This window comes from Thamnophis sirtalis, unplaced genomic scaffold (genome assembly GCF_051295495.1).
Source record: "Thamnophis sirtalis isolate CommonGarterSnake01/CBP01778 unplaced genomic scaffold, rThaSir2_p1.2 scaffold_1, whole genome shotgun sequence".
Taxonomy (NCBI): domain Eukaryota; kingdom Metazoa; phylum Chordata; class Lepidosauria; order Squamata; family Natricidae; genus Thamnophis; species Thamnophis sirtalis.
In genome coordinates, this window is record NW_028261381.1 from 113,804,795 (window position 1) to 113,868,642 (window position 63,848).

A 63,848-nucleotide genomic window follows, 5' to 3' on the forward strand; every position below is an offset into this window, starting at 1 on the left:
CAAGGATCAGCTGGCCTTCGTGTGTGCAGCAGTGCCAGAAACTGGAAGAATTGGTCTTCCGTTTTCCAGTGTGAACATGTGTGCTAACCAGCTGATCATCGCACGTGAATGCGCGGCAGTAACCTAAAGTCTAGCTGGCCGGTGCGCCTGCCGGAAACAGGAAGTGCATTTTCCAACGTGCACATGCCCCCTGGGCAGCTCCTCTTCCGGGTTGCGTCCCAGACAAGCACATGCGCTAAGAATGCACACACTCCCTTTTCGGCACTTGGTGCTGAAAAGGTTCGCCATCACTGGTATAGATGTAAGGGCACTATCCTGCTCATTTTTAGAGCATGCTGATTTCAATATGGGATGAGAAATACAGCCTTTACATTCAGCAGCCACTGACACAAATACACTTCACCTTTTTATATTATACTACTCCATTACCAGACTCTGGATGTTTTTTTTAATGGCTATGTTTGTTCTGAGTATGACAATAGAGGTCTGCCACCTAAGTGTTGCCCCAATACAAAATTAAAATAATGTCCCAAAATTAAACATAATCAGATTATCTTTAAATGTTATATTGTTACTAGCATGAAATCACAATTGTTTTCTTAGAAACATTGGGCCTCTGAATAATTAGTGTTCTAAATTAAATCTACAAACTGAACAGGACTGAATAGTTCATGGAAATAATGGAGTCATCTCATAGCTGTCTTAGTCTTTCTAAGTCTAAGTTTCTTAGTCTTCGTTTTTCCCCCAAGAGTTCTCTGAGAAAGTTCATTAAAAACAAGTCCTAAAGGCACACCCTAAAGTTTACTTCTGCCAACTTATCTATTGGGTTCCACCCCTGCTCCAACGTATCTTATGGGAAGGGAGCAGAAATATCCTGAATGGCTCAGTAACAACCTTCAAGCAAATGAAGCTTGCTAAAGCATGTTCAGATGTTTCCACTAATGGTGGGAATAGAACTGTTAAATTCTGTACCTCCAGTTTTTAAGATGTAATAAACTGAAAATGATAGCTCCTATACTCCTCCCTGCAAATGTTTTTATAAAATAAAAATAACATTTTTTAGCCTCGCATTGCAAGCGAAGGCTTAGGTGACAGCTAATCAAATCCAGAATGAATCACATATGACTCTTTCTCTGGGGAAAGGAAATTCAGCACTATAAAATCCCAAATTATGTGACTAAAAACTATCTTCGATTGTTTTGTTTTTTTAATTCAGCCCTGATTTCAGTTTTCCCCTCTTCAATACAGCACAGAAAGAATGTGTTTCCCTTCAAACCTGGCTAGGTTTCGGTGAGATTGAGAAGTGATTCATTCTTTAAACAAGTATCACTCCATTTCAGGGAAATTAAATTGTTCACTGTTTAAAGCTCTTAATAGTTGTTTCCTCAATTAGACAATGAAGTCATGGCATTTCCGTATTTAATTGTCATTATAAAATAATCAGGAATAATACTTTGCATTTATACAGATCTCTTGATCAAGCAAGCTTTGAGGACAAACATTAACTAATTTGGAGCAGCTTCCCCAAAATAATTTCAAATGGGAAATTGTTAAGAACGGTTTCAGATGTTATAAATAAATAAGGTGGTTTTTTTTGTTCAGAGTGTATAGCATGGAGTCTCATACATGCTGAGCAAGTGGGTCACTGAGATCAAGAAACTGTGCAAGTTTGGCATTAACAGAACTTAGTCCTGTTCCCCTCCTCCTGTTTTCCCATCCCACTCTCAGCATCTTAAGTCTTGTATACCAAACAAACAAGAGATAAGCAAGACCGCACTGCAGTCAGGAAGAAGAAATACATACCACAGATATTGTAATTACCAGGCCTGGCTCAAGACATCTATCTAAGACAGCATGTCCCTGCATTTTCTATTAACATAGTGATCACCAGTTATCCTGTATTTCCTGTCTTAGGTTTGTTAGATGCACAGGTACAGGAAATGCACAGGGGAATTATAATTGAACTACTCTTTTGGCATAGATGGATGAGGCTTGATCTTTATTCTCCTTGGCTTTGTGTCCTGAAATAATACCTCCTGTTGATCAATATTTGTGGCGTTTTGCTGTTGTTGTTACTTGCCATAATACAAAGTGTATTATGTACACACTGTACAGAATTGCACACAAAGTCACACAAAGTACCGCTTTTGAAGAGGAAAGGCTGGATGGGAAATGGGAAGAGACAGTATTCTTCTCCTAAAGGCAACTTTCATAGCCACTCTTACAAAATATTTTTCTCAATGAAAATTAAAGGAAAGCATTTTATTCAATGACACTATATCTCCCAAAGAAAGACACGAGGAGAAACGAACAGAAGAACCACCAAGAGCTGAAACCCTATCCCCTCATCCCAATTCAACAGATCTCCCAATTCAATTGTTATATTTTTACATACATACATACATACATACATACATACATACATACATACATACATGCATATCTCTCACATTGATATACAGGTAATCTTCAACTTAGAACAGCTCGCTTAGTGACCATTCAAAGTTAAAACAGCACTGAAAAAAAGTGGCTTATGACCATTTTTCACATTTCTGACTGTTTCAGCATCCCTGTAATCACATGATTTACATTTGGGTGCTTGCCAACTGACTCACATTTACGACGGTTGAGTGTCCTTTGATTACCTTTTGCAACCTTCTGACAAGCAAAGTCAATGGGGAAACCATTTTTACTTAACAACCATGTTACTAATTCAACAACTGCAGTGATTCACTTAACAAATGTGGCAAGAAAAGTCATAAAATGGGGCAGAACTCATTTAATAAATTTCTCGGCAACATAAAAGTTGGGCTCAATTCTGGTCATTAAGTTGAAGACTACCTGTATCATATTGTGGCATTATTTATTCCATTGAGGTTTGCATAAACACAAGACATAAGCTATTGTTTTTTTAAAAAAACCACACTGGTTAGATTCCCAAAACATGCCAAAGAAAATCATACTACAATGTGGGAATGTATTCATGTTGAAATGACAAACAAAATGTAGAATTGCAAAAATGAGAAAAATAGTCATTCCTCAATGTGGTTACTCGAACATATAACAGAGGCTCCATATAAGTAAATATGCAAATATTGGGCAGAAATAGCACATCTCAGAAACTAAGTATAATATGCTTTCGCAAACATAAACATGCCATAATGCAAATGAACGAAGTTTATTTTTTTAATAGATCAATCTACTCAACATGATTAACCCTCCACACACCCCATGTGTTCCAACTAAAATTCCTAGAATTTCCAACAACTAATAGCTAATTCTGGGAGTTTTAGTCATTGGAAGATGAAAGGTTTGGGAAGACACCCTATGCCTTATAAACAGGCTTCACCACATTATGTTAACCAAAAGACACAATACTGTGCAAAATTATACTGGTTCCTCCTCCCAGTTTAATTCTGTCTGGCTGCTGCCTCCAAGATGAATCTTTGTTCTTTGAAGTATTTCCATCAAAAGGATTTCTTTCACACTTACTTTGAACATCACATGATAAACTTAATAAGACTGGCAAATAAAACATAAACTGGGTTCATTCAAGTTAGTTGAAATTACAGGAGTAAAATCCAACACATTTTGAGGTTACAAAACTGAGGAATGTCGATAGTTAAACTTTGGCAGCATGTCCAACAATCTGGTTTGTTTTTGATTACACTAAAAACAAATCACAAGCAGAAGGTCACAAATGACTTGTTGAGTATATCATGTTTCATATATATGAACACCACCACCCCCATTCACACTTCTTATTTTTAAACTGATTACTTTTAAATGAAGCAACCTTGGACTTTATCATTTATTCTTGCCTTTTTTAAAAAATGAAAAATTGAGCATTCTTTGAAGCAAAACACTGACGCAGTGTTTATGCGCAGTGTTAACATATTCCAATGTTTATGGGATTGAAAGCGAGCACTGCATTCATTTTAAATGGAAAGAATGTAAAATAATAATAAAATGGCAGATGACACATTAATTATTCTGGTTTCTAATCCTTTTTGTTTTGTATGGAATAGGTTTTTGTGAGAAAAAGCAATATGAAAGAACCACAGATACCGAAATAGAATCTATGTTAACATAATTCCAATGGAGAAAATATAGAGTAAAATAGTTCTCAGGTAGCAAGTCAAAACTAGAAAGAACCATCTAGATCAAAAGGATACTGAGCCTAGTACAACCTTCCTCTCCCCAAATATATTCTGAAATCACAAAATGAGAAATGTGCATTACACAAGAGAGAATAATAAGAGTTCAGAGATATTTCTGTCAATCCAACGTGAAAAGTCAGATCCTTACTCACCACTTAAAAATCCATTAGAAACCTTTCTCTGAAATTCCAATTTAAAATATACAGATTGTGCATGTTTAGTTTATGTAATCTGCTTCTGTTTCTGAACTGAAATGACTGGTACTTTTAGTTCACAGTTTTGAAGTGTGGGTGCTATAATTTCAGGCAGTATAAGAAAGATGGAAACAGATAAAATGGAAAAAAAATCTGAGAAGTACTGCAAAATTCCTTTTTCATCAGGGCAACCAAAGCACAATACAAATCAGCTTAAGGATTTCTCTAGTTAACAGTAGCCAGGTTTGGCATACATAATTTTAGTTTAGGGAACATCAATCAGAGGTGGTATTCAGCCAGTTCTGACAGGTTCTGGAGAAATGGTAGCGGAAATTTTGAGTAGTTTGAAGAACCAGCAAATAGGTTGGCCCCACCTCGCTGTCTCCCAGCCTCCCAACTGATCTTCTTTTGCTGCCCTGCACAGGAGAATAGAGCTGAAAGCAGGTTAGTGGGGTGGGGAGGGAATGGGGATGTTGCAGTATCCTTCCCCTGCCATGCCCACAAAGCCACACCATGCCCACAAAGCCACGCCCACAGATCCAGTAGTAAAAAAAATTGAATCCCACCACTGATCAATACCAAAGAACATAATCACAATTTTGCAGTGGCTTTGCCTCCTGTGACCACTACTTCAGGACTGATCTCCCCAAGCTCAAAGAATCCCATCTAATAGTATGTAAGAATCTTTTTTAAGACTAATAAATATCAGCTTATGTGAAAGCTTCCCTCTTTTCCTATTCTTGAAAAAACGAAATGTATCTTATTGGTTGTGTGGTAGTTTTTTAAAGTTTTTTAAAAAAATTTAAAAACAGATAACTGTTTTCTGACATAGCGTGTCATCCATTTTTAATCCAGTCATAAGTGTGAAAAATGGGCATAAGTCACTTTTTTCAGTGCCCTTGTAACTTTGAACAGTCACTAAAAAAACTGTTGTAAGTCGAGGACTCTGTATCTCAGTAAAGACCCATTTTACCCATTTAGTGATAAACACTGCAAGTAGATTGTTACCTGATGAATCTGCATAGCCAAACAGAAGAAAAAGAATGGGCAATGAGTTATTGAACTTATTGGGCAACTGATTGCCTCAATGAGAAAGAGAAAGAGAAAGAAAGAGAGAGAGAGAGAGAGAGAGAGAGAGAGAGAGAGAGAGAGCCTTTTTATTGTCTCCTTTGAATTGTTTATAAATATTGTTTATTTGTATGTGTCAATTAATGGCTGATTTGCTGAACACTAAGTTTCTAGGAATTCTCTGCTGTTTTTTGAATGTGGCTTGGTCTGAGATGCTTAGTTTCCCAACAGAGAACCTGTGAGCATTCTAGACCAATCCTACAGAAAGCAAACAATCAGAGAGCATCAAGGGCTCCACTATTCAAACTCATTCTCGCTTTGTATGGTCCCACCTGCCAATCACAGCAACTTTATTATTGGTTTTTATACTATTCAAAAGTAGTTTGATGAGGGACACAACTAATTCTAATTTAGAATTAGAAAACCAGCATTTACTTCCACTTTTCAATTGTCACAACTTACAATCATAGTGGGCAGGCCTCACTATTGCTGTAAGCAGGGGTGGGCTGCTGGGGGTTCGCAGGAGTTCGGGAGAACCTGTAGCTAAGATTCTGTGCAGTTTGGGGAACCCCCAAATCCCACTCCTGGCTGGCCCTGCCCACCAAGCCCCACCCAGGAGTCCCCATACAGCCTGTTTTAGATGCAGATAAGTGCAGGGCGCACACAGAGGCTTGGGAGGGCGAAAAACAGGCCTACCAGAAGTTCTGGAAGTCTGGAAACAGGCCCATTTCTGGCCTCCAGAGGGCCTCCAGAGCCTGGGGAGGCAGTTTTCACCCTCCTGGAGGTTTGAGGAAAGCCTCCGGAGCCCTGGGAGGGCAAAAACACAGACACATCTGCTGTGATGCAGGAGGCTGACTAGACCATGCCCACTATGGCCACACCCAACCAGCAACTGGGCAGAGAACCCCTTGCTAAATTTTTTGAAGCCCACCCCTGTTGTAAATCAAGGATGACCTATAAAAGGTGGCCCAGGCTTATTCTAATTCAACCCTGAGAGTATTTCAGTAGCTTGTGAGCTTCTATTAGCATATATCAGGTCATCTCTCCTTGGCAAAACAATGGCAAACTCCCTCTCCCTGTAGCAGGTAAGAGAATTCGCTAAAGTAAACAGATTTCAATCTATTATAATAAACACATTAAATGACTTCCATGAAAACTATGCCTAACAGCTTGCTCTTCTTTTAAAAATTGACTTTATATGTAAGACCACCTGCTTAACTGCAGAACAGATTTGTGAAGAACATATTATTGCCAAAATGGGTAAAACACATGGGCTAATCTTTCCAGCCCTTCCAAACAAGTCACACTCACGGTATGAAGCATTTTAAAAACTATTATCTTAAGACAAAAACTTTGGGCACTAGAATACCAGCCAAACAAGAAATTGTTTAAGTGCATTCTAATTTAATAGTAATACTATATCAGATTCCAAAGGCAAATCAAAAGGCTGTAAAAATTCAAATAATGACAGAGTTACAAAATGGCTGGCAGCTGTTGTTATAAAAGATTTATAAACTCCTAACTCTTTTTATATCTAGAAACATAACTCAGCTTCTAACCCTTGAATCGGTATTTTTTAAGAGTGGCAATTTTAAACTATATAGAGTTCAACTCTTAGAAAGGGACATGATGGCTGGGGAATTCTGGGAGTTGAAAACCATATAGTTTAAAGTTGTCAATCTTGGGATGCACCATCCTAGATATACGAAATAAATTTTCAAAGGAAGAAGTCCATTACATAACAACGAACGCTGAAACTCATACACTGGATTTGCACTCCTAAAACAACTACTAATTTCAGACTGGAAATTATCAATGTATGAACATTGTTGTATTAATGTATTGTTTATTATTAGAGGTTTTGCCAACCATTAATTCAATTAAGTTGAACACACTGCTTTTAGTCGTGCGTGAGAGTAGAATTCTAATTTGGATGTAAGGTTGGTTCTGTAGAGAAATATAAGGAATTACCTGAGGTAATAATGCTCTGTATTAACTTTATGAACCAGTGTTTTCATATATTAAATATAAGTCTGCCCAATTATTTTCCAAGCTTTGTTAAATCAATGCCTTTTCTCAACTTCTGAGGAGTCAGCACAATATCAACATTTGCATCTTTGTTCCCCTTCCATTCCTGTTGATTATTTATCTTAAACATTTCTATGGAGGAAAGGAGCTGTGTGAAATTTTGCTCCCATCTATAGATCTGAGTTGTGTAAGCATCATCTGAAGTGCTCCCTTCTGTAACTCCTCGTTCCTGATTCGCAGGAGACTTATTTATTTATTTTATTTATTTGTCAACATGCACAAGTTAACAGGTATTAGTATAGACATGGACATTTTCACATGAGAGTGGTACAAATAGATGGATATAAATAAGTATAACACATAAAATGAGTACGTATCAATGGGGACAGTAAGACAGGGACAGTAGGCACGTTGGTACGCTTATGCACGCCCCCTTAGGGACCTCTTAGGAATGGGGTAAGGTTCACGGGTAAAGATGTGGGGGTCTGAGGAACTAACAAAGGAATCATGTAGAGTGTTCCAGCCATTGACCACTCTGTTGCTCAAGTCATATTTTCTGCAGTTGAGTTTGGAGCGGTTTACTTTGACTTTGTATCTATTGTTTGTCCATGTATTATTGTGGTTGAACTATAAATAAATGTGTGTGTGTCTGTGTGTGTGTCTGTGTGTGTGTCTGTGTGTGTGTGTAGATAGATAGATAGATAGATAGATAGATAGATAGATAGATAGATAGATAGATAGATAGATAGATAGATAGGAAGGTAGGTAGGTAGGTAGGTAGGTAGGTAGGTAGGTAGGTTGGTTAGGTAGGTAGGTAGGTAGGTAGGTAGGTAGGTAGGTAGGTAGGTAGGTAGGTAGGTAGATAGATAGATAGATAGATAGATAGATAGATAGATAGATAGATAGATAGATAGATAGATAGGCAGGCAGGCAGGCAGGCAGGCAGGCAGGCAGGCAGGCAGGCAGGCAGGCAGGCAGGCAGGCAGGCAGGCAGGCAGGCAGGCAGGCAGGCAGGCAGGCAGGCAGATAGGCAGGCAGGCAGGCAGGCAGATAGGCAGATAGGCAGATAGGCAGATAGGTAGATAGAGAGTGAGTTTTACCATTTATTGTTATGTTCATGCCCTTCAAATCGAGTTAGGAAGCTTGATTTAAAGAATAACTTTTTAAATTAGCCAATTCAATCCATTCCTACTGCACCTTTAGTAAGAATACAAGCCTACCTTAAAGAAATGTTATAAGGATTTCGACACTCGGGATTTGAGTTTGGGCAAAACAGGAAACTGAAGTTAATTAGCTCAGGAAGGATTCAGGCATTGTGTGCCAAAAGGGGAATGGAAAGGGTCCGTATGAAAAGAACGACAATGTGGAGCTGGACAACCATAGCTAAGCCCTGGCAGCAGTCCTTGAGACTGTGACATTTGGGGAAAGCATGCACTGAAAGAGCTGCCAGACTCAGCTAGGATTATCCCATTCACATGCTATGTCTCTCAAACATGGCCCATGGGGATCAGAATTGGTTATATGGAAGGCATAACGTAAACTAAAATGCCCTCAGACATCACCAGCCTAGAGATTTAGATTCAGTTCTAAAAGAGAGCTTTGGAGTATATGTGGACACAACTGTAGCTTAAAGAAGTTGACTTTTTTCTCCCAAACCCATGCACTTGCCTGTTGCTTGATCCTGAGAAAAAAAGGACAGTTGTATTAAGAAGCTGCAAACAGAGGTTGCATTAATATAGACTTCAAAGCTGCTTTTTTGAAACTGAACCTGAACCCTCTGAACAGCCTTAATTCCTGCACAGTCTCAAATCTTACTAGGTTTTTCCTCCCTCCCAAAAAATGCTGCTGACAGACAAGTTTTCTTAAGAGCATTATAGCCTTCCTCTTGTTTTCATCTCCAAAGCTGAAAGAATACTTTAAAGAAATACTAAAAGCTGGCCTTCTCGGGTTCATAAAGTTTATGCCAAATGCTTCATATTTTTAGGAAACAATTATAGACGTTCTTGGCTCAGCTTTGCAAAAGATCCTGTAATCAGTTCTTAAAGTTGTTATGCAAACAATGACAATTCTTGAAGAGTCACTGTGTTTATCATCTGTTTCCATTATTAAAATAATTCTTTGTTTTTGATTATCTTACACAAGGGGAAGGACACATTTTTAAATACCTAGCTGATAAAAAGTCTGAACTGAATTGACATTAAACCAACTGTTCAGGCTTTGAGGTTTTGGAGCTGTTGCCCCTGTGATGCTCTTGGAGTAGCTCGTGAAAAGGCTGGCCACATCTCCTGCATATCTCCTGCAATCGGTTAATGATCAGGGTTGCATTATTGAACAGGCAAATAAATTCCTCCCTAAAGTCTGTGATTAAAAAGTGTTGTATAACTGGCCATTTTCCTTTCAGATTTTCCAGTTACAAGGAGCTCTTCTCAGAAACCATGATTTCCAAAATAGCATTTCCATGCTGAAGAAAGTATATTATTTTTCTTCATGTTAATTTTAAAGCAATATTTATGTGTAATGTACTATACTGTGTGTGTATAGAGGTGTATTAAGTGAGGCATCAAGACCTCTACATTTCCCAATGATCTAGAGCAAGGGGGGTGACGCAGACAGAATCCAAAGATCCTTTTAGTTGTTCATTGATGCAATATATCTACTTTTCCTAAAACACTAGTTACAAGTGATCAGTATGGTGTGGAAGACTCTCAAAAACTATTTACTTTTTGTTTTTATTTTAAAAATAGATTTTCATTCTATTGTTTATATTGTTCATTTGTGTTCATTTTGATGTTTGGGTTTTTAGGGGAGGTCTGTACATTAAGTCTGTACTAAAGAGAATAAGAAAAAAAGTTGTGAAACCTCTTAATAGGGATAAGGAGAAAAGAAGTTACTGGGCGGTTCATGGTTATCACTGTGATTTCTTATTTATACATTCAGTTTCTAAGACCACAACTTCTAGAAGATATTACTCTTAGGCGTATTTCACATCTTAAAATTCCTAACATTTACTAGACATCCAGCTTATTTTCTTGCTGCAACTGAAGAAAGAAACGAGAATGTACGACTGAAGACAGAAATTAGAATGACTCATTAGTCCAATCAAGTTGTGATTTAGGAGAGCAAATGTACACACACACACACACACACACACACACAGAGGGTTTCAAACTCAGAAATTTTGGAGGTTGGTACCAGACTGTTTCAGATCAGCCATAGTTTGAAGAACAAACAGCTGGACCACTTTTCTTTCTCTGCATTTTGGACTAAGCAAAATCTGAATCAGCAAGTAGAAAAAGGTTTCTTCCTCTCCCCCCATTCCCCAGAGAATTGCCAGGGCTGCATAATCAGCACCCATCTTCCCAACACCTTCCCTCCCTCAATCCACTGTCACCAACATCCCAGCGTGATAGAATGATACATCACGTCAGCCTGTCTGCCACCCTTCCCCCAGTAGCTTCTCTGTCTCTGAAGAGAATGTTAATGGTTCTTGGCTTTTTCTTGCTCCCCCTTTAAACCTTCTCTCTGAAACAAACACATTTTGTTCTAGGTACAGAACAAAAAGCATCCAAAACATCAAGTTTTGGCTTGCATATACACTCCCTGAACCTAAGTATTTCAGATATGGGACCCTTCAAAACCAAAATCCCTAGTTTTTTTGTTTTTTTTAGCACTCACACTTCTGAGAAATACCTGCTATTTATATTAGCAGGGTAAACCTCTGTACTCCATTAAGAGCTTCAGGCAGAAAACAGTTGCTCAATGTTGAGTTATACACACAAAAGAAGAAGAAAGCAGCAGGGATTGTCCATGCAAACTGTTTCTAAGAGGAAAAGGCTTACCACAATAGACAGTATTGTCAATCAAATTGTCCATCCACTCCACAAATGCTGTGTCCACCAGAGTCCCCTTTGAAACCATCTGCTTTGCATACTTTGACGTTTAGGGAAACTGGTTTCCCTAACCAGTTGACATATAAAGAGTGAAACATCTGACAACTACAGGTGTGGTATTTCCCCTTGAGTCAACACACTGTTCCACACAGAGAGGAAACCTTGCATTCGAATGTATCACACTTCTAGGTAATCTTTCTCCTACTTAGAATCTACGTGCCATTTCTTTCAAAACACCTATTCGTTGATTTCAACTGCGATCATAGGCGCAGCTTCTCCGAAGGGAGATCCCCCCCCCCCTTCCCTTCAAACTGCCCGGGGAAAGGCCTTTCTTTGGCATTAAGGCAATCGCGCGCTCCCAGTTTGCAAAAGCCCAGGAAGGAAAAACGCCCAGCCAGCCCTCGATTAACCAGGTTAGTATTTCAGTAATCCCGAATCCACTCGACTAACTCTTCCAAGGGCTTCCAAAAAGCCGTTGCCGGCAAGCCGGGCAAAGCCTCAGTCTTAAGGCAAAAGAAGCCCCGCTCCCAGCAGCGGTCTCTCTCCCGGCTCTTCCCTGGCCGTCGGGTACCTGGTGCGTCTCCTCGCCGTGCTCCAAGTGAACGATCCCTTGGCTCCTGCCTTCCGTGTCACTCAGCAGGTCATCCTCGGAGTCCTCGAAGAGCGACGACGAGCCCGTGGAGGAGAGCGACGACGTCGAGAGCCGCCTGGAGGACTGCAGCAGGTGCAGCGAGCTGTCCGTGGTCAGCCAGGCGCCGTTGGGCTCCGTCGAGGGCAGCATGGCAGGGCTGCGCTGCGCCTCTCCGCCGTCCTCCTCCGAAGTTACCGTCAGCTGCGGGATCACCGCTTGCAGCACCCCGTTGCGGGGCCGGCAGCTCTTCCGGGCAGGCTCCGGCAGCTGCCGGCTGGCCATCGCGCAGCGAGCCTCGAAGAGCGAGCACAGCTCTCCCACGCTCAGCTGCCTCCTCCGGCCCAGCTCCGGGCTGCTCCCGCCGCTCCCGTCCTGGGCTTCTCGGGGTTCCATAAAGGAAGGCGAAGGCGCTAGCGATGCCGGCACCGCGGAGGGTGCAGGGGGCCGGGCCGTCCAGGCGGAGAGTCCGGGGCAGCGGAGAGCTTCGGCGACTGCTCCTCCTGGCACCTCGGCGCCGGGAAGCACGCGACTGAAGAGGGCTCGGGCTGCCGCTGCATGGCCGGCCTGCGCCCCGTCAGGCCGATCCCGCCGTGCTCTGACTCATCCCTGGGAAAGTGCCCGAGTTGCTTCACCGCCCCTCAGCCCTGACCCATATGGGTAGATGGCGCGGCTGCCCCACGCTGCTCTCGGGCGGATCAACGCAACCGGGAGAAAGGAGGAGTCTGGAATGTGCGTAAAGGAGGGCCCGCCCGCCCCGCTTTCCCTCCCACACGGAGCCTTTGCTCTGTTTGTTTTGAGGTAGCGTCGCCTCTGCTGCCTTCGCCTCTCCTTTTTTTTTTTTTTGGTTTCTCTTTCAAAGAAACCTGGAAATTTCTCGCCAAATTCAGCCGGTTACAAAAAGAAAAAAAAAGGAGAAGCGCCACCGTGGCAAGCCACAGACCTGCCAGGGAAGCAAGTTTCTCTCGGCTAATGCAACTGCTTGGCCCCTCCTTCCCTCTGGGCTCCTGGACGGTGCAAAATACGGCTGGTTTCCCTCGCGTGTTGCACGCCCTCGGCCCCGTCTCGCCAACAGCGTCCCACAAGCGTCTGTGGAGATTCTCGGTCACCCAGGCCGAGCCTGTCCCAAAGGTGCTTTTTTTTTTCCAGAGACAACAGGACTTTCTTCTTGTTGTTTTTTCTTTGAAGACTTCTCATCCAAGAAACTTCTTCGGCTTTGATTAGATGGTGGGGAACGGAAGGATTCTTCGACAAAGGACTTTTTCTTGCAAATCTTCAGAATTAACTAACCCAGAAAATCAACTCTTGATTACACATATTGCCTTATGGGTGAAATATACGATGGAACAGATAGACCAAATCAAATGCTGACTTATCTATCGAAAAGTGGTGCAGCCTAGTTAGAGCTGTAACTAACTCAAACATCTAAGATGTGTGGCTTCTCATCCAAGCAGGTTCTTCAGCTCCAACTGGATGGTGGGTGTGGAGCCTTTGAAGGCACTACTACATTTGCACTACTCAGGTGACCCTGAGGACACAGACAAACTTCCAAGGGGCATCAATGACTATCTAATAAGAATACAAATGACCAGCTCTCTGCAAGGAATATAAATCCTTCCATTGCACACCATCCAGTCAGAGCTGAAGAAGCTGCTTGGATGAGAAGTGAAATGTCTTCAAAGGAAAAAAATAAAAGTCCAGTTGCCTCTGGGAAAAGCACCTTTTGTCCTCCCACAAGGTAGTTTTGCAAATGCAAGATGGAAAGGAACCTCAAGATGCAGTTATAAGAAGCGAATGAGTCATAGTCGCTGTCCCTTAACCCAGTGTTTCTCAACCTTGGCAACTTGAAGATGTCCGGACTTCAATTCCCAGAATTCCCCAGCCAGCGAATGCTGGCTGGGGAATTCTGGGAGTTGAAGTCCGGGCATCTTCAAGTTGCCAAGGTTGAGAAACACTGCCTTAACCAATTCAAGTAGTCCATCCCACCGTGGCACTTGAGTTATTTAAAACTTAAGAGTTCTATTTCGTTCTGGTGCTTTGCAGACAGTGCTGATTTAACTCCCCAATTACCTTAGAAAAGCTGCCTTCGCTGTGGATGTAGATAAAATGATGCCTTGTTTTTTTCAGTGCAGGTTGTTAGTGTTGATCTTATTTTAATTAAAAATACTAAAAGAATAATTTCATTTTCATTTGTTCTTCCTTTCCTCCTCCCCAGTAGTGATGCTTTATTTTTAATTTGGCCAAAACTTTAAGAAGCCCCTTGATAGGAAGAGGTTTATTGATGAAAGAGGAAAGCAGAAATTCTATATAAAAAGGTTTGCAATCAATAGCAAAAGGTTAAATACAATTATCATAATCAGCAACTGGAGTCTGTTTTTCCACCTTTCTCTCAACAACTCAGATTATCTAAAGCCAATGTAATATGTACAGGACTTAATTTAATAATATTGATTTAATAAAATGAGGCCAATCAATTTGAAATTAACCTTCAGAAATGCTAACCCTGAGCTGTCAAGCATGGGACTGCCTCTATAGATAGAGTAGCTTTTGCCTTATCCCCCTCACTCACTCCAAATTATTACAAAATTTGCAGGTCAGGAATTGACAACTGTAATCTACAAGATCAATTTTTTCTCCTTTTGAAGGGTTTCCTGTGGTTTCCAGCACAACTTTGTTTCCAACAACTATCATCACTACCTCCTAGTAATATATTTCACACCTCCAAAGCAGAGCAAAAAACCCATTATTTGAAATGTTCCTCACACATAACAGCTACACCTGTTCTTTTCCCTTCCTCAGACATAAGCAGGAAGAATCATAGGTGGATTAATAAGTCCAAATACTCTAGCCCAGCCCAAGCAACCAATTCAGTTAACAAGCACAAAGGGTATTACAGTACAGTCCTAAATATCCCTACTTTTCTTTGGAATTGCAGTAACTATTCTGCAATCAGTTATATAATCAAAACAGGTTACTGGGGAGTCACTGCATATTGGTGAGACCAGCTCCTAGAAAGAGTCTTTGAAAATAGTACCTCTCTAGGCATCCTTTGTCCATTGTCCTTGGTGCCTGTGAGGTTTCTTTGCTTTCCAAGGACTGGACACATCGCAGCATAGCAAATTTGTACACAATGATTTGTTGTAACACACACCTTCCCCAACAACATGTCTATGGAGTTTCTCAGTCATCCAGGTCATGGTTGTACCAAATGTGCTTTTTCAAGAGGCAACTGTACTTTCTGGTTTTTCTTTCAAGACATTTCACTTCTCATCCAAGAAACTTCTTCGGCTTTGAAGAAGCTTCTGCTTCTTCAATGCTGAAGAAGAGCTGAAGCAGCTTCTTAGATAAGAAGTAAAATGTCTTCAAAGAAAAACCAGAAAGTCCAGTTGCCTCTTGAAAAAGCAGCTTTGGGTTCCCCAACAACAGGCTATTGCTCTGGGTCAAATCCACCTTTTTACGCTTTGCAAGGTGATTTTGCCATATAATTGAGTAATAGTACTCAGTTGTATCTGTCCGCCCCGTGCCAACTCAACGAAGCGATGGATGTGATGAGCCAGGGTCTGGAAGCTGTTAAAGACTGGATGGGGGTCAACAAGCTTGTGCTCAACCCAGAAAAGACTGAGTAGCTGTTGTGTTTCCCTCCCGCGAATTGGCCAAGTGCTCCATCTCTCAGGCTGGGGGGTCAAATTATACGCCCCTCAGACAGGGTTCGCAACTTGGGAGTCCTCCTGGACCCACAGCTGACCTTCAAACATCATTTGTCAGCTGTGACCAGGGGGGCATTTGCCCAGGTTCGCCTGGTATGCCAGTTGCGTCCCTACCTGAACCGGGAGGCCCTCACAACAGTCACTTGTGCCCTTGTGACCTCTAGGCTGGAATACTGCAATGTGCTCTACATGGGGCTGCCCTTGAAGAGCATTCGGCGACTTCAGCTAGTCCAGAATGCGGCCGCGAGAGCGATTGTGGGTGCACCTCGCTTCACCCACGTAACACCTATCCTCCGCGAGCGGCACTGGCTACCTGTTGATCTCCGGGTGCGCTTCAAGGTGCTACTTATCACCTATAAAGCCCTTCATGGTAGTGGGCCTGGGTACTTGAGAGACCGCCTACTGCCAATTACCTCCACCAGACCGATACGATCGCATCGATTAGGCCTCCTCCGAATTCCATCTTCCAGCCAGTGCAGACTGGCAACTACCCGGAGGAGAGCCTTCTCGGTGGCTGCTCCGACCCTTTGGAACGAACTCCCCGTGGAGATTCGGACCCTCACCACCCTCCAGTCCTTCTGCGCCGCTTTAAAGATCTGGCTGTCCCGGCTGGCCTGGGGTTAAGATTGTAGCCCCACCCGAACTGTGTGACTGTTGTGCTCTTTTTTTAACATGTTGTATTGTCTACTGTTTGTCTTCCCCCCCCCCCTTTGAATTGTGAGCCGCCCTGAGTCCCCCCAGGGAAAAGGGCGGCATACAAATAAAGGAAAATCAAATCAAATCAATTGTGTCTTTTAATACTCGGTCCTTTATGCTTAGCCTTTTAATGCTCAGTTCAACCTTTGTCTTTTTCCAGAAGTTACTGCACTAGTTAAGATGATGTGCTGCTTCAGCGTGATTGTTCCTTTTCTATTTGCTGTTGAGCTCCAATCCAAGCTCCAGCAGGACTCCCAACAGGATATGTTGCTCACCTTAGCTTGTGGTCCTGGCCGCTGAATGATAGTCCTCTTGCTTGTTAGCAATAGCTGCCATTCTCCACACACTCTCTCCTTTTATCACTGTTTCCTCTACACCTGTTTCCACTGCCTTATAGTTGCTGCTGTAAGCTAAAGGCTGGGTGGATGAGGCTGCCTCTGGATGCCTGCACATCCTTGAAAACACCAGAGTGGGGTTCAATTATCACAGGCAGCTGGAATGCCAGTTCGGATGTTTGTGAGTAAAGTCATGAGTAAATATATGTATGAAAGAGGGAAGTGGGAGTGGGAACTGTTTCTGCCTGACTGCAGCTGCTATTCCAAATTGTAGACAGTAACCTCAACTTTACTCCCTCACAGTGCCGAGATGCAACTCAGCTTTACAATTACACGGTATCTGAAGTGCCCAATGGAAGATTACAAGTGTACTTTTGAAATAACACTTTAGCAACTCTATGATTCAAAGAGACTAATGGCAAAGGAAGGCAATTCCTTATTTGACAGAAGTAGACAAAAAAAGACCACATTATACATATATCACATCCAAGCTTATCTCTTTAAACATCACCTCTGTCATTTTGAGATCTCATCAACCCATCCAACCATAACCTCAAGAAATTTAAGAACTTCCTCCTCCTTTCCATCTGATTCAGACATTCTTCATTATCATCTGTCAGTCTGTCTATCATCTACCTACCATCTGTCTATCTATGTCTATAGAGATTCTCAAGTCATCCAGATCATGGTTGTCCCAAAGGTGCTTTTTCAAGAGTCAATTGGACTTTCTGGTTATTCTTTGAAGAAGTTTCGCTTCTTCAGCTCTAACTGGATGGTGGGGAATGGAAGGATTTATAATCCTTGCAGACAGTTGGTCATTTGCATTCTTTTAGCAAGTCATTAAGGTCACCTGGAGGTTTATCTGTGTCATCAGGGTCACCTGAGTAGTGCAAACCATTCCTTAAGCATTTACACTGCCTACCTTCCTAGGCAGTGCTCAGACTACCAAATCTGTTGTATCACTAGTGATTTAACTAAACTCGATGCCTCACAAGCCTGCCTCTCTCTGTGCAGTTAAGGAAACGCAAAAATTGTTGATTTTATTCATCAACAACCTTTGAGATGATCCAATTATAATTCCTCAGCCAAATTCAGGAATAGGTCATATTATTTCTGGATCTCGTCTATAAAATTTTAGAGACCAATACACTGGTCTACAAATTTTGGGAAATTATCAATCTCCGAGATAAAATGTGTTAATTTTACATATTTCAATTAGATGAATTAGAAAACAGATGATAAAGGTGATAAAGTTTTCAAGATATTTCACAATAAATATTTATACACAGGTGAGTATATTTGCCTACAAGGGAGGGAGGGGTTTAATGATCATGATGTCTCGTAACCTCTCGACTAAGTACGGTAGAACAATGAAAATGGCACCACATGGAAGTATATAAATGTATCTTCACTTTGAGAACAGCAAGGCAGATGACTATGAAAAACACATGGGAATTTTGCTTAAGTCCTATAAGGCACTTGGTGCAAACATGTCACTGAAAATTCACTTCTTACACTCACTCTTGCAGACTATTTCCCTTTGAACTGTGGGGCAGTGAGTGATAAGCACGGAAAGAGATTCCACCAGGATATTGCAGGCATGGAGAAAAGATACCAAGGGAAATGCTTGTCAATGACTTCTGAAATCTCCCCAGAGATTATCCTACTGCAGTTCAGGAGAAAAAAGCCAAAACATGCAGTTTAGATACCGAATAAAGATGGAACTTTGTTGTTTAATCTGATGTTAGAGCTTGTCAGTTTTTCATGCAAAAAGAATGCAAATGTTACCAAAAAAATCAGTTAATGAATGGCAAGTTAAGTTATTGGTACCAATAAAAAAATACATTTATAATGATTGGTGTGGCACCATTCTCAATTGCTATATCACATTTTGCAGAAAAGTTATGGAGCATAATCACACACACCCCTTGTAATTTTGAAACTATTTTGATACAATTAAAGCATACTGTATCTTGGAAACTGGAGCCAGTTAATACTCAGGACTTAATTTAATGAAACAAAAGATCATTTGTTCAAATTTGAAGAAAAAATATATTCATCCTCTATTTTCACTCTTTGAGATCCTAACTTTTGCTACTTTAGGATGGTTGCTGTATCTTGACTCACTGAATATTTCTTCCACTCTACCCAGAAAACACGTACAAAAGCTCCTTATATTATCTCATGACTACATGCTAATTAATTAGCCACACTGCTAAGTATGACAGTATGTGCAAAGGAAATGGGCTCCAAAGAAGGAAATGTGCATACATTTGTATTATACGTTGCAAATGTTTTGTACATTACATTAGACAAAATTGAAAACAAAAATGCATGTTTGGGGAAACATGTTCCAAAATACACACAGACCTTGGCACAAAATGATTAAATCTCAAATCCAACAAACCAATGTTGACGTGTTCTCAAAAATGAAAAAATGAAAAAAAACCAAGGAGAAGCCACATTTGATATATTTGCAAAACCAAGAAACTCACATTGATACATTCAACCCTCCCTCGTCTTTTAAAAGTGGAAATTTGGCTAGCAAAGAATATTTGAAGGGCAACACATTTCCTGATGATTTAATTAATGTTTGATTGTGATTAAAATTCTGTAGATTTCCAGAGTAATAATCTTCCTTTCTTCTTTATCCTTCCTTTTCTTTTATGAAGAAGAAAAAAGCTTGAATTATAACTGCAAAGAATAAATTAACTCAGTGCTGTCCCAGAGGCAGAATGATATACTCCAGGGATCTTCTGCATCATCAGCTAACCACAGCAGGAAGATGCCTTGTAAACAGTTTCAGGAGGATATAAATGGATTATGTTGTCTTCAAGTTTCCCCCGAACATTCTGAAGGTAACTCTTCTGAATTAGTCTTTAGTGGTCTAGCTTTAAAATGCCATTTTCGGAGAATTCGTGAACAACGTAGACAATACCAATTTTTAACAAATCAGTTAAATAAAAACAGAATAATGTACAGGTGGTTGATACCAGAAGGGGTTACTGGTATCTTGGCAAGGAAAAAGATAAAAGATAGAGAATATAGAAGAAACACAGAAATTCTATGAAGAATACTGCAAAGTGGAAGAAGAACAAGGAAGTAAAGAGGACCTAGAAAGTAGAAGTCAAGAGGAAGACAAGGAAAGAAACAGGAGAGAAGAACAGAGGCAAGAAAGAGAGAGAGCGGAAAAGGAAGGTGTGAGAGGGAAAAGTCAGATACAAACCAGAAGCAACAAAAAACACCCCATCTAAAGATGGACCAGGAAATAGCAATTATTTCAATAAACTTGAATGGACTAAATGCACCAAAAAAAGAGCGCAGATGTTTAATAAACTTAAGAAACTGAAGGTTGATAGAACCTGTATACAGGAACTGCATATTAAAAGGGAACATAGGAACTTACTGGAAAACAAAAAACTAGGGAAATTATATACAGCACTGGCAGATAAAAGGAAAAAAGAGGGATAGCAACCTATATAAAGGAAAAAAAATAAACTCCAAAGAAGACTACTCAGATGAAGAAGGCAGGATGCTAATGATTGAATTAGAGACAACAGAAAAACCGATATTATTAATAGTCACATATGCACCAAATCAGAAACAAGAGGAATTCTATAGGAAAATATACAACAAAATAAACAAATTATAATATGAAAATATTTGCTTAATTGCGGATTATAATGCAATAGTGGATAAAAAAATGGACTATGAAAGCAGAAAGAAAAAAAAATACATTACCCAAATCCTTTTTTGAGATGGCAATGGAATATAAGCTACATGATATTTGGAGAGAAAGGCACAAAACAAGAAAGCAATATACCTTTTATTTGAACCCCCATCAGTCCCTATCAAGAATTGACATGGCTTGGATCTCATTTTATTCTTTGGGTCTTTCTGTAGTTCATCTTCGGCTTCCCTAAGTTCTTTTTGCATACATTCTTGTTGCTCTTTTTGTTTTCTAGTTTTTCTCGCCATGTAGGCAATCGTAAGGCCTCTTGTGTATGCTTTCATAGTATCCCAGAGATTTTGAATTGAGGTTTCTTCTTTTTTATTTATTCCAAAGAATAGTTTTAATTCTTTCTCCAGAATTTGAGTGTATTCTATTTCATTTACAATATTTGAATTCATCATCCATCTTTTTCTTCTTCTTTGACCTTTCCATCTTAATTTCATTGGATTATGATCTGTCCATTCATTTGCTTCTATTTCAATTTCGTCTAATTGATTACATAGAATTTAAATAAAATTTAAAAAGAAAAAAGAGAGATGATAAAACATAAGATCAACTTAGTAACTCAAAAGGAATTAGCACAGAAAATTAAAGCAGCCAGATAAAATTACTTTGAACAAGCCAACAAACCTGGACAATGGCTGGCATACAGATTGAAGAATGAAAGAGAAAAAAGGATGATATATCAATTAAAAGATGATGAGGGAAGAATTCAATACAAAGCGGAAGAAAAGAAGCATATTATTCATAAAAACTTCACAAAACTATACACGCAAGATAGTATGGAGGAAATCAAAATAAAACATTATTTAAACACAGAAAAGATAACACCAAAAGAACAAAGGGAGGCGACAAACAGGCCAATAATGTTAGCCGAAGTGGAATTAGTCCTGAAAATCCAGAAAAATAATAAAACTCCAGGACCAGAAGGAATACTGGTGGAGTTATACAAATATAACAAAATAATATTGGAAGAGCTAGGAGTGGAAATGTTTAACGAAGTTTTAGGAAAAGCCAAGATACCTGAATCATGGACAGAAGTAATAATATCTCTAATCCCAAAAGAAGAAACCAACCTACAAGAAATTCAAAATTACAGGCCAATTTCATTACTAAACTCCAATTATAAAATATTTGCAGCAATTATGGCAGGAAGAATTAAACAGGTTTTAAATGAATGAATACACCCAGACCAAAACGGATTTTTACCTCACAGACACATTAAAAATAATACGAGAGTCATCCTAGACATAATAGAGTATTATGAGGCGCATCCAGAAAAACAAATGGTACTGGTTTTCCTTGATGCACAAAAAGCATTTGACAAGGTAATCTGGAAATTTATAATAACACTATTGGACAAGATGAAATTCGGAAAATGTTTTATAAAAATGATAGAAGGATTTTATAACAGTCAGACAGCCAAAGTTCTGATGAATGGAGATCTAACAGAGAAGATTGAAATAAAAAAGGAGTCAGACAGGGATGCCCCCTCTCTCCTTTTCTGTTTATATTAACTTTGGCAATTTTATTAAATGAAATTCGGAAGGACCAGGGAATAAAAGTTTTAAGACTCAAAATTGTTGTAAATTTTTTATTTTATTTTCCATTTTCATTTCATACAGTCACATATATACTGTGCATAACTGGGGCCATATAACATTAAACAATAAACACAGCCATTCCTCTTGTCAACAATACCCCCCAAAATAGAAACCCAATGTACCTCTTCGACCCTCCATACACCCTTTCTTTTGCCCCCCTCCAACTTTCCATCTTCCCTCCAACATTCCCCTCTACCCTACTTCCCCTCCCCCTCTACCACTCCTCTCTCCCAGTACACTCCCTCACTTCCTTCTCACCCTCCCTCCCATCCTCTCTCCCACCCTCTCTACCCCTCTTTCTTCTATCCCTCTACTCCTCCCTTCAGTGTATTTCTACTATCTATTAATATATTCAGCTTGTCCTATTTTTACAGTGAAATTAAAGAGCAACAGTATACAAGTGCAGTCGTGTTACTTTAAAATCTAACACATACTATATATCCCCCCTCCCCCCCTCCCCCCTAACACCCCACCTCCCTTCCCCCCCCCCCGACTTCCCAGAGCCCGTACACAGTATAGGTTTTTAACAAATACAGTCTAAAATATATTAAGACAAAGGAAATAAAAGAAGAAGTTAATAACATCTCTGCATTAAACTCAGCTTCTTCCTGTTGCACTAACTTTAAGCAGTTTAGATTATTCCTAATCTTAAGCATAGGCTATCTGTAATTTCTTAGTCCCGTATTTGTTTTGTATATAGTCAATCCATTTTTTCCAGTCTCGTTTATATCTCTCATTTGAATGGTCTTTAAGATATGCCAATATTTTAGCCATCTCGGCTAGGTTTGTAACTTTCAATGTCCATTCTTGAGTTGTAGGCAAGTCTTCCTTCTTCCAGTATTGCTCCACCAACAGTCTTGCTGCCGTTATTAAGTGCAGAACCAAATTAGTCTCTACCGCTGTAAATTCAGTACATATACCTAGTAAAAATAACTGAGGAGTAAACTTTATCCTTCTTTTAAAAATATTTTGCATAATCCACCACATTTTTATCCAAAATGCCTTAACCTTTTGACAAGTCCACCATATATGAAAATATGTAGCATCGAGAGAACCACATCTCCAACATTTAGGCTGTACATTCGGGTACATAGAAGCCAGCTTTTTAGGATCTAAATGCCATCTATAAAACATCTTATAAAAATTTTCTCTCAGGTTTTGTGCTTGTGTGAATTTCACATTTCTTACCCATATTCTTTCCCATGTGTCCAACATTATTGGTTCTTCAATATTTTGAGCCCACTTTATCATACAATCTTTAACTAGTTCTGTTTCCGAATCCATCTGTATTAGTACATTATATATCCTCTTTATATGCATTAAACTTTGATCTCTTATTTGTTTAAACAAATTATCCTCAACTTGGATAAAACCAGTTTTTTGGTCTATTTTCCACCTGGTCTGTAATTGGCCATACTGGAACCATGTTTGAACTACCTTCTCCTCTTTCAATACATCTAAAGATTTTAGTTGTAGAACCCCCCTTTCCAAAGTGAGAAGTTGTCTGTAGGTGGTTCTATCCTGTTTTTGTGCTATATTCATATTTTCAATTGCATGTCTAGGAATTGCCCACATGGGTAACTTGTCATTTAGTTTATATTGATATTTTTTCCAAACCCGCAGTAAAGCATTTCTTAAGATATGACTTTTAAAATTCTTATCCAATTTTTTGTTGAATAACAAGTAAGCATGCCAACCATATACCAGATCGTGTCCCTCGATATTCAGTATTCTATCGTTGGTTAAATGGGTCCAATCACTAATTGCGGATAGCACCACTGCATCATAATATAATTTTAGGTTAGGTAATTTCAAGCCTCCTCTCTCGCGTACATCTTGCATTATTTTCATCTTTACCCTCGGCTTCTTTCCTGCCCATACAAATTTGTTGATACCCTTCTGCCATTCTAAAAGATTCGCATCTTTTTTAAGTATAGGTAACATTTGAAAAAGAAATAAAAATTTTGGTAAGATGTTCATTTTCACTGCCGCTATCCTACCCAGCAAGGATAAGTGCAATTTCTCCCATTTTTTCATCTCTGTCTGTATACTCCGCCAAAGTGGTTCATAATTGTGCTTATATAATTTCCCATTTGAGGCTAAAATATTAACCCCAAGATATTTGACGTTTTTGACTACCTCACATCCTAGCATCCCTCCTAGTTCTTCCTTTTGTTTAGTATTCATATTTATAGCTAATATTTTGGTTTTTCCTAAATTTATTTTAAAACCAGACACTTGACCATATTGATTAATCGTATTCATTAAAACCATACTAGATTCCTGCGGTTGTTCCAATACTATGACCAAATCATCCGCAAAAGCGCGGACTCTGTATTCTTGCTGCTAATCTTGATCCCTTCCAGACCATCCAAGCCCCGTATTTTATTCAACAATACTTCCAAAGTTATAATAAACAATAGTGGGGACAAAGGACAGCCCTGTCTTGTACCTTTTCCGATTGGAAAAAGGTCTGTTAAACCTCCGTTGATGATGACTTGAGCCGTTTGCTGTTGGTACATTGCTCCGATTGACTGTAAAAAGCTATCTCCTATCTGCATTTTTTGCAATATCTTCAACAGAAATTGCCAGTTAACTCGATCAAAGGCCTTCTCAGCATCCAGAAATATGAACGCAGCAGGAATTTGGTTGTTCTTTCCCAAATACTCCAATGCATCAACAATCAGTCCAACATTACTCTTCATCTGTCTCCCCTGTATAAAACCTGCTTGGTCGGTATGCATCAACTGCTGAACAACCACCATCAACTCATTTGCTAGTATTTTAGTAAAAACCCTACAATCTACATTAAGTAATGAGATAGGTCTATAATTTTTTGGTTGGGTAGTATCTTGATCTTCTTTGGGTATCAAAGATATAAATGCTGTCTTCCAAGATGGGGGCACTTTACCTTCCATTTGAATTTTATTAAATAGTTCTCTAAGAGGTTCTACCATTTCTAACTGTAGATTTTTATAGTAAACCACTGTCAAGCCATCTGTGCCTGGCGCTTTCCCTAACTTTAGTTGCTTAATTACCTGCAAGATTTCCCCTGAGGTTATTGGTTGGTTCAACTTTTGCCTGTACTCTTCTCTAACTAGGGGTATTTTCTCTTTATCTAAGTATTTGTCTATATCTAAACCCTTAATTTTATCCCCTTTATACAATTCTGTAAAAAATTCCCGAAATGCCTTTTGAATCTCCTCCTGTTGAAACACCTCCTTCCCTCTATAAATCAATTGGGTTACATTTTGAATTTTCCTTTTTTTCCTAATCTGATAAGCTAACCATCTGCCCGGTTTATTTGCGTTACAAAAAGTGTTGTGTTTTGCATATAATAAACTAGTGGCTACCTGGTCAGAGATCAACATATCAAATTGGGATTTTAATATGGTAATTGCTTCCTTAACCTTTGTATCGCCTGGATTCAATGTTAACTCCAACTCTTTCCCTTTAATTTCCTCTTCCAATTCTTTTTGTTTTAGCCCTTGTTTATGTCTATGTATTTTGTTTATATTCATCAGTACTCCTCTCATATACGCTTTGCTTGCATCCCATACAAATTCCATAGGTGTACCCTTATTCATATTCAAAACAAAGTATTCAGATAACAATTTTTTACAATCATTAATGTACTTTTCATATCTGAATAAATTTTCATTCAGCCTCCAAGACCTTCTTGCCTGCACTGTCCTTCCCAATTCCATCCAAACTGGGTTATGATCCAAAAGGACCCTCGCCGCAATCTTTGTCTTCTTCACCCTAGAAAGTAAATCATTAGTGATTAATATAAAGTCAATCCTCGAAAAGGATTGATGTCTATCGGAAAAGAAGGTGAAATCATATTCCTCTGCGTTTCTTTCTCGCCAAATATCTCTCAATTCAAAGTCGTCCATCATGTCAAAAAAAGGTTTGGGTAACTTAGCTCGCATTTTAGTATTTGGGCGAGAGGTCTTCTTATCTCTTTTAGTGTCAATCACGCTGTTCCAGTCACCCAATAGTATACAAGACTTATAGTCCCACTGTACTAATTTAGCATGAAGATTTCTATAGAATCCATCTTGCTGTTGATTAGGAGCATAAATTCCCAAAAGTAATGTCTTTTTCCCTTCTAAGATTAGGTCTAGCGCAATATAGCTTCCAAAGGGATCTGCTTTAATTAGTTCAGCCTTAATGTCTTTTCTTAAATATACAACTGTACCATTTTTCTTTTCCATAGCAGAGGTCACAAAATGTTGACCAAGTTTGGGGTTAAACAAATATTTTTGATCAATTGATTTGATATGAGTTTTTTGCAGACAAATTATATCATTCTTGAACTGTTTAAGATAGTGAAATATTTTCTTTCTCTTCTGTGGAGAATTCAGTCCATTGATATTCCATGTCAAAATCTTAGTTGTCATCTCTGGTTGCCTGAAGCTTTTTAAGAGCCTCCTGCATGGCCTATTTAACCTTTGGCCTAGCTCCTCCCATGGCTTCTGAGCTTGTTGCTGTGACTCCTTGATCAATGGCCGGTGATTGTTGAGGTTGTTGCACTGTGGCTTGTTTTTCCATTCGTCTGGTAATCATACGGCTAGGTCTTTGTTCCATGACACCTTGCCCTTCCAGGAAGGGGAGGTGGTGTGTCTTGTCTAGTAGTTGTGTAGTTTGCTGTCTATCTTGTCCTTCTTGTGGTCTTTCTCCAGATCCAGATGGTGCAGGGTGTCCCACCTTCAGAATATTGTGATAGAAATCTCGAGCTTTCCATACAGAGTTGAGACGATATCTTTGCTTGTCAAATGTAATTATAATACCAAATGGCACATCCCATCTATACTGTATCTGACGGTTTCTGAGTTCTTCCACTAGAAAAGCATAATCTCTCCTGGCTCTTAGCATTTGAGGTGGTATTTCTTTCAAGACAATCAAATCCTGTCCACCAATTTGAAGCCTGGTGTTATAGGACTCTTGTAGTATCATGTTTCTGAACTCTCTTGTGGCAAAGTATATAACTACATCTCGGGGGAGTTGCTTCTGTTTTGCCGCCCAAGAATTAACGCGATAAATTTTATCGATCTGCCAGTCAAAGTTGGACCCCGGTCTTCCCACCAGACGGTCAAAAGCCTCTGAAAAAATCTGTTTCAAGTTCTCCTGTTTGTCCTCACGCAGCCCCCTGACTCTTAATGCGAGCTCCATCTGCCTGTACTGTATCTTAATAATTTGTTTTTCAGCGTTTTCAACTTTTTGTTGCACCACCTCAGTTTTGGATGTTAAATTGGTGTTAGCTTCATTAAGAACCTCTAGATTATCTTCAATTCCAGAAACATGTTCTGTCAATACAGTTACAAGTCCCAGCATATCATCATTTATTTTGGCAATCCTAGTATCAAGTTTATCATATAAGTCCGCCTTAAACTCTTTTATCTCGTTCTTTATCTCCTCTATGAATTCTCTAAAAGTTTCTAAATTCTGCTCTCTAAATTCTCTAAGTTTCCCAAAAAAGTTCTTTCGTTAGCAAATCTCCAGTAGGGGGCATAGAGAGTGGAAGCTGCAACTTTGTGTCAGGTATGGGGGATGTGCTTCTAGGAGGAGGTTTCGGCCCAAGATTTAATTTTGATGCCATTATGTCTTATCTTCAAGCAATTAATCAAACTCTACTGGCCCGCTGTGCAACTTATAAGAAAAAAAGTATTAAGTCAGCCCTTTGTTAGTTCTTTAGGATTTTTCAAAAGGTTTCAGAAAAGGGCGTTGTAACAAAGCAACTCGGCATATTCAGCGCCATTTTGGACTTCTCTATATCAGAAATATATATTAGCAAAGTTGATAAGAGGAAAGTCTTGTAAACTCTTCAGAGAAGTGAAACTAATTAATAAGATACTGCTAGCCGGCTATTCCTCCCTTTTTGCAGAAAGTTTGCAGAAGGTTTTAAGAAATTAGCATTGTAATGAAACAGTTCAGCATATTCACCTCTGTTTGGAATGTCTCTATATTAGCAAAGAGTCTTTTAAAACTTTGAAAGTGAAACTAATTAGTAAAGATCTGTTGGCCGACTGTGAGACGAAATTCCCTCCCTTTCTTTGAAGTTTTGAGACTCCGTATAATTAGATAAACAATGTTAGTCAGCAATTCAACTGGCTCGTCGCCATTTTAGACACTTCTTTAAATAGGTAAAGTAACGGAAGAGGATTTTGTAGCAAAGAAGCTAGATTTAAATAGACAATTAATGATCTCGCATACGAATTCTGCTCGTTTTGGAATCAGGTAATTCAATCTTTGAACTGAGTGGGAGGGAAGCTTACTTGGGGCTGCAAGGCAGCCGGAGATTTCCAGTGCGGAGCAGTTCTGCCTTCAGCTGGCCCCCCTTCTCTTCACAGACACAAAAGCTGCAAAGATCAGAAAGGCATTGCTTGACAAAACTTCTCTCCTTTCCCTTCTTTTCCCGAAGAGGAAGGTGTCTGTCAGATGTCTGATGGATTATCATCTTAACAGGTAATGTCACTGGTAATATGGGAGCAGCTGTGTTTAGCTGTTACCATCAGTAAGTCCCGCCCAGGAAGCCCCCACTCAAAATTGAAGAATATAAGGCCCAAGCCTATGCCAATGACTTAGCATTTGTTCTAGAAGACCCATTAGAATCCAGCCTGAAATTAATTCAAAAATTAGAAGAATATAGCGAAGTGGCAGGACTAAAGATCAATAAAGACAAAACGAAAATGATAACCAAGAACATGACAAAAAAGCAAGAAGAGGAACTGGAAGTAGCAACCAGAATGCAAATAATTAAGAAAGTGAAATACTTGACGATCTGGGTGTCAGCAAAATGTTCCACAATTAAAGGCAATAATTATAATAAATTAGTGATACAAATAAAAAAAGATTTAGAAAATTGGAAAAATATTCAGTTATCACTCATGGGACGTATAGCAACAATTAAAATGAATATTTTACCAAGAATCCTATTCCTGTTGCAAGGCACACCTATTAATCCGGGTAAAAAATTATTTCAAGAATTAAACAAAATAACCGTTAGGTTCATTTGGCAGGGACGAAAAGCGAGGATTAAACTAAAGTCAATGCAAGACAGCAAGGAGCGGGGAAGCTTCGCATTACCAAATTGGGATTTATACGCATTAGCAGTAACAATAACATCGGTGAAAGATTGGATAGAGCTAAAGAATAAAAGAATTTTGACCTTAGAAGGCCATGATTTGCAAGCAGGCTGGCATACATTCCTAAGTAAAATAAAAATAAAACGCACAAATACTTTCAAAATCATTTAATCAGAAGAGCGTTATTGCAAAAATGGCTCAAAATCAAAAAATCCACTATGTGAAAATCCCAAATTGGCTATCACTGACAGAAAGGATGACACCCAAATTTTATAGATTTGAACAAAATGCTAAGATACAGAGACTTAATTGATAGACAGGGAAATTTAAAAACAATTGACAAATTGGCAGATCAGAACATGAAAGTTGACTGGCTAACTTACCTCCAAATCAATACTAAGTACAATAAAGATACTAAATTATATGACATCGAAACAGAACCACATGAATTGGATAAAATTATTCAAAGCTCAGATAGAAAGATGACAGGGAGAATATATAAATTCCTCCTGAAGTATAAAATGGAAGAGGAAATTGTGAAAGAACAAATGATAAAATGGGTGCAGAACTTTGGCTATAATATTGAATTAGACAAATGGGAAAAATTTTGGGGAACAAACTTAAAAATGACACTATCAGTTGCATATAAGGAAAACCAGTACAAAATGTTTTACAGATGGCACCTGACACCAACAAGGTTAGCTAAAATCTTAACAAATACCTCCCCAAAATGTTGGGAATGCGAATCAATACACGGAACATATTACCATTTATGGTGGACCTGTGAGGAGGCTAAATTTTTTTGGAAAAAGATCAAAAATTGGCTGGAGGCAATAACAGGGGTTAAAATAGAATGGAAACCTGAAGTTTTTTTTAATTAGGAATAATGTCTGCGAAATACAAAAAAGAAATCCAGTAATTAATACTACATATAATTACGGCGGTAAGGATTGCCTTTGCCTAGAAATGGAAAACAAATTAATTCCAAGCAAAGATGAAATAATAAGAAAGGTTATGGATTGTGCTGAAATGGACAAACTAACTAAAGAAATCCAGGGAGAAGAATCAGAATTATACCAGATATGGAATAAATGGTATGGGTGGATGGAGGAAAGAAACAAGAATCAATGAAGGAATATAACAAAACTCAAAAAATAATAATTATGAGTAAAATAAGAGGATTAAGAATGGTGAAATACAAATGAAATATAATAAAAGGGGAAACACTATAAGGTGAGTGATATCGATTGGCAATTGCTATTAGAAAGAACAGGAAGCTCCTGTTTGTATTGTATTGTGTAAATGTGGTGTACGTCTAGATTTTGTGTGTGTGCATTTTACGTTTGTTAATAAAACATAAAAAAATAAAAAATAAAATAAAATGCCATTTTCCATTTTCTGCCAACACAAACCTACCAGTTTGGACAGTCTGCAATGTCTCCTATCAATGTGTGTTTAGGACAGGGAATTTTCCCACCTGCTACTGGCCATCTCAGGCTGCTGTAGACATGCAAGCCCCATTCCACCCTGATTCCTGGCCATTGTTTTGCAAAAAAGGTTGTTGTTGTTTTTTTTAAACAAAGAAATAAGGGTCTCCCCACAAGCCCAAGAATCAACCCTATCATTTTTCTTGCCAACCTAGATAAGATCTGCTAGACCTTGGAGAATTGGCATTGTCTAGCCACAAATTTTCCTATCCCACAGAGATCTTAGAATAAAGAATAACAGAGTTGGAAGGAACCTTGGAGGTCCTCTAGTTCAACCCCTTGCCTAGGCAGGAAATCCAACACCACTTCAGACAAATGGTTATCCAACATCTTCTTTAAAACTTCCAGTGTTGGAGCATTCACAACTTCTGGAGGTACCATAAGTTGTTCCATTGATTAATTGTTTTAACTGTCAGGAAATTTCTCCTTAGTTCTAAGTTGCTTCTTCCCTTGATTAGTTTCTACCCATTGCTTCTTGTTCTGCCCTCAGGTGCTTTGGAGAATAGTTTGACTCCCTCTTCTTTGTCGCAACCTCTGAGATATTGGAACACTGCTATCATGTCTCCCCTAGTCCTTCTTCTCATTAAACTAGACATACCCAGTTCCTGCAATCATTCTTCATATGTTTTAGTCTCCAGTCTCCTAATCATCTTTGTTGCTCTTCTCTGCACTCTTTCAAGAGTCTCCACATCTTTTCTACATCGTGGCGACCAAAACTGAATGCAGTATTCCAAGTGTGGCCTTACCAAGGCATTATGAAGTGGTATTAACACTTCATGTGATCTTGATTCTATCCCTCTGTTTATGTAGCCTAGAAAACTGTTGGCTTTTTTGGCTGGCTCATATTTAAATGGTTATCCACTAGGACTCCAAGATCCCTCTCACAGTTACTACTATTAAGGTGCTCCATGGGATCAGAGGAAGGGCCTGTTGTACAGGACTGAATACTTTCAGACATGCCTTCCCAAAGACTTCTCAATATGTGCCCAAAGTATATTTCTAAGCATGGATTAGGTACATGTAGTCTTCAACTTATGACCACAATTGAGTCCAAAATGTCTGTTGCTAAGCAAGACATTTGTTAAGTGAACAAATTTGTTAAGCTCCACTTAACAAACTTTCTTGCCACAGTTGTTAAGTGAATCACTGCAGCTGTTAAATTAGTAACACAGCTGTTCAGTGAATCTGGCTTCCCCATTACCTTCGCTTGTCAGACGGTCACAAAAGGGGATCCCGGGACACCACGACAGTCATAAATATGAGTCAGTTGCCAAGCATCTGAATCTGAAGCGTATCCAGGATGATGGGGATGCTATAGTGGTCATAAGCATGAATAATGGTCATAAGTCACTTTTTTCAATGCCATTCTAAGTTTAAATGGTCACTAAGTGAACTGTTGTAAGTCAAGGACTACCTGTACTAATGGGGAGGGGAGGAGCTTTACACAAGAAGTGAGTCTCCTATCAGTTCTTTCTCCCTAGTGGGTTCAGAGACATGGTGCCCAAAGAGTCGTTCTATTCCCATCTATTGCACCCCACACACCATGTGTACACACACACACACACACACACACACATGCACACACTTCCATTCACATGATAAAGAAAGTGAAATAGAAGGAGGTCTTCAGCCGACATCCACCACCCCCCCCTAAAGCTGCCTCCCACCGTGGATTGGGCCTCTTCCAGGTGTGGGCTGCTACGGGTTTACCAAGTTCGAGAGGACCCATAGCTAACGTTATGGCTGGTTTGGAGAACCTCCATATCCCACCCCTGGCTGGCCCCACCCACCCCACCCTGCCCGTCCCAGGAGTATCCACGTGGTCCATTTTGGATGCGGGGTAAGTGCGGGGACTGCGTGGAGGCTCAGGGAGAGGAAAAATGGGCCTCATGGAAGGCCTCTGGAACCCAGGGGAGGCAGTTTTTGGGCGCCCCAGAGGCTCAAGGAGCCTGGGAAAGGCGAAAACTCCCCCCACACACACACTGTGGTGCAGGAGGCCGACTAGGCCACACCCACCCAGTAACCGGGCAGAGAACAAGTTTCTGAAATTTTTGATAGAGAGGTGACAGCTGAAATGAAGTTAGTACCTTGCCCCCCAGCCCCTCCTGTCTCCCTTTCCACTTCTGTTGCTGTGTCAGTGGTAAGGGAATCCTTCAGCCACCAATACCCACACCAAAAGAGGTATTCCTCACCCTGCCTCCCTCTTTCCTTGTGTTTCTATTGCAGATAGAGTCCTATTCTACCTTCACTGCTGAAATGCAGATGTGCAGATAGCAGGTTTTCAAGATGTTATATTTTGCTGCCAGCTGGCATGCCGGAGAGCAGTAATTATCATGCAGAACAGCCCAAGTGTTTGATGCCAAGAGAATCTCAAGGTCACTTGCCACCCCCTTCCATTTTGCAGGGGTGGGGAATAGTTCTGCAAAATTGGAGGAAGGGATATGAAGTTTTGCCTTAGCAAAGAGCACTGGGTACTCGGATGATTTAAGGTATTTAAGGATTTGTTTAAACAAATTCTTTCTATTATACATAGAATGGTCCGATTCTGCCCTCTAGTGGTCAATTACTAGAAAACTGAAAATACATTCTGTGTTTATACGGGTAATACGGGTAATCCTTGATTTACAACCTCAAGTGTACCCAAACTTTCCATTGCTAAGTGAGACGGTTATTAAGTGAGTTGTGTCTCACTTTATGAACTTTTTTGCCACAGTTGTTAAGCAAATCACTGCAGTTCTCCACAACCATCGTTTACCAGAGGCCACATGGTGCTGCCTCAGAAGTGGGCACCATTTTGGGAGTGACCATAATTCTCAGATCACCAATCCCCATCCTCCCCCAGAGTTTTGAGGGGTCCTCAGTGCTCTCTGAACTTGGTTGGTTTCTTGCAGACATTTCCCTATCCAGGATAGTGTTGGAAGAAATGTCCTTCTGGGTTCAGTTCCAAGTGGGGAAAAACACACTGGATTCATGGAAGTTGCTTGGAAAGAAGGTTTAATGGTGGACAAGACCACATGGGTTGAGGTCCTGGGCAAAAAGGCACATGGAGTGGAAAGAGAGAGAGAGATTTATATCCTCTGATGGGATTTGAATTTGAGCTTGTATTCTGATTGGTTGTCAAAGTCACATGGGGGCCATGCAGGGACAACTCTGTAGGCTGTTCTGAATTCATTCTGCATTCAGCTGGGTGATGATGTAATGAAAGGGCTTTGGGCAATACTCCTGCCTGAAGGAGGTAGATCTTTGTTATGTAGAATAGACTGACCTGGACCTTAATTGCCCATTGACAAAGGTGGGGGAGGCTGAGTTTCTGTCTCCCTTTTAGGGGGAAGTATTCTGCTCTTTTAATATTTCCTAAAATATCTCATTTTCCTAGGACAAGGGTGGGTGCTAACTTCCTACAGTAGATAACATCAGTGCTAGTAGGGAGTGAGGCTTGTTCTTAGTTCATATTCTAGTGGCTTGCCTTGTCAGAGGGTCTAGGTGGCTCTTTGGTTGGGCTGTTGATTATTGTTAGCTTGTTTGGCAGTTTTTGATTGGGGTGTTGTTTACTTCTTGATTGTTTATCTTGGTGTCAATCTCTGACTGTCTGGATATTGATTGCTGGTAGGGAGGCGTTTCGATCTTTTTGTTGCCTTTTTGTTTGTTGATTAGTTGTCTCTTTTGCACAGTATATAGAAGTTGTTTATAGAACACTGCTTGCAGAGTGAGATTGCACCTATTTACATTTGGGTTTCCTGTTGCATTTTTATCTTTGTCTAGAGCCTATTTTGACTGTGATTTTGAATTACAAAAAGAGGAATGTATGAAGGGAGGACTTGATTTCCTTCCCTGAATTTCTATCCTACTTCTTCAGAGTCCCCCTTCCAACTCCAAAGAATGCCACAGGGAAAACCGTTGCTGCAGAATTCTGTTGTTTGTAAGGATAGCATATCACATCAAAAAGGTAAAGGTTTCCATGTCAGTTGTATCTGACTCTAGGGCAGTGATGGCTAACCTTTTCATCGCTGTGTGCTGAAAGCGTGCACACATGCACCCATAATGCAATGCATTCACCTCAGAGGTGGGTTCCTACCAGTTCGCACCTATTCGGTAGAACCAGTTCATCAAATCTACCGAACCGGTTAGAAGAGGTTCCACCAGTGGACCCGGAAAGGAGGCCACACTTACAGAAGAGGTTCCAAAAATTTTTGAAACCCACTACTGATTCATGACCCCCGCACCCTGCCCCACCAATCATGCGCGTGCAACCCCCATGCATGTGTGTGATCCTTCCTGCACTCCCCCACCCCCTGCACATGTGCATGCACCTCCCGCATGCACCCCATCCCCCATGCATGTGCAGCAAAGACCTGAAAATGGCCTGATTTTTGCTCATGTTTGTCCTCCCCAGGCCCCAGGAGCACTCTGGAAGCTTCCTAAAGGCTATGCACGGCCATTTTTGCAAATGGGGGGGGGGTGGTTTCAACAGTTGTATTGACCTGAACCCATTTGCAATAGGTTCACATTGTTGCTATATAAATTGAGGAGTTCATTTGGTAGAGGTTACAAATTGCCATTCCTGATCTTTCTCTTTATACAGCAAAAAAGGTAAAGGCAAAGGTTTCCCTCTGCTATCCGGCCGTGTCTCACACAAGGGGGCAGAGTTCATCTCCGTTTCCCAGAAGAGGGAGCCATACAACAAAACGTGGCAATTTTCTCCAGAGAAAAGGAACACATGAGAATGAGGGCAGACTTTGGGTACAGCACCAACATCAGAAAACATATTATGTCATGCAAATTGTGCATTTTGCCTCACTTTTTGATGTTTTGGTCTTGTTGAAGGCAGGCATTGTCATATTGAGGAATTCTCACAGTAACTAGTGTTTGCCACATGTTCTCCTTGATCTTCCCTTTCCTCTTTTCTTACCTCCTCATTCAGTACCTTTTGTTATTATTCTAGAGATATGAAGCTCTTTCACCTCCCATTTCTTCATCTCTCCTCCTTCCTGACACATCCCAATGACGTTTGGTGTCATCTCTTGACCCGCCTCTTTTCCACATGGCATAATTTAATTTAATTTAACTACTTAATTTATTTTTTTATTATTTTACCACAATATTGTACATTGCAGTTCTCACCTCAGAACAGTTTAGAATCCCTAAAACCCTTCTCTGTTGAGTTGTAGAAGCTGTCAGATACAGTTTAAAAAAGAAACACATGGCTCTTGAGGGAGAGGGTAGGACTGGTCTCTCTGATTTCTATGGTTGAATGAGGGGCTGGTCTACTCTCAGCTTCAGAGTAGGGTAGTTGAAAAGTGAAACAGGATAGGCAAGGACTAAGGCATAATGGCCGATGTAGTTGACAGATATCAGAGAGATACAGTTTCTGCTCCATCTGCAGTCACAGCAACTCCCTGGTGATTTTTTAGCTTATCCTACCTCATAGGGTTGTTGTGAAGAACTATAGGCAGGGGTGGGCTTCAAAAACTTCAGCAATGGGGAGAAAGGAGCTGATATCACAATGGTATGACGTGCGATCTCGGAGCTCCGATATTGCAGTCGACACTTTGGGCGCTGGACGGTCCATTTGGACCTAAACCATCCCAAAGAGACGGTGATAGGGAAGAGTACGTCTTGCTGATCTCAGGGACACCGCAAAGTCCCTGATTGATCCAAGAGAATCTCTTCTTGCCGGTGACAATAAGCACAGCCTCAAGCTGCTGAAATTGGGACAGCTCCACAACGGGAGGAAAGGGAAAGAGAAAGTGTGTCCAACTGGTGAGGAAATCTTATTTTTATAAAAGACTGCCCAAAAAGGATTGAAGTTAAATTAAACTGGTAAAGAAAAGGAAATAAGCGGCAAAATTAAGCATTGTTGGATAGTGTGTTATCTTTTTTATTTTATTTTTTTCTATGGATGGAAGTTTTGTAAACATTTTTTATTTTTTTTAAATGAAAGTATCAGACTTTCTTCTTCTATTTCTTTTTTTACCTATGGATTAAATCTTTTCCTTTATTTTTACAATACTGGTTGGGATGGATTCTTTCTTTTTATTTTGTTTCATTTAAGAATTTTGTTTCTTCTAAGCCTGACACATAAAGAAGATATAAAAGGAATATAAAAAGGGTAGTAATCTTAGAGGGGAAAAAAGTTACACTGCCACTTGGAGGTTGGAGGTTGAGACCTGGAAACATTGCTTTTTTCCCCCTTTGATCATTTTGACCTTGCAGTTCAAAGGCTTCAGCTTGTTTATAGAGAAGAGCATGGGTTGTTTACGCAGGTGCTCTCTGAATGCTTGTTGGTAGCTGGAAAGAAGTGAAAATAAATATTTGTTTTTAAACTAGAGTGGAAGTGTTTACTAATTGGAAGGATGGCACAACATCAAAAAGAAACCATAACGTTACAACAGATTATGGTTGGAATTCAAAAATTATTAAAAACAACAGAGAGAATTGAGAAGAGATGGGAAAATATTGAAAATATAAATTGTAATATGGTAAAACCTGATGGAAAAATGGAAGATATCCAGCAAATGGAAGAAGTAGAGTCCTAAAAATCCAAGGAAAAAATGAACAAAGAGGCAAGATAACCGTGGATATTGACAGTGAACTGAGTGTGGTTGGAGATGGAAAGAGTGGAACAAGGAAAGGGAAGATAGATGGAAAGATGCTTTACTCCAGATTTCAAGGTATAGAAGAAGAAAAAAGAGACGAATTGATGGACTTAAGGAGAGAAACTTTGACCAAAACTACTGATAACCAAAGATAAGCTGATTAAAGAAGCTGATGGAGGGTTTCGAGATTTTACAAGATATGTAACAAGCAACAAGTTGCAAAGAGAAGTCCAAATAAATTTGATTAAGGAAATAACCAGAAGACTAATTCCACAAATGGCAAAAGAAATAGGACTACAGTATTACTGGAAAGACACAGGTTGAGATATGAAAATTAATAATAAAACACTAGTTAAATTTAGTTAAAATTAGAGCATTATGTTAAAATGTTGTGATAATGGATAAAGTTAGATAAATAATTGATAATGATAACAATGTATACATATGTATTGGTTTGATAAGAAGAAATTTGGTATAAATTTTAAATGGTGAAAAAGGGGGGAAAGTAAGTTAAACCTAGTCAAACTATTGTTAAATAAATGACTGATAATGATAATAATGCAATAATTTGTATTGACATGATAAAAGGGAAATTGGATATAAATTGTAAATGATGATTAAGAAAAGAGGTCTAAAAATTTTGTTACTAAACATAATTAATTTTTATTTTGAATGCGTTATAAAGGTATAATGTGGCTGGATGATATTGAAAATAGATAAGGGAATGCCACTATGTGGTTTTGTTTTACATTTTGGAATGTTTGTTATAAAGGGACATTAAAACAACTATAGTCAAATGAAGGATGAGGTATGATGATAGCAATATGTATAAATATATGTGATGTAAAATATATAACAATATGAATCATAGGTGATGACTGTGGAAGGGATGCACGAAAGTTTTTTGTAACCAATTGACACACTTTCTACAATTTGAAATGGAAGATGATTTAAGGTGTTTGTGATTATACAAAAAATGAAAATATTTTTTTTTAATTCAGCAATGGGTTCTCTGCCCAGTTGCTGGGTGGGCATGGCCATGGTGGATGTGCCCTAGTTGGCCTCTTGCACCACTGTGGGGGAGGGGACGTTTTCGCCTCACCCAGGCTCCAGAGGCTTTCCTTGAGCCACTGGGTGGGCAAAAACTGCCTCCCCATGGGATCCAGAGGTCCTCCAGAGGCAGGAAACAGGCCCGTTTCTGGCCTTCTGGCACTTCCAGGAGGCCCATTTTCCCCATTCCCCGAGCCTCTGCATGGGTCCTGCACTTACGTTGCATTCAAAATGGGCCGTGGGAGGGGTGGGGTGGGATGGGCAGGGCCAGCCAGAGGTGGGATTAGGAGGTTCTCCAAATTGGCCATAACATTAGCTACGGGTTCTCCCGAACCCGGGAGAAAATGTAGCAGCCCACCCCTGAATATAGGAGGATGGATGTGCCTTAAGTTCCTGAACAAAGATGGGATATACATACATGAGCATGTTTATATACCAAAGAAGGGGATCATAAAGTAATAAAAATACCCAGGCCTTTCTTCATGCACTTTAAAATTGTTGCTTCTTTAAAAACTACATGCTGAATCAATTCCTTGCTGCTGGGCAGGGTGGGGAACAAAGGACTGTGAAAGGGGCTGGGAAACTGTCATGAAACATTCAGAATGAGCATCGTGTGACTGCAGCAATAGCCCAGCAGAGCAACAGCAGCCAGTAGCATTGAAGCAGCCCAAACTTTCCCAAATTTAATATCCATAAGAGTCATGGATCCCTGGATTTTGGATACATTCTGTACGTGAGCCCATTTGAAGTACTTTTGTTCTGAAATTGTTACCCTATGATGCAATGTTTAACCTAATTAATGGTGATGACAACTAGAGATTTAGTATTATATCGACTACTACTAGAATAAATTCCCTTCTCCTTGCAGCTTCAGCTGTGTCCTCCAAAATTCTCCCTGAAAATTGGAGACTTTTATGGAAGTTAAGAGGGACAAGCGATGGATGAAAAGGGAGAAGCACAAAGAGAAATGTATGTAGTAGGACATTAATACCCTAATAATATCCTATTAATACCATCATACCCTAAATGCAAATTTCTACAATGCATCTTCCATGCAAAGCCCACTCAACATGCCAAGATGCATTTCAAGGTGAATTTATTTTTCAGGAGCACAAAATTCATATACCAATGATAGACAGGTGAAAACAAAATATCAAATGCACACAGAGACAGAATCTGGTGAATGCTTGTGAAAGCATATAAGCAACATGTTCTTGCATGCTAGTCATATTCAATACGCAAGACATAAACTGGAAAGAAATTTCAAGTGCTCGGTGTCAAGGTTCACGCAGCTGTTTAAACTGTGATTTGCTTGCTTGTTACCTAATGCAATGGATAGATCCAGACACTTTGTTGCAAAGCACAGCATGATGCATAAATAAATAGTGAAGTATGGTTTAGCTGTGCTAAAATAAGACAAGTTATCAAAATCAAATTTACAGAATAATGAAATAAAATGTTTGACATCTAAATGAAGTCAGTGAAGGAACCAAGTAAACATCTTTAAGGAGGCAACTTAGAAACAGATAGCCACTTGAAGAAATGTATTTTTTCTAATATATACAGTGTGTGTGTGTGTGTGTGTGTGTAGATAGATAGATAGATAGATAGATAGATAGATAGATAGATAGATAGATAGATAGATAGATAGATAGATAGATAGATATCTCTTAAGAAAAAAAATTCCTAGCAAATTCTTGCCTTACTCCCAAAGGTAGGTATCCAGAAAATAGAGGTATAACTTAGCCTGAAAATGACATTTCCATTTCAACAGTGAAAGTGTAATTAAATAAAGAGAAATCTATCTGATAAAGTTTCATGAGTTTCTCTATTTGGTTCCTGTCCAGTTTTCTTAAATATTGGGTACTGAGGTTCTTGTTTGTTCTTTGTGTATAAAATTTACTGTCTGGGTAACGGACAATCTCTGGAACTCCAATTCTGCTGAGAGTATGAGTGGCATCATCCTCCAGCATCTCATACTTTCCCAGAATGTCATACTGAATATTGCAGGGATCACACAAGTGGAACATAGGTTTCCAATGTATATCCAAATGCTCAGGATTCCTTGTCACAACATAGTTTACAAACTCTTGAAAAGTCACAACCCCTGTAAAATTTTTGTCCTTTCTAAACAAGGCTTTAACCTCATTTGCCACTTTGCTACTATAGTAAGTTTCATTATGCAAGAATTTGTCTCTGTAAGCGGAGACCAATCTTTCTAGAGGATGTCTGGTAAACATCACTTTTGTAAAGGAGTTCAAAAGTTCTTCTTGTTGTTCAGGTGGATAAGAACTCAACCGCTTTAGAAGGTTTGTTTTATGGACCTTCTCCGAGTTTACTTCAAAGACCTCCCTGCTCAGGTTGAGTGTGAGTAGCAAAACAATTTTTTTCCAATTAGAACAGCCCACTTTTGGCACCTCACAATAGATAAATTTGTAGTTCTCATCCACATAGAGTTGTCTAGCCACGCGTACATTCAGCTTTCTTTTTAAATTTCTTAAATTCTTGCTGTGGCAGATGGAATCCAATCTGGTTTTACGATCATTTTGTATTTTCAACCAATCTTCTTTGTGAACTAGAAGAAAAATTCAATCATTTTTGAGACATTTTTTTAAAAAGTAACAGCTTAAACCAGATATGCAATCCTGTGTGCCCTGTTGGGATGGGAATTAGGTGAATTTTAGTTCAGCAACATTTTAATTACATCTAGTGAACTGTGTTGTGGAAAGTAATTGTTATAGGATTAATTAATTACTTTTTCCTCTGAGACAGAAGTAAAATCATGGGGATGTTTCCAAGCATTCCAATTTCTAAGGGTTCTTTGCTTTTCCAGGACTGAACACACCTCAGTGTAACAGATCTACACACAATGCTGTATTGCAGCACACACAGTCTTCAACCACAGGATGTCACTGTAATTCTACCCTTCTAAGCTTTGCAAGTTGATGTTGTCATATAAATATATGTTTAATGCACAGCCCTTTATACTCAGTTCAAACAAAAGTCTCAAAGTTAATACAACCTTTGCCTCCTTCTAAAAATTCCTGTGCTAGTTGTGATGAAGTGCTGCCTTAATGTGGTTGCCTCTTTTGTGGTTGCTGCCATGCTCCAAACTCAGCTCTTAAGCATTGTTGCTTTTGAGCACTCCAACTGAGCTCCAAATCCAAATTCCAGGTAAGAATCCCATCAGGATATGCCATTTACTATAGCTTCTGGTCTGACAAATGATTGATAACCCACCTGCCTGCAATAGCTGTCAATCTCCAAACATTGTTTCTCTGCTTCTCTCAATTGTTTGTTTTCTCCTCTACTCCTACGCACCAATACACACTCTTAGTGCAGAGGTGATATTCAGCAGGTTCTGACCAGTTCTGGAGAACAGATAGCAGAAACTTTGAGTAGTTTGAAGAACCAGTAAATACCATCTCTGGCCCCACCCCCATCTATTCTCTGCCTCCCGAGTCCCGAGTCAGGAGGGAATGGAGATTTTACATTATCCTTCTGCTGCCATACCCACCAAGCCATGCCCACAGAACCAGTAGTAAAAAAGTTTGAATCCCACCACTGTCTTAGTGGTTATTTTTGTAAGCAAGGGCCTGGGTGGGATGAGGCTGCTTACAGACATCTGTACATCCTTGAAAGTATAATTAGGGTATGGATCAATTAGCCAACCAGCTGGAAACCCAACATGGATGCTTCAAAGTAAACGTGTGAATGAATAGCTGAATGCACACATCTGTACATGACCCCATCTCTTAAGATTTTGGCCTGCGGGGGGAGTGGAATCATGAGCTGTGTTTGTTGTGCCTTGGGATGTGGGGTGCGAAGTATTTCTGCTTGATTGAAAGTGCTTTTACCTAGTGTAGGCAGCAGTCCCAAGTTCACGTCCTCACACACAAAGCATGCACGAAGCAAACCAGTACCAACCAGTACAGGAACCCACCCCTGCTCCGGAGGCAGCACATAATTACCAGAGGGCCCTGGCCCACTCTCTGCCTCCAACGCAGAGCCCTCATCTCAGCCTTCCCCAGACTCCAGGACTAGCCCATGTACCACCACCACCACCTCCTCACCATCCCACTCTGCTGCCAGTTCTGCAGACCGCCGGCAGACCATAACAGTAGACAGTTTAATTTCTTGGAGAAATAAGAGGTCACTTATTTCACATTTATTATCAATGACTTGAATGAGAGACCTGAAATGATAATTTAAGGGTTTGCAGATGGCATAAAGCTGGGGGAGGGGCAATTAACACTTTGGATCAATGAGATAAATTTCAGAAAACTTTAGACAGCCCGGAGCAGTGAGTTCCAGTGAACAAGATGGGAATTAACAGGAAGAAATGTAAAATTCTGCATCTGGGTAGGAAACCTCCGTACCCCCGCACTCACCATGTGTCTTTGGTTTTAAGCAATGGTGGGTTCCTATCACTTCAGCCTGGTTCAGCTGAACTAGTAGTGGCATGCCGGCCTGGGTCGCAGAACTAGCAGCAACCCAGGCTGGCCACGTCTCCAAACCGGGTCCCCGTTCACCACAATCGCCGTCGCCATCTTGTTTTTGAGTTCTGCACATGCGCAGAACAATTTCTACTGAACTGTGCATGTACTTGCAGCATGCATCCAGCACTTACGTGTGCACAAAGCACAGGCGCAAAGCGTGCCCATGAGCAAACCGGCAGTAACACCGGCTAGAACCCACCACTGATTTTAGGGTTTGATTTTAACTTTTTATGTCTTAGAGTTAGATGTTAGATAATTTAATGTTAGATCAACCCATGTCCAGAACCACAAGACACAATACAGTTCATTGTTTCTGAATGCATTTTGACATAGATTTCAACACATTTGTTTCCCATCCTTCTCTTTTACTCTTAGTCTTATGTCCTTATTCTGCCTTCTGAGCAGAGGTGGGTTCCTACCAGTTCGCACCTATTCGGTAGAACCGGTTCGTCAAATCTATTGAACCGGTTAGAAGAGGTTCCACCAGTGGACCCGGAAAGCAGGCCACACCTACAGAAGAGGTTCCAAAAATTTTTGAAACCCACCACTGGCAAGGATCTTGTAACTTGACAGCTTTAAGACTTGCATGCTTCAATGCCAGAGTTTCTGAATAGCTACTTGGACCGACCTAAGTACTAATTCATAAGTTCATATCCGGTCACATGGGCGGCAAGCCACTCCCACAATGGAGGCCACACCCACAGAGTAGGTTCCAACAATTTTTGAAACCCACCACTGCTTCTGAGTGTAATGTTTATACATAGTTCCACTTCCTTTGTCATAGTTACCTACTTTTTTATATCTACTTTACTGGAAAATAAATGTGATTGATACACGCACACACACAAAAACCCACTAAAATTCAGTTAATTGATGATCCATTGCCTTACCTGTCATTTCTGCATGCCATTGAATAGGAAAAAAGAATCTAAGCAGTGCACTAAGCAGGAGAAAAATGAACAACTTTTCAAGCAGGTGAGTCATTATGGTTTCTTAACAGGCCAAATGCTGTAACCTTTTTGGGTTAGATTCTAAACAATGAGAAATATAATAGGCATGTTGTTAATAGGGCTTCAAAAATGTTACATCACACAAGATGAACTTTGCAATTTGTCGAAGGAGGTTTTGATCATTTTACATACGTACTGTATATGTATATTAAGAACCGTGGTGGCACAGTGGTTAAAATGCGGTATTGCAGGCTACTTCTGCTGGTTGTCGGCTGCCAGCAGTTCGGCAGTTCAAGTCTCACCAGGCTCAAGGTTGACTCAGCCTTCCATCTTTCTGAAGTTGGTAAATGAGAACCCAGATTGTTGAGGGCAGTATGCTGACTCTATAAAATGGTTAGAGACTGCTGTAAAACACTGTGAAGCGGTATATAAGTCTAAGTGCTTTTGCTATTGCTATATACACATAAACAATATTTGATATGATAAAGCACATTAGGGAACGCAATCTTCGGGATTCTATCCCTGACCTCTCAGTGCAATATCTCAGGCAGCACTCCAAAAAATGTGGGATACAGAACAAAAGAAAGGGGCACAATGAAGACAAAAACTACATTTGACTTAAGCGAAATTAAATAGTACAATTCATTAGAGTTATATTGAATCAATGTATTTAATAATTCAGCCATATTATACATCTTACAACCTTGTAGCAGTCCCTGAGGCACTCTGAGGCCACCCTAAGGCTTTTCTACAGGCACAGGTTGTATGACTCTGCTCTGGATTCTGTCCAGAGCTAGGAGAAACAAGAAAAATGAAATCTGGATCAGAGCATCACATCTCAGTAGTATAAGCAAAGTGATCCCCATCAACCACTAGTTAGTTCCACAAGTTGAGGATCCTGCCACTTTGATTCAGCACATGATCCATCTGCTAAATCAGGGCCTCTCCTCTTTCCAGCATGAAAATCAGAAACCTGTAGTCACATCCGTTATATATATAAAACTACAACACTTCCTATAGCTAAAAGTTCTAATGTGGGGCAAAACTGAGGCAGCCTATTTACTTTGCACGATAAACCTCTTAAAAAGTGATAGAGGGGAATATGGATTTTAATGCACAAATAGTCCCTTGATTCCATCTATCCCCTATGTTGCCGCTGGACAAAGCATAAAGTATGTCATCACTTTGCTTCCTCTACGGAATTTTATAGGGAGTCCAGGCAACACAGTTTGCCATTTATGCCTTACTGGTGTTTTCTTGCTTTTTCTGTTTTTGTTTTTGTTTTTTATTGGGAAATCCATCAGGGAGACAAAGAATTGCACATGGCATTCCAAGAAGCTTCTGTCCTTGAAACAACTCCTTGAGTTAATCAGTCAGACTTTGTTTGCTCAGGCAATATCGGATATTTCATCAAATTTCAGGGAGGTAGCAAAGAGGATCTGGTCTCTTTTCTTTTGGATGGTAGCCTGAAGACCAATGAAGGAGGATCGTCTGAATATCACCTAAGCTCTTCGTTCATTCAAATTGGAATTATGACCATTTAAACTTTCCCTCAGTTCCTCACAGGTCTGCATGCTCTTCCAAGTTCCAGAAATTTCTTTATTTCTAAAAATGGTATCTTTTGTGTTCATGTTTCATTTGGGAGAAATAAACCAGTTCCTTAATTCATGTAGCTTTGCATGCTTAGAACAAGTAGATGTGAGTTTATATTATTTTAGTATCGATTTGACCAATTTACAGGTTTTTTTAAATAAAATTTTTATTTTCAAACAAACACAAACACACAAAACATATAACATAAAAACCTCTTCAACTGCATACAGTGTGTAGATTGGTTACAAGGTCTTTCTGCGTCCTTTCCATAGTCATCACTTGAGCTTTATCAAAAATCACATATTGTCAATCAAATATTTTTGTATACATTATTATTATACTTCATTTATTTGATTATCACTATTGTTTATCCATTTTAAACAAGGTATTCTAAATATGTATCCATTTATATTATAATGATACATTATATCATCTTCAATATATCCAAAAATAAAGAATGTTTATATCCTATTCTAATTATTTTAGCATTGATAACATTCTCTAATAATTTTCAATTCCATGTTTTTTCCCTTATTAGTCATCAATCTAATATACATGTATACAAATTGTTAGAATTGTTAAACATCCATTAAGCATTCATATTATTACATCCTTTTTATATGAAACATATTAAATTTGAAGTAAATTTATATTATGGCATTTCATCACATCATCCTGAAATCATCCAATGATATTACATCTTTATATTCTATTCTATATAGAATTATTTATCTTTTATTGTTGCAGCAGATTGTGGTTTGTAATCTACTTACGAAAGATCAGGACTTGAGACCACGAAGGAAGAGAAACAGGTTTATTGGATGCATCGAGTTCAGCGTGTTCACACACCAACATCTGAACTGGCCTGGCTACGCCCAGGGCAGTGATTTTATACCTTTAATCAAACTTCGTCAATCAGAGGGAGTTTAAAGAGGCGTATTCATACAAAACGTAAAAACCCCTGTTCAGAACAGGGAAGTACATCTTGGAAAAATACAAAAGCAGATATTCATACCAACAGTTTTCTGCAACTTCTCTGTTGTATCTCTCCCCCCACACCTGGCTTCCTGTGCCCCTCCTTTACAGAGTCTTGCCACACTGTCAGCCCTATTTATAATATGAGGAAGTTAAAAGTCAACTTTGGGACTCCAGGGCACTGGAGTAAAAGGCCAAACTAAAATGAATCTATAAGGTCCATTCTATTAAGACCACCTAACCTGGCCAGCCACTGGTGGGTTTACCTGTGCAACCCATGCTGTATCATTCCCCCCTATTGAAACTTCACCCAATCCTAAGATTACTGTGTAGTTTCATAAATGGCAGGTTCCTCTCCATGAAGCATGAGCCCAACATATTTGCTCGAGCGTCCTTCTTCTGAGCATCCCACCAGGGCCAGGACTTTTGCAGTGGCCCATTTCTCCATCAAGAGGGGTAAGGAGTTTGTGATAGTACGGACAAAGATTGGCATAAGGCAGGGGATGATTACACAGCCTGCTGCGATCAGACCAATCAAGGCAATGATGGCCTGCAACCTTGGCAATTTTGGGAACCAGGAGTTAGAAGTGGAGGTGAAATCAAATCCTTTCCATTCCTACCCTGGGACATGAGTGAGTTGCCTTATTTCTGTGGTGAGCTGCTTAATGACACGTTCAGTCTCATCAATGTGAAGGCAGCAATTAAACAAGTTGAACTTCCCACAGACCCTCCTTCCCTTGCGTGGAGGTAATCAAGAGCCAATCGATTTTGGTACACTGCAGTACAGAGTTTGCCAGTGGCACTGGAGAGGATATTCAAAGATTTATCAATCCTCTCCCCAGCCAAGTCCAATACTGCCTGCAAATGCATGATCCAATTGATCATGTAAATGGGGGTGCGGTAACCCCAATACCCATCCTCTGCCCTAGTGGCCCTCCCATAGGTGCATATGATTCTCTTTGAGCTCCACATGTCGAATTTCTCATATTCAGCCAGTTCCTTACAAGGAAAGTTAGAGAAGGCTGTGTCTACCTTCCTCTTCTGATGGATGGGGCCTACTGAGTCATCAGGACCCCTAGCACCTGTTGTGATTGGATGGGCAATAGAAAGAACGAATGTTTTATCCATCCAAGAACACAGGGAGGACTTCGTAGGCCCATGTGCCACGAATCCAATACATGTTTTCCGGGGCTTCCCAAGTGCTAGATGGGGTTTTTGTGGCTTTTTTTTTCCTTTTGTCCTTCTGTGGATCCTGCAGGCATTGAGTGCATTCCAATGGAGAGGGGGTAATGGCCTCCCTTGTGGCCCTGGGTTCCCTTGGGGCTCCCTTTTCCTTCCCTTGGGGCTGCCCCTCCCACACTCCTGAGGGGTGCGTGTGGGATGGGGGTTCCTACCCTGTTGTAGGAGTGGCTCCAGAACCACCATTCGCTTTCCCTGTGTGTTTAGGGTGGCTATAGCTGTTCTGCTGAGGTTCTTGTCAAGTGTCCCCGCATGGCATTGATATGTTTCCAAGTAGTTGGATTGGGTTATCCAGACCTCCAGGCAACTGGCTTTAGCACTAGTGTTGCACGTTACACCTATGTGCCAGTACTTACTCAGGTCTTGTGCATCCATGCTTGACTGATTTTCATCCTCTGACCACCATTGTAGAAACCACTGATTCCCTATATCCCCAATAAGCTGACAAGTTATCTCCACTATTATGGGAATCTGGTCATAAGTTATGTCATATTCCATTTTCAGACTGAAATCAAGGGGGGCCCGCTTCACCTGAGCCCTTGTCCTTTCTGGAAAGGGGTCTGGGAAGGGTCTCTGAATGGGCTTTTTTTCGATGGCACCTAATGGTTGAATTGTATCGTTTGTTTGGTGCCCAAGTTGTGACATTGGGGTCCACTCGACACTGCCAATAGTTCCCTGTCTCCTCTGAACAGGGGGATGGCCCCTCCTCCAGATGGCAATTTAATAACCAGCGTTCATTATACACAAAATGCAGTCCCTGTTCACCCTGATAAAAGCAGTCTTTGCAAAGGGGGAAAGGCCCTGAACCCATTTCTTCTAGCATTGGCTCAGACGTTACCTGTGCAGGGGAGTCATTTATAGAGGTTAGGGGCCTAGCTTCCGGTTGTTGGGGAGTACCCTCATTATCCTCATTCCCCCCTATAGGAAAGGATGGAGCGGTGGTCCTCATAATCATTCGGAACTTCCCACACCACCAATGGGCCTCACCCTTTGCTCTGGCCAAGATTGCCTGATAGAGATAAAGAGAGTCAATGAGAATAGAAATGAATAGGAGAAAAACCACGATCAGAACTGCCGGCATCAGGCCTCTCCTAATGCACACAGCTCGGCGCAGGCGCTAGTCAGTCTTCATGGTTGTGCCTGGGCATTGGACGGGGCGGAGTGTCCATGGTAGACGTGATACGTTGCCTGTGCGATGGGTGTCGACGGCACCTGGAGCGACACCTGCAGAGGGCGCTGGTTCTTCACCACCTGTTCGTAGAGCGACAGCTTCCCGTGTGTCCGCAGAAGAGGTGGCGGTCCTCCTGGTGTTTCCGAAACGTGAGGTATAGAGGCTTGGCAGGGTCACTGGAGGCCTTCCAGTAAGCTTTCGCAGCCAATTTCAAACGGGTCCAGTGAATCCAAAGCCTAATTTCAGCTACCTTAACAACAAGGGGAGAAAAAACAACAACAGTATACGGCCCACACCATTTGGGGCCCAATAGTTCCTTCTACCAGTCCTTCACCCAGACTTCTTGTCCTGGGTGGAAGTTGTGGACTGGAGTTACAATTCCATGAGAACGACAAGACAGAACATATTTTTGCAATTTGTGGACTATGGCATCCAGGGCTGGCAACTGTTTGAGCTTCACCATGTCTGTAACTTGGGGTTGGGCAACACCTGTGGGCCATGCAAATTAGGAACCCTCCCATACAACAATTCAAATGGCGAGACACCCAACTCCTCGGTGAGAGTGCACCTCTTTGCCAGCAACGCCATGCTGTGGGCATCATCCAGCCATTTGAGATGGGTTTCCTGACAAATTTTGGCCAACTTATCCTCTATGGTGTGATCTGCCCTCTTGACCCTCCCACCTGAACTGGGCCTTGATGGAGGGTTATTAGCAGCACATACCTGACATTGAGAGCAAACAGCAGCTGCCAGGCTAGACAAATTGTTGATATAGACCTCCCTGAGCCAAGGCTTTTTTTCCAAAGCCGTTTTTCCTAAGTGCAAATGCTTATGCAGGGAGGAGACAGCATCCCATGCCAACTGCTGGGAAACAAACACCTTTTGTGTCCGGCAGAACCTACCACCCATCTAGTAGTTCCACCCCTATTGCTTCAGCTTGCTGGGTTCCTGAGTGACTATACAATGGGGGTTGTTCTTCCTGGGCCGGGGTCCACAGAGTAAGGCATGTGGCCTGTAAAGAAGGGAGATCCAAGGCTGCTGCTCTGGCAACTTGATCAACTTTGTTGTTTCCTCTTTCAGTTGTTGAAACCCCTTTCTGATGACCCATACATGCATAATGGCAACTTGTTTGGGGGCCCATACACTGTCCAACAAATGCACAATTTGGGCCATATTTGATGTCCTTTCCTCCAGCTGTGATGAGGCCCTTTTCCTGTGAAGAGCTTTTCCTAAAACTCCATGGGCTTGGATGGTTAGGAAGGCCTATTTGGACTCTGTGTAAATGTTGACTCGTAGATCTCATGCCAATTCCAAAGCTTTGTGAGTTCTGCCAAGTCCCATCTGGGGTGCCAATAGGGGGGAATTATATTTAATTGCTGTCCAAAGGTGAGCTTATTGGCTTCCTGGGTAAGTAGGGCAGTTCCTGTCACAGCCTTGAGACAGGCTGGCCACCCTTTGGCCACCTGATCCAGCTGTTTGGACTAATATGCAACCGGACGATACCATGTTCCCAACTCTTGGGTCAGTATCCCAATGGCCATATTCTGCTTAATGTCCACAAACAACTGAAAAGGCTGTCAAGTCAGAAAACTAGGAGCCTGAGTCACAGCATGCTTCAATTCCAAAAAGCTGTTCTGTTCCTCTTCCTCCCAACTCAAGGGTTTCTTTTCCATTCCCCTTGGTAGCTTCATAAAGTGGCTTTGCTAACAATGCAAAGTTGAGAATCCAAATGCGGCAAAATTCTGCTGCCCCCAAAAAACTCCTTAATTCCTTCCTATTTCGTGGGGCTGGAAATTGGCAAATGGCTTCCTTCCTCTCATGGCCCAAAGTTCTTTGTCCCTGCTGGATGTTGTAGCCCAAATATTTAACTTCCAATTGGACTAATTGGGCTTTGGTCCGAGAGGCCTCGTAGCCTTTCTCCTGTAGGAGGAGCAGTAGGGCTGCTGCATTGGCATGACAGGTTTCCTCCATCTGGCCTGTGACCAACAAGTCAGCTACATCTTGCAAAACCACATCAGGTGGGGCAATGTCTAAAAGTTTCAAATCCATGGCTAATGCAGCTCCAAATAAGGTGGGGGAGTTTTTTCAAAGCCTTGATGCAAGCATGTCCAAGCATATTGCTGCTTTCTGCCTGTGACTGGGCATTCGAAGGCAAACAAGAAAGCATCTTTTGAATCAATGACTGAAAACCATTTTCCTCTGCATGCCATTGAAGGGCCTCCTGTGAGATTCACGTCTCCTGGGGCAGCTTGGTAGGGGGGATCCCTTGGCATCCTAGGGCGGTCATCTTCCCTTTCCTCAGGGGGTGGAGCCCAGTCCCGGTTGAGGCACTCCCCTCCCCAGTGGCCATGTTCATAACAGATGGCACATCGGTTCCGTCCCAAGGGTGGGGGCCTGTTCCCCTCCCTAATTGCTGCCGCGAGCACTTCTGCTTTTTTTTCTGCATCTTTTGATTTATTTATTTTTTCTTCTCCTCCAACAAGTCCTCATTGACGAGAGTTTTTCTAGCTACTTCCATAAGCTCATTGAGGGGCTTCCCCAGTGCCCCTTCCAGCTTCTACAGCTTGTGTCAGATGACTGAGAAATAAAGGCCATAGCTAGCATCCGATCATTTTCAGGAAGGTTAGTGGTTACCATAAATAAAAACCTCGGGGCTTTCGGCAGAGTTTAGACATTTTAGTGGCTGGCTTTCCTCCCAGCCGGACAGCCCTTACAATTAACTGTTGAGGATTACGTAACAGAGTCAACTGGTGGGGGTCATAGGGGCTCCATCTCGGGTCCCTTGAAGGGAAGTGTTGCTCAATAAAGTCAGCCAGATTGGTGTGAGCAGGAACATCAGGTTCTAGAATGTTAGACACTGCAATTCTAATCTTCTCCCTCTCTTCAGACTGCTCTATCTCCTCTTCCTTCTTCTCCCAAAATTCTGGTGAGCTCAGAGGGTCCCCATCCCCTGTCCCTCTGACAGGACTTTCTTCTGACATCATAGAGGTCACACCGTCCAGCCCTCACTCTATCCACTCCACAGATGCTCGGCTTGTTGATGCCCTCAAGTCTCCTGAGCTACTAGGTGTAGCCCCCCTTTGGCATGGTCGTGGTGAGGGTCGTGGTGATCCTCTTCCTGTTCTGGCAAGTCTTCTGGGGCACTAGCTAGGATTGGTGGTCTCTGCTTGGGACATCTGGGGTGTGCAACCCGAACAGCCATAAGAATACACTGTTGGTCTTTGCATTTGTTTTTTAGCCAAGCTGTCTCCTCAACAAATTGTACTACACGTCAATATATGGATCCTGTTTGATCAGGATCAAACACTAACCTATGGACATTCAAAGCTATGTTGGGATCAAAAATTGCCTTTGTTAGGCCTCCCAAAACCAAAAGTGGGCCATTCAGATTCACAAAAACTTTTTAAGCTCATGCCTGCTTCACTCAATGCCATAGTCCTGAGTCACATATCCTTCTTTAAAATGATTTAACATACATTGTAAGGGGTCAAGGGAACACTGCTGCCCCCACCCATGTCCTCCCAGGGCACCAAACAACAAAAATTTAGCAATCACCCCACACAGGCTTCTGACCCAGGATACCGGATGGACACGGCTATCGTAGGGAAATGCAGTAGCCCCCCCTCAATCACACACACATACACTAGACAATCCTCCCCAAAACCTTTCACCTAGTGAGGGAGATCAGGCCTCACCTCCGGCTCAACAAGGAGTCCGGGTCTAAATAGGGTTCCCACAGTACTTGCCTCATGTACTTGGCTTCCCTCCTGCGATGCTGGCCAGCCTTTTAGATGCCTGGTCTCTGGTCCTTCTCTGGTGGTTCTTGGAATCGCCAAACGCTGCTGACAGAGCCCTCTGTCGCTGGGAAGTCCCTCGGATCAAACGGGTCCGTTGGCGCCAGGGAGGTTCCCCTTGACAAGATGAGCTCTGACACCGGGGTGGACGTTCCAGAGGGTCCCAAAGACCCCTCAACTCCTGGCTGGCTCGCCAAAAATGTTGCAGCAGATTGTGGTTTGTAATCTACTTACGAAAGATCAGGACTTGAGACCACGAAGGAAGAGAAACAGGTTTATTGGATGCATCGAGTTCAGCGTGTTCACACACCAACATCTGAACTGGCCTGGCTACGCCCAGGGCAGTGATTTTATACCTTTAATCAAACTTCGTCAATCAGAGGGAGTTTAAAGAGGCGTATTCATACAAAACGTAAAAACCCCTGTTCAGAACAGGGAAGTACATCTTGGAAAAATACAAAAGCAGATATTCATACCAACAGTTTTCTGCAACTTCTCTGTTGTATCTCTCCCCCCACGCCTGGCTTCCTGTGCCCCTCCTTTACAGAGTCTTGCCACACTGTCAGCCCTATTTATAATATGAGGAAGTTAAAAGTCAACTTTGGGACTCCAGGGCACTGGAGTAAAAGGCCAAACTAAAATGAATCTATAAGGTCCATTCTATTAAGACCACCTAACCTGGCCAGCCACTGGTGGGTTTACCTGTGCAACCCATGCTGTATCATTATAAAAAGGTTTTTCAACATCATCTCCATCATCTTCACTTACAGTTTGTATACAAATTCATATCAATCTAGTACATATAAATGCTTTTATTTATTTATTTATTTATTTATTTAATTTATTTGACTTATATAAATAAGTCAGCCCTCTCTAAGCGGTTTACAAATTTTTTAGCAAATTGAGTCAGCAACTTGCCCCCACAGTCCGGGTCCTCATTTCACCCATCTCGGAAGGATGGAAGGCTGAGTCGACCTTGAGCCGGTGACATTTGAACCGCTGAACTGCAGACCACAGTCAGCTAAAGTGGCCTGCAGTACTGCACCCTAACCACTGCGCCACCTCGGCTCTTATAATTATCATTATTTATCATTTATTTGACTAATACCTATTATTACTTTGTTTATACATAGTACTCAAAATTTAACTACATTTAACTAAATTTTATTGTGATATTTCATTTCATCATCCTGTATCCTTCCAGAAATAGTGCAGTCCAATATCTCTTGCCATTTGTAGAATCTGTATTCTAAGTGTTTTCTTGATAAGTCTTACGTGGACTTCTTTTGACAACTTGTTATTCATTGCATATCTTGTAAAGATTCGAAACCCTCTATCTGTTCCTTTCATCAGCTTGACTTTTGTTATGGCTGATGCTTCTGCTGAAATTCATTGTTTCTGCCAACTTTTCTCCCCTTTCTTCATCTATATTTTAATAGTTCTAGTTCATCAATCTCTCCTTTCCGTATTTCACACTTATCATTTCCCTCCACTCTCGATATGCTGTCAATGTCAAAAATTTTCTTATCACTTTCACATGTCTCTGTGGTTTTTTGAACTCTGTCCTCAAATTTTATTGTTGTTTTATACAAATTTACAGATTTCTTTTGAGGGTCCATTAGGTTACATCATCTTTCAAAGCAAGCCAGGAAATTTGCCAACCAAGAAACTACATAAATGAGCCTTAGTATCAGCAGAGAAAACAACAGATCCTGGCTGTATCACTTTCAAATGTGTCAAAGAGTACTTGCTGTAGACGTTTACGACTAGAAGCCCTTAGGAATGCTTGTAGTATCAGAAGAAATAGGTGTGGCTCAATAGTGGGTTCTGGATCCTGTTGCAACTGGTATGCATGCTCAGGCCACTGCCCAGCGACACTCAGCTGCTCAGAGGAGGTTGCGCAGATGCCGCATGCTGTGCATGCTTGCGCAATTGGCCTGTTTGCCTCAGAAAGCAGTAAGGAACGGGGTGGGCCAAACGGCCCATTGGTCCAGTACGGTAGCCGCTGCTCTCAGCTACCACTGGTACACCCATACCAGGCTGTACCTCCCGGAACCCACCACTGGTGTGGCTCCTTGCTAAGGAAAGACATCCACCAGGAGCTGAGGAGCTGATCTGGGTCACCGAATAGGCAGGCTGGCCACACCTCCAAACTGGTTCACCAGTCAACCATGCCATTGCCGGCATGTTTTTTAGTCCTTTTTTAAACATTCTGCACATGCGCAGAACAATTTATCGGCAACTGCACATGCACAGCGAACCGGCAGTAATGCTGGCAGCAACCCACCCATGCACCACTTACATTATGTTGTTAGCATTATGTTAACATTAACCCCCAGGTGGCTTTTAGTCTATAAGGATTGTAAGTGTCTCTGGAGATTCTCAGTCATTCAGGCCATGGTTATCCCAAAGGGGCTTTATTCAAACTGCAACTGGATTTTCTTGGTTTTTTTTTCTTAAAGACATTGCACTTCTCATTCAACAAACTTCTTCAGTTCTAACTGGTGGGAAAGGAAAGCATTTATACTTTTGTTAGTCTGCCAGTCGTCAACACCCTGTGGTCGTTGAAGCCACCTGGGGGTTAATGTTAACATAATGTTAACAACATAATGTAAGTGGTGCATGGGTGGGTTGCTGCCAGCGTTACTGCCAGTTCGCTGCACATGTGCAGTTGCTGATAAATTGTTCTGCACATGTGCAGAACGTTTAAAAAAGGACTAAAAAACATGCCAGCAATGGCATGGTTGACTGGTGAACCAGTTTGGGGGCGTGGCCAGCCTGCCATCCCTACCTATTCGGTGACCCAGTCACAATTTCCACTACTGGTTTGTCCAAACCAGTGCGAACCAGTAGCAACCCACCTCTGAAGTGGTGCCTCCTGTTTACAGTATAGTCTCTCAGCAGCACTATGAAGATTCCACATTTGTTTCCACTCTGATTCAGCATCTCTGTTGCTTTTTCCTATGGCTATTCTCCTTGTAAGCTCAACTCTTCTTCCCCAACTCTGAAAAATTTGTCTGTGTTCTCCTTGCTAGCTGCAAAACCAAGACCAGAGTAGGAGAAGGATGGAGTGCTTCCAAAGAACACCAATGGGAGCAGAGTTGCCAAGACTTCTACTGGACTTTTACTGACTCTGCTTTGTATTTTATTGAAACACATACTTTCCTTTCAAATCTGCCACGGATTGCTTTGAGTTTGTGTCAAGATTTCTACAGAATGTTAACACTGTGAGGTTGGGACTAATTTTTTGTGCTTTGGGATAACTTTATTTTCAACTGCCATAGGTATCAATTATATTCTTCATGAGTGTGTGGAATCAATGTGTGGATTTTTACAGAGCCACCAAGCTTCCTTACAATATCAAATTTTAAATCTCATTGTAAATCAGATAAGACTGATGATTATAATTACTTTGGATACTAAGAAACCCTTTGATAGGCATTGAGTTATTTGGGGGGGGGGGTGTCAGTTTTTTTGCAACAGGTTTTCACTTATTTGGGTTTTATCAAATAAATAATACCTTAAATTGTTACAGGTTCCTCCTTTTCCCTAAATCTCAGCTGATACATTGATATCATAGTACATAGAAGAGATAGGGGCGTTGGTTCTTACCTGATACGCCCCTTCTCTGGGCAGGTGGAGACAGCAGTCATGCATAGTCATGCATGGGTTAACTCAGCCAGTAACCAATAGGACTGAGTCTACCAAAGTGATGTCATCACCTCTGAGGAGTGTCCTCCTGAGGCAACCAGGAGAAAATGGCCAAAATATCACCATATCACCTGGGTATATGAGCCCCCAGACTCTAACTAGCTTTTGAATATCAATATAGACTTAATATGGATTTTTATTAAGTTGCAACAAACCTTACTGGAACAGTGTGGCAAGACGCTGTAAAGGAGGGGCACAGGAAGCCAAGCGTGCTGATAGCTTAAGACATTATAGGAACTTTTCTTTTTGTATTTTTCTTATGTACTTCTCTGTTTATAACATTCCAAAATGTACTTCTCCTTTTCGAAATGCCATGTTTGTCTCGTGTATGGAAACACCGTGAGAAAGCTCAGTTTGTAGCATGGTATAAAACTAACGTCCTGGGTGGAGCCCAGGCAGTTCAGACTTTGGTGTGTGAACATGCTGAACTCGATGCATCAATAAACCTGTCTCTCTTGCACCTTCGTGGTCTCATGTCCCATTTTTCTTGAGCATTGTGGCAAAAGCCTCCATCTGCTGCAACATTTCTGGTGACTCCGCTGGGATGTTGAAGGGTCTTGGGGCCCTCTGGAGCATCCACCCCAGTGTCGGAACTCTTCTTGTCAGAAGGAACCTCCCTGGCGCCAACAGACCACTTGTTCCAAGGGACTTCCTGATGACTGAGGGCTCCGGCAGCAGCAGCTAACATCTCTGGAGAAGGACCAGAGACCAGGACCATAAGGCCGGCCGGCACCGCAGGAGGGAAATCCACCCCCCAGGCGAGTATTGTGGGGACCCTTAATAGGCCCGGAGTCCTTGTTGAGCCGGAGGCAAGGCAAGATTTCCCTCACTAGGTGGGAGGTTATATTTTTTCTTTTTTGGTGGGAGGATTGTCTAGTGTGTGTGTGCGCACTGTGAGACTACTGTGGTTCCCTACGGTGACCGTGGTGATCCAGCACCCTGGGCAAGTAGCAAGTTCGTGTGCCGTCCGCAGTTCCCATTGGAGGCCGTGGTGATCTGGCTCCCTGGGTCGGATGAGTGTGTGTGTTTGTGTGTGTGTGGCGTTCGCAGTTCCCATCGGAGGCCGTAGTGATCTGGCTCCCTGGGTCAGACATGTGACTGTTTAAACCCGTATCTGTTGTGTTTGGTGCCCTGGGAGGAATATGGGAGGTGGTGGAAGTGTGCCCCTTACACCCTTATGATGCATGCTACAGAATTTTAAGACAGGATGGCCACATTAAGGAAAGTCATCTCTAAACTTGTGGAATGAGCATACAAAGCATAGATTACTTAGGGCTCAAAACCTCAGAGAAGAAGGAACTTCAAAAGGTGAGAGGAAACACATTTTTTTCCTCGCCAAGGCTCTTAGACAGAGTGGGAGGCCAGGGGACCTGCCGGAAGAATTGTCGAGGAGGTTGTTTGCCGGGATCGGTAGTTAGAGACACATATGCTGTTGTTAATCAGGTTGCTTCAGCCTGTCTCTGTTGTGACAAAACAACCCAAAGACAGGATGGAAACTTCCTTTGGAAGTCCTTCTACAGGGCTCCCAGGTGCTGGGTGGCAAATAGATTTCTCCACAATTTCCCCAGAAATTGGGATTTAGAGATCTCTTGGTTTTGTGTGTATTAAAAGACATTGTGCCAAGATTTGGGGTGCCTTTCTGTAGGACCTCAGATTCTGGCCATCATCAGATGAATCAAGAGCCCCACCCAAATGCAAACGATGTGTTAATGAAAGTCTCCATATATCTTGATCTTTAAAAATATGCCAGCGCGGGCTGGGGGATCAAGATAGAAGAATTTGGATCTTTAAAAATTAGCCAGGGCTGCTGGCAGATCAAAATTAGAAACGGAACACCCCAGGGCAGAGACAGATATTAACAATCTAGTGCTTAAGGAGATAGAACATCGGGCATAACTTTGAGCAAAAGTAAGAAATTTAGCAGGAACAAAAACAGGCATTTGAAATTTTAAAGTAAGCATTGTCTCAACTTACCAACCTTGAGAAATCTTTCAACTTGTAGGTGGAGTAATACAGCACTTGGAGTCCTGATTCCAGAAAAGGGAAGTGGCACACTCTGCAGCTTAGCAGAAGGGAGGTTACCTCATTGTCTTAAAATCCAGGCTGCAAACTGTTCTTCTGATCAAGGAAACTAATAAATTAACTTTTAGGCAGCCAATTACTTTATTTATTAGTCATGCAATTCATGGAGTATTAGATACAAAGAGCATTAGTGTTCAAGTGGCAGAGTTGTGGGTTTTAATACAAGCACGAGAAAGAGCACAGAATGATAGTATAAATATTGGAAATCCTGGCAGTCCCTCTCAAGAAGCCCTGGGGCTAGGAGTGAGCCCTGGCTCCGAGGGGAGCTATCAGCGATGATCCGTCTTCCTCCAGTAATTTAGAAGTTCAAATTTTAGAGAAAAGTCCAATTAAAGCCAATTAGAGTATCCAATTAGTATTTTTAAGTAAATAAGTTGAGGAGAGAGCAATTAGCACAGCCAGTTCCGATCGAACTGAGTCTAAAAAAGCAGGACACACCTCAGAGGTGATGACATTACTTTGGCAGACTCAGTTCTATTGGTTACTGGCTGACCACTGCCTTCACCAACTTTGGAGAAGCCCTTGTTTTCTTTCACTTTTTAATTTTCTTTTCTAATTTGACTTTAGAGCCTCCTGCTTCTAAAATTAGAAATGTTGACAACAGTGGGAATGAAGTAAAGGGAGAGAACATAAAAACTATTAATAAAGATGTGTTTTTTCATTTTATTTATTTATTCAATTTCTACAGTGATTCTTGGCAGCTTACAATTCTAGTTTTGTTAATGAATAAGAAATGGTTATGCTACATTTAACTTCATTAATAAATACATTTTGCATACAGTCTGATTATGAGTATATCAGAATTGACTATTGCAATATTCGCATAGTTTGGAATGCAATCAAAAGGACAGTTCATGTAACCATGAACTGAATGCTAAAGAGATGTGTGCTCTTCTTGACTATAACCCTAATATTCAGAATCTATCAATATATTAAGCACTAAGCATTTGGTGTCATGGGAAACTAAAGATTGACTAAAGGAAATCAAACAATATGGGAAGGACGGCTCTATTTGTTATTTAAACAAAAGGTTTTTCATGTGGGCTGATTGGCTACATTTGAATTAGAATCTTTTCAGCAAAGGAACAAGAAAGAGCAATATAGCCTTTTTTACAGAGTTGTTCTGGTTATTATTTAATTTCCCAGACCTGCCTTTCTTGCACTTTTTTAGAAGTTACATTATATTGCTATTACTATTGGAAGTATTACTTTATTAATTTAATATGTTTTTTTAAAAAAACAAAAAGATACAGAAAGTTTTATTTTATTCAGGCAAATTACACTATTCAAGTCTTCATATCCAATGAAACATGGGAAAAAAAAAAAAAGCCATGACTTAAAATTACTTAAAAGAGGGGGAAAGCAAGTCTCAGAAATAATGATTTGGCACTGCAATCATTTGGGGGGAGATTTGAAGCTCACCATTAAGGAATTCAGCTGGAGGTATGTGACTGAGGCATTGTTGTGGCCTGCCAGCAGCCAGCGAAGCTGGCAGCAGATTCGGATAGTGAGCAGGTTGTGGAGGAACATGGGCAGTCCTGGAGTCTGAGGAAGGCTCTGACGAGTGCTCTGCATCAGAGGCAGAGACAGGGCCAAGGGTAACTGGCAGTTCTCAGCTGCTTTCGGAGTCATACATCAGTGAGGCAGATGAACAGCTGGAGCCTGTTACCAGTGTGCACATGCATAGAATTGCCAGACAAAGGGAACAGCTAAAGAACATGAGTCCACTTGGGAGTAAGGCCACAGGTGGATGATGAATGGTCCTTCAGAAGAAATAAAAGAGGAGCAAACGGGGAGTAGAGTTTGCAGGAGACAATTAGTTCGCTTAATTGGTTCGTGACTCTCCGAAACTCCTTGGCAAGTTTTGCAGATATCGGCCTAGCAGCTCTCCAAACCAGATAAGGTCTGTGAAAGACTTTGCTGGGTGTGAATGAGCAGAATTCACAGTAAATTAATAAAAGGGTTTTTTGTTGGGACCAGGAATTTGCTTCATGCTCTTGGGAAGACTCGGTCAAAACAGGCTTATGTTTGTGACTACTGTGAAACACCAATGACATTATCGCTTTCATCCAGAGAGGTACAAAACCGTTCCCAATATTGACTACACAGCTCCAAAAAATGAAGGAAATATGGCGATCGATATTTTAAAAGAGGAACTGTATACTGAAGAAGAACCTTTATAAAGGTGGGTGATTTAATATCATTTGAAGCTGAAATGTTTCCCAAAATTTCATCTCCTGCAACAACTTCACTTGTACAATTATACCCTTTGGATTCTACTGTTTTGCCTGATTCACATGAGACTTCTATGTTCTTTAATATCTAACTGAAATCTTTAGAGAAAATCACCTATTGGTTTAAAGTGAGTTATACATTGCCAACCCAGTCTGAGCTAAGAAGCCATATAGGTTCTGTGTTTTTTTAGCGATTATGAGGGTCAGAATTTCAATTTCAATTTAATAAAATTTGTATGCCGCCCACTCCCTTGAGACTCTGGGCAGCTTACAGACAGATAAAAAAGCATTTAAAAATTTAAAAATAAAAAATACAATTGTTAAAATTATACACCATCCATTCAGTCTAAGTGGGGCTGGACATTGATCTACAGAGAGGAAGATTATTCATAAGTGGAAAGCATTCAGGACAATTAGCTATCTTCCCAGAAGTGGATGTCCCAGCAAATTTACCCTGAGATCAAACTACAATGCTGAGAAATTGCAAAAAAAAAATCAGGAAAGTGGGGGATTGGGGAACAATTCCTTTCATTTAATTGGGGAACAATTCCATCTGACTTTTTGGGGGGAAATAGATTGGCTTTGGAGATTAGACTTATTGTATTTCATCAATCGGCAATTGACAAGAGATGGCATTAAGAAACAAATGTGGATACTTGATCTGCGACCAATTAGAGTTAATTTTTTGGGATGATCTCAGATTGAAATTTAGTAAACTTTCTACCAGTTAATTATAAGTTTGTTAACAAAAGATTTTGGAATTTCAATTTTTTTCCATATTATTAACTTTTATTTTCTTATACTGTTACATATTTTTGTTTTTCCTGTTAATTATTTTGTTGTTAATATAGTATGTAGATGACAGGCTAACAATTTGTAAACAGATACAGTAGCTGAATAATTTAAAATTATTTTGACCTGTGTTGTAAGGGGTAGGAAGTTATTATTGTTGTATTAACCAGCATTCAATTAGAGAGGATGTTATGTGTGTATATGTTAATCTATTTTAAGATTTTTTTCCCCTTTTAATGTCTTGTTTATTATTTTTTCTCTTTTTTTAATATTTTGGTATTTGTATTTTAACTTTCCTTGAATAAACTAAATATTAGTACAAAAAAAGTAGTTGCAAAAATCCAAGAGTTACATCTCAGACTCTACAGGCCTCAGTTAGCACGTTAAATGTTGACATTCACAACTGTACAAAAGGCTGAACAAGTGTGGTTTGTTTGGAAGGGTGGCCAGGAGAAAGCCTCTTTTCTCTAAACATAACATGGCAGCACAGCTTAGGTTTGCAAAAGTGCATCTGAACAAATCACAAGACTTCTGTAACATTGTCCTTTGGACAAATGAGACCATAGGGGCGATGTTTGGCCATAATACACAGTGCCACTTTCGATGAAAATCATACCCAGCACATTAGCCCAGTGGTGAAATGTTTTTTTTTACTACCCATTCTGTGGGCAGGGCTTGGTGGGCATGGTGTGGCTTGATGGGTGTGGCTTGGTGGGCGTGGCAGGGGAAGGATACTTCAAAATCTCCATTCTCACCCCACTCTGGGGCCAGCCGGCATTTGCCGGTTCTCCAAACTATTCAAAATTTCTGCTACCGGTTCTCCGAACTACTCCACTACTGGTTCTCCATAACCGCTACAAGTTCTCCAGAACCTGCTGGATTTCACCCCTGCATTAGCCCAAACATCTCAGACCAAATGTCAAGCATGGTTGTGGAGGGCTGATTTGGGCTTGTTTTGCAGTCACAGGTCTTGGGCGCCTTGCAGTCATTGAGTCAACCAAGAACTCCACTGCATACCAAAGTTTTCTAAAGTGAAATGTGAGGCCAACCGTCCCACAGTTAAAGCTTGACCGACATTAGGTCATGCAACAGGACCGTGATCCCAAGCACAACAGCAAATCTACAACAGAATGGCTGAAAAAGAAAATAATCAAGGTGTTGAAATGACCCAGTAAAAGTCCAGACCTCAACTAGACTGAAACGCTGTGGCAGGATTTCAAGAGAGCTGTGCAAATGCCCACAAATCCATTATGTTGGGAATTGATGGGCCTTCCACTCCTGGCTCTTTCTCCCCAGATTTGCAGAAGACTTAACATACAACGTTTTGAAAATGGACAGCTTGGACTAAAAAGAGGAAGAGGTTTGATTTAAAATGCTGCAATCTAGGTTTTAAGAGACAGTTTTTAATTCCATAGAGACTATTTAAAGTGACTTGGTTTTTGCTATTCCCAGTTCAGATGCCTTTATAAAATTCTCTTTAAGAACATATGAGAATTCATAAGGAGGTGCCTTGATTGTGGAGATTTTTCCATAGAGTTTCTCAGTCCCCCTGTTCCTTACGGCTTCTTTTGAATGAAGGAGGCTTCTTTTAACAAAGAACACACTTTTGTATTATGAGGTATCAGGTAAAACAGCCAACTGATATCAGATGGTTTTTGACTGATATCCATTCATCCATCCATTCATTCCTTTTTGTTTTTTATGTCAAAATATTATTTCATGGAAGCTGGCATTCCAAGAAATACTTGAAAAGTGAATAAAAAGACTTATTTTTTTACAATGAATTCCAATGACCTTAAAAAGTTTTAGCATTGCAACTTACAGCAGCGTAGAAGAGTTGAGCAAAATTTTAAGAAGAGAAGAAAAGAAAATTCTTTTCTTCTTTGGCAAAAATGTCAGTTTTTGCCAAATTCCCCACCTTTAATCGCACAATTATCCTTGAATCCAAACATTCCTTCATTTGCTTCCTTTTATTGTATATACTTATAGTTTTTTACATCAAAATCTGATCTGTTATTTGCTTAATTTTAATGACATGTTTTCAAGACTCATTCTTACCACTATCTGATGTCCCAATCAGATTTATTGAATCACCCTATTCTCTCATTTGGATTGCTACCACTTTTGAGAATAAATTTAGGAACATAATTTCAATGTTGCGTGGCATAATCAGATACCTAATTATTTTCAGTACCATAGCCTAAATATTAGCTATTAGTTTTGGGGACCATGATTATTGCAATCAAACCAAGAATTGGAATTATTTTGGGGAAGCTGTTATATGTTATAGTTAAGCTCCTTATCCTTATTTTTTTTATAATAAATTGTTGTAGTTTAGGATCATGAAGTAATGGCTAAACACCATTCAGTGTTGGCCATTATTATGTGTATTTATGATATCCAAACCTATTATGATATAACATGTAAAGAATTATTTTTGTGGTATTTATTCTAGAACAAGGTAATTATAGACACTTTCCTCCTCTCTTGAAATTTATTCTGTATAACAACATGCTATTTTCACCAGTATTATGATTCTCATGG

The 63,848-nt window shown here is 40.7% G+C and overlaps 2 protein-coding genes across 2 annotated transcripts in view; both read right to left on the reverse strand.

The window, feature by feature from the left end:
* Window positions 1-12,654, reverse strand: part of ITPKA (inositol-trisphosphate 3-kinase A) — a 65,123-nt gene extending 52,469 nt beyond the window's left edge. The window contains exon 1 of the mRNA XM_014065535.2: window positions 11,912-12,654. Coding sequence (XP_013921010.2) covers window positions 11,912-12,364 — 453 coding nt within the window. The 5' untranslated portion in view covers window positions 12,365-12,654. The remainder of the gene's footprint in view (window positions 1-11,911) is intronic.
* A 27,270-nt stretch (window positions 12,655-39,924) lies between these two features.
* LOC148049701 (carbohydrate sulfotransferase 14-like) lies at window positions 39,925-42,728 on the reverse strand. Its single transcript, XM_087704481.1, has 2 exons — window positions 42,656-42,728; window positions 39,925-40,839 (listed from the first exon to the last, which is right to left on the reverse strand). Exons 1-2 carry the CDS (start codon window positions 42,726-42,728, stop codon window positions 40,007-40,009), a joined length of 906 nt encoding a protein of 301 aa, XP_087560607.1. The 3' UTR covers window positions 39,925-40,006.
* Window positions 42,729-63,848: the final 21,120 nt, after the last annotated feature.

Coding starts and splice junctions, on each gene's coding strand:
- LOC148049701 (XM_087704481.1), bottom strand. CDS start 42,728: ATGCCACTACTAGTTCAGCTGAACCAGGCTGAAGTGATAGGAACCCAC. Junction 40,840..42,655: donor CTTAAAACCAAAGACACATG/GTGAGTGCGGGG, acceptor TTTTTCTTCTAG/TTCACAAAGAAGATTGGTTG.